Below are 72089 nucleotides of genomic sequence, written 5' to 3' on the forward strand. Positions count from 1 at the left end.
TCTTTGTACTGCATTTAATGTCGGGCTCTGTTTAATTTTACTTTGTTCACTGCAGGGCACTGTTTCATTGTACTGTATTTAATGTCGGGCTCTGTTTAATTTAAACTTGTTCACTGTAGAGCACTGTTTCATTGTACCGTATTTAATGTCGGTCTCTGTTTAATTTTACATTGTTAACTGTAGGATACTGTTTCATTGTACTGCATTTAATGTCGGGCTCTGTTTAATTTTACATTGTTCAGCGTTGGGCACTATTTCATTGTACTGTATTTAATGTCGGGATCTGTTTAATTTAACCTTGTTCAGTGTTGGGCACTGTTTCATTGTACTGTATTTAATGTCGGGTTCTGTTTAATTTTACTTTGTACACTGTAGGGCACTGTATCATTGGACCGTATTTCATGTCGGGCTCTGTTTAATTTTACGTTGTTCAAAGTGGGGCACTGTTTCATTGTACTGTATTTAATGTCGTGCTCTGTTTAATTTTACTTTGCACTGTAGGGCACTGTTTCATTGTACTGTATTTAATGTCGCGCTCTGTTTAATTTTACCTTGTTCACTGTAGGGCACTGTTTAATTGTACTGTTTTTAATGTCGGGCTCTGTTTAATTTAAACTTGTTCAGTGTAGGGCACTGTTTCATTGTACTGTATTTAATGTCGGTCTCTGTTTAATTTTACATTGTTCACTGTAGGGCACTGTTTCATTGTACTGCATTTAATGTCGGGCTCTGTTTAATTTTACCTTGTTCACTGTAGGGCACTGTTTCATTGTACTGTATTTAATGTCCGGCTCTGTTTAATTTTACATTGTTCAGTGTAGGGCACTGTTTCATTGATCTGTATTTAATGGCGGGCTGTGTTTAATGTTACCTTGTTCACTGTAGGGCACTGTTTCAATGGGCTGTATTTAATATCGGGCTCTGTTTAATTTTACAGTGTTCAGTGTAGGGCACTGTTTCATTGAACTGTATTTAATGTCGGGCTCTGTTTAATTTTACATTGTTCAGTGTTGGGCACTGTTTCATTGTACTGTATTTAATGTCGGGTTCTGTTTAATTTTACATTGTTCAGTGTAGGGCACTGTTTCATTGTACTGTATTTAATGCCGTGCTCTGTTTAATTTTACTTTGTACTGTAGGGCACTGTTTCATTGTACTGTATTTAATGTCCGGCTCTGTTTAATTTAAACTTGTTCAGTGTAGGGCACTGTTTCATTGTACTGTATTTAATGTCGGTCTCTGTTTAATTTTACATTGTTCACTGAAGGGCACAGTTTCATTGTACCGTATTTAATGTCGGCCTCTGTTTAATTTTACATTGTTAATTGTAGGGCACTGTTTCATTGTACCGTATTTAATGTCGGGCTCTGTTTAATTTTACGTTGTTCAAAGTGTGGCACTGTTTCATTGTACTGTATTTAATGTCGGGCTCTGTTTAATTTAACCTTGTTCACTGTAGGGCACTGTTTCATTGTACTGTATTTAACGTCGTGCTCTGTTTAATTTTACTGTGTACTGTAGGGCACTGTTTCATTGTACTGTATTTAATGTCGGGCTCTGTTTAACTTTACTTTGTAGACTGTAGGGCACTGTTTCATTGTACTGTATTTAATGTCGGGCTCTGTTTAATTTTACATTGTTCATCGTTGGGCACTATTTCATTGTACTGTATTTAATGTCGGGATCTGTTTAATTTAACCTTGTTAAGTGTTGGGCACTGTTTCATTGTACTGTATTTAATGTCGGGTTCTGTTTAATTTTTCTTTGTACACTGTAGGGCACTGTATCATTGGACCGTATTTCATGTCGGGCTCTGTTTAATTTTACATTGTTCAGCGTTGGGCACTGTTTCATTGTACTGTATTTAATGTCGGGATCTGTTTAATTTAACCTTGTTCAGTGTTGGGCACTGTTTCATTGTACTGTATTTAATGTCGGGCTCTGTTTAATTTTACCTTGTTCAAAGTGTGGCACTGTTTCATTGTACTGCATTTAATGTCGGGCTCTGTTTAATTTTACCTTGATTATTGTAGGGCACTGTTTCGTTGTACTGTATTTAATGTCGGGCACTGTTTAATTTTACCTTGTTCACTGTAGGGCACTGTTTCATTGTACCGTATTTAATGTCGGTCTCTGTTTAATTTTACATTGTTCACTGTAGGGTACTGTTTCATTGTACTGCATTTAATGTCGGGCTCTGTTTAATTTTACATTGTTCAGCGTTGGGCACTATTTCATTGTACTGTATTTAATGTCGGGATCTGTTTAATTTAACCTTGTTCAGTGTTGGGCACTGTTTCATTGTACTGTATTTAATGTCGGGTTCTGTTTAATTTTACTTTGTACACTGTAGGGCACTGTATCATTGGACCGTATTTCATGTCGGGCTCTGTTTAATTTTACGTTGTTCAAAGTGGGGCACTGTTTCATTGTACTGTATTTAATGTCGTGCTCTGTTTAATTTTACTTTGCACTGTAGGGCACTGTTTCATTGTACTGTATTTAATGTCGGGCTCTGTTTAATTTAAACTTGTTCAGTGTAGGGCACTGTTTCATTGTACTGTATTTAATGTCGGTCTCTGTTTAATTTTACATTGTTCACTGTAGGGCACTGTTTCATGTACTGCATTTAATGTCGGGCTCTGTTTAATTTTACCTTGTTCACTGTAGGGCACTGTTTCATTGTACTGCATTTAATGTCGGGCTCTGTTTAATTTTACCTTGTTCACTGTCGGGCACTGTTTCATTGTACTGTATTTAATGTCCGGCTCTGTTTAATTTTACATTGTTCAGTGTAGGGCACTGTTTCATTGATCTGTATTTAATGGCGGGCTGTGTTTAATGTTACCTTGTTCACTGTAGGGCACTGTTTCAATGGGCTGTATTTAATGTTGGGCTCTGTTTAATTTTACAGTGTTCAGTGTAGGGCACTGTTTCATTGAACTGTATTTAATGTCGGGCTCTGTTTAATTTTACATTGTTCAGTGTTGGGCACTGTTTCATTGTACTGTATTTAATGTCGGGTTCTGTTTAATTTTACATTGTTCAGTGTAGGGCACTGTTTCATTGTACTGTATTTAATGCCGTGCTCTGTTTAATTTTACTTTGTACTGTAGGGCACTGTTTCATTGTACTGTATTTAATGTCCGGCTCTGTTTAATTTAAACTTGTTCAGTGTAGGGCACTGTTTCATTGTACTGTATTTAATGTCGGTCTCTGTTTAATTTTACATTGTTCACTGAAGGGCACAGTTTCATTGTACCGTATTTAATGTCGGCCTCTGTTTAATTTTACATTGTTAATTGTAGGGCACTGTTTCATTGTACCGTATTTAATGTCGGGCTCTGTTTAATTTTACGTTGTTCAAAGTGTGGCACTGTTTCATTGTACTGTATTTAATGTCGGGCTCTGTTTAATTTAACCTTGTTCACTGTAGGGCACTGTTTCATTGTACAGTATTTAACGTCGTGCTCAGTTTAATTTTACTGTGTACTGTAGGGCACTGTTTCATTGTACTGTATTTAATGTCGGGCTCTGTTTAACTTTACTTTGTAGACTGTAGGGCACTGTTTCATTGTACTGTATTTAATGTCGGGCTCTGTTTAATTTTACATTGGTCAGTGTAGGACACTGTTTCATTGTACTGTATTTAATGTCGGGTTCTGTTTAAATTTCCTTTGTACACTGTAGGGCACTGTATCATTGGACCGTATTTCATGTCGGGCTCTGTTTAATTTTACATTGTTCAGCGTTGGGCACTATTTCATTGTACTGTATTTAATGTCGGGCTCTGTTTAATTTAACCTTGTTCAGTGTTGGGCACTGTTTCATTGTACTGTATTTAATGTCGGGTTCTGTTTAATTTTACTTTGTACACTGTAGGGCACTGTATCATTGGACCGTATTTCATGTCGGGCTCTGTTTAATTTTACATTGTTCAGCGTTGGGCACTGTTTCATTGTACTGCATTTAATGTCGGGCTCTATTTAATTTTACCTTGATCACTGTAGGGCACTGTTTCATTGTACCGTATTTAATGTCGGGCTCTGTTTAATTTTACCTTGTTCACTGTAGGGCACTGTTTCATTGTACTGTATTTAATGTCGGGCTCTGTTTAATTTTACTTTGTTCACTGCAGGGCACTGTTTCATTGTACTGTATTTAATGTCGGGCTCTGTTTAATTTAAACTTGTTCACTGTAGGGCACTGTTTCATTGTACCGTATTTAATGTCGGTCTCTGTTTAATTTAACCTTGTTCACTGTAGGGCACTGTTTCATTGTACTGTATTTAATGTCGGGCTCTGTTTAACTTTACTTTGTAGACTGTAGGGCACTGTTTCATTGTACTGTATTTAATGTCGGGCTCTGTTTAATTTTACATTGGTCAGTGTAGGACACTGTTTCATTGTACTGTATTTAATGTCGGGTTCTGTTTAATTTTACTTTGTACACTGTAGGGCACTGTATCATTGGACCGTATTTAATGTCGGGCTCTGTTTAATTTTACATTGTTCAGCGTTGGGCACTGTTTCATTGTACTGTATTTAATGTCGGGATCTGTTTAATTTAACCTTGTTCAGTGTTGGGCACTGTTTCATTGTACTGTATTTAATGTCGGGCTCTGTTTAATTTTACCTTCTTCACTGTAGGGCACTGTTTCATTGTACTGCATTTAATGTCGGGCTCTGTTTAATTTTACCTTGATCACTGTAGGGCACTGTTTCATTGTACTGTATTTAATGTCGGGATCTGTTTAATGTAACCTTGTTCAGTGTTGGGCACTGTTTCATTGTACTGTATTTAATGTCGGGTTCTGTTTAATTTTACTTTGTACACTGTAGGGCACTGTATCATTGGACCGTATTTCATGTCGGGCTCTGTTTAATTTTACATTGTTCAGCGTTGGGCACTGTTTCATTGTACTGTATTTAATGTCGGGATCTGTTTAATTTAACCTTGTTCAGTGTTGGGCACTGTTTCATTGTACTGTATTTAATGTCGGGCTCTGTTTAATTTTACCTTGTTCACTGTAGGGCACTGTTTCATTGTACTGCATTTAATGTCGGGCTCTGTTTAATTTTACCTTGATCACTGTAGGGCACTGTTTCATTGTACTGTATTTAATGTCGGGCTCTGTTTAATTTTACCTTGTTCACTGTAGGGCACTGTTTCATTGTACTGCATTTAATGTCGGGCTCTGTTTAATTTTACCTTGTTCACTGTAGGGCACTGTTTCATTGTACTGTATTTAATGTCCGGCTCTGTTTAATTTTACATTGTTCAGTGTAGGGCACTGTTTCATTGATCTGTATTTAATGGCGGGCTGTGTTTAATGTTACCTTGTTCACTGTAGGGCACTGTTTCAATGGGCTGTATTTAATGTCGGGCTCTGTTTAATTTTACAGTGTTCAGTGTAGGGCACTGTTTCATTGAACTGTATTTAATGTCGGGCTCTGTTTAATTTTACATTGTTCAGTGTTGGGCACTGTTTCATTGTACTGTATTTAATGTCGGGTTCTGTTTAATTTTACATTGTTCAGTGTAGGGCACTGTTTCATTGTACTGTATTTAATGCCGTGCTCTGTTTAATTTTACTTTGTACTGTAGGGCACTGTTTCATTGTACTGTATTTAATGTCCGGCTCTGTTTAATTTAAACTTGTTCAGTGTAGGGCACTGTTTCATTGTACTGTATTTAATGTCGGTCTCTGTTTAATTTTACATTGTTCACTGAAGGGCACAGTTTCATTGTACCGTATTTAATGTCGGCCTCTGTTTAATTTTACATTGTTAATTGTAGGGCACTGTTTCATTGTACCGTATTTAATGTCGGGCTCTGTTTAATTTTACGTTGTTCAAAGTGTGGCACTGTTTCATTGTACTGTATTTAATGTCGGGCTCTGTTTAATTTAACCTTGTTCACTGTAGGGCACTGTTTCATTGTACAGTATTTAACGTCGTGCTCTGTTTAATTTTACTGTGTACTGTAGGGCACTGTTTCATTGTACTGTATTTAATGTCGGGCTCTTTTTAACTTTACATTGTTCAGCGTTGGGCACTGTTTCATTGTACTGTATTTAATGTCGGGCTCTGTTTAATGTTACCTTGTTCACTGTAGGGCACTGTTTCATTGTACTGTATTTAATGTCGGGCTCTGTTTAATTTAACCTTGTTCACTGTAGGGCACTGTTTCATTGTACTGTATTTAACGTCGTGCTCTGTTTAATTTTACTGTGTACTGTAGGGCACTGTTTCATTGTACTGTATTTAATGTCGGGCTCTGTTTAACTTTACTTTGTAGACTGTAGGGCACTATTTCATTGTACTGTATTTAATGTCGGGATCTGTTTAATGTAACCTTGTTCAGTGTTGGGCACTGTTTCATTGTACTGTATTTAATGTCGGGTTCTGTTTAATTTTACTTTGTACACTGTAGGGCACTGTATCATTGGACCGTATTTCATGTCGGGCTCTGTTTAATTTTACATTGTTCAGCGTTGGGCACTGTTTCATTGTACTGTATTTAATGTCGGGATCTGTTTAATTTTACTTTGTACACTGTAGGGCACTGTATCATTGGACCGTATTTCATGTCGGGCTCTGTTTAATTTTACATTGTTCAGCGTTGGGCACTGTTTCATTGTACTGTATTTAATGTCGGGATCTGTTTAATTTAACCTTGTTCAGTGTTGGGCACTGTTTCATTGTACTGTATTTAATGTCGGGCTCTGTTTAATTTTACCTTGTTCACTGTAGGGCACTGTTTCATTGTACTGCATTTAATGTCGGGCTCTGTTTAATTTTACCTTGATCACTGTAGGGCACTGTTTCATTGTACTGTATTTAATGTCGGGCTCTGTTTAATTTTACCTTGTTCACTGTAGGGCACTGTTTCATTGTACTGCATTTAATGTCGGGCTCTGTTTAATTTTACCTTGTTCACTGTAGGACACTGTTTCATTGTACTGTATTTAATGTCCGGCTCTGTTTAATTTTACATTGTTCAGTGTAGGGCACTGTTTCATTGATCTGTATTTAATGGCGGGCTGTGTTTAATGTTACCTTGTTCACTGTAGGGCACTGTTTCAATGGGCTGTATTTAATGTCGGGCTCTGTTTAATTTTACAGTGTTCAGTGTAGGGCACTGTTTCATTGAACTGTATTTAATGTCGGGCTCTGTTTAATTTTACATTGTTCAGTGTTGGGCACTGTTTCATTGTACTGTATTTAATGTCGGGTTCTGTTTAATTTTACATTGTTCAGTGTAGGGCACTGTTTCATTGTACTGTATTTAATGTCGGCCTCTGTTTAATTTTACATTGTTAATTGTAGGGCACTGTTTCATTGTACTGTATTTAATGTCGGGATCTGTTTAATTTAACCTTGTTCAGTGTTGGGCACTGTTTCATTGTACCGTATTCACTGTCGGGCTCTGTTTAATTTTACCTTGTTCACTGTAGGGCACTGTTTCATTGTACTGCATTTAATGTCGGGCTCTGTTTAATTTTACCTTGATCACTGTAGGGCACTGTTTCATTGTACCGTATTTAATGTCGGGCTCTGTTTAATTTTACCTTGTTCACTGTAGGGCACTGTTTCTTTGTACTGCATTTAATGTCGGGCTCTGTTTAATTTTACTTTTTCACTGCAGGGCACTGTTTCATTGTACTGTATTTAATGTCGGGCTCTGTTTAATTTAAACTTGTTCACTGTAGGGCACTGTTTCATTGTACCGTATTTAATGTCGGTCTCTGTTTAATTTAACCTTGTTCACTGTAGGGCACTGTTTCATTGTACTGTATTTAACGTCGTGCTCTGTTTAATTTTACTGTGTACTGTAGGGCACTGTTTCATTGTACTGTATTTAATGTCGGGTTCTGTTTAATTTTACATTGTTCAGTGTAGGGCACTGTTTCATTGTACTGTATTTAATGCCGTGCTCTGTTTAATTTTACTTTGTACTGTAGGGCACTGTTTCATTGTACTGTATTTAATGTCCGGCTCTGTTTAATTTAAACTTGTTCAGTGTAGGGCACTGTTTCATTGTACTGTATTTAATGTCGGTCTCTGTTTAATTTTACATTGTTCACTGAAGGGCACAGTTTCATTGTACCGTATTTAATGTCGGCCTCTGTTTAATTTTACATTGTTAATTGTAGGGCACTGTTTCATTGTACCGTATTTAATGTCGGGCTCTGTTTAATTTTACGTTGTTCAAAGTGTGGCACTGTTTCATTGTACTGTATTTAATGTCGGGCTCTGTTTAATTTAACCTTGTTCACTGTAGGGCACTGTTTCATTGTACTGTATTTAATGTCGGGATCTGTTTAATTTAACCTTGTTCAGTGTTGGGCAATGTTTCATTGTACTGTATTTAATGTCGGGTTCTGTTTAATTTTACTTTGTACACTGTAGGGCACTGTATCATTGGACCGTATTTCATGTCGGGCTCTGTTTAATTTTACATTGTTCAGCGTTGGGCACTGTTTCATTGTACTGTATTTAATGTCGGGATCTGTTTAATTTAACCTTGTTCAGTGTTGGGCACTGTTTCATTTTACCGTATTCACTGTCGGGCTCTGTTTAATTTTACCTTGTTCACTGTAGGGCACTGTTTCATTGTACTGCATTTAATGTCGGGCTCTGTTTAATTTTACCTTGATCACTGTAGGGCACTGTTTCATTGTACCGTATTTAATGTCGGGTTCTGTTTAATTTTACCTTGTTCACTGTAGGGCACTGTTTCTTTGTACTGCATTTAATGTCGGGCTCTGTTTAATTTTACTTTGTTCACTGCAGGGCACTGTTTCATTGTACTGTATTTAATGTCGGGCTCTGTTTAATTTAAACTTGTTCACTGTAGGGCACTGTTTCATTGTACCGTATTTAATGTCGGTCTCTGTTTAATTTTACATTGTTAACTGTAGGATACTGTTTCATTGTACTGCATTTAATGTCGGGCTCTGTTTAATTTTACATTGTTCAGCGTTGGGCACTATTTCATTGTACTGTATTTAATGTCGGGATCTGTTTAATTTAACCTTGTTCAGTGTTGGGCACTGTTTCATTGTACTGTATTTAATGTCGGGTTCTGTTTAATTTTACTTTGTACACTGTAGGGCACTGTATCATTGGACCGTATTTCATGTCGGGCTCTGTTTAATTTTACGTTGTTCAAAGTGGGGCACTGTTTCATTGTACTGTATTTAATGTCGTGCTCTGTTTAATTTTACTTTGCACTGTAGGGCACTGTTTCATTGTACTGTATTTAATGTCGCGCTCTGTTTAATTTTACCTTGTTCACTGTAGGGCACTGTTTCATTGTACTGTATTTAATGTCGGGCTCTGTTTAATTTTACATTGGTCAGTGTAGGACACTGTTTCATTGTACTGTATTTAATGTCGGGTTCTGTTTAATTTTCCTTTGTACACTGTAGGGCACTGTATCATTGGACCGTATTTCATGTCGGGCTCTGTTTAATTTTACATTGTTCAGCGTTGGGCACTATTTCATTGTCCTGTATTTAATGTCGGGATCTGTTTAATTTAACCTTGTTCAGTGTTGGGCACTGTTTCATTGTACTGTATTTAATGTCGGGTTCTGTTTAATTTTAACTTGTTCACTGTAGGGCACTGTATCATTGGACCGTATTTCATGTCGGGCTCTGTTTAATTTTACATTGTTCAGCGTTGGGCACTGTTTCATTGTACTGTATTTAATGTCGGGATCTGTTTAATTTAACCTTGTTCAGTGTTGGGCACTGTTTCATTGTACCGTATTCACTGTCGGGCTCTGTTTAATTTTACCTTGTTCACTGCAGGGCACTGTTTCATTGTACTGCATTTAATGTCGGGCTCTGTTTAATTTTACCTTGATCACTGTAGGGCACTGTTTCATTGTACCGTATTTAATGTCGGGTTCTGTTTAATTTTACCTTGTTCACTGTAGGGCACTGTTTCTTTGTACTGCATTTAATGTCGGGCTCTGTTTAATTTTACTTTGTTCACTGCAGGGCACTGTTTCATTGTACTGTATTTAATGTCGGGCTCTGTTTAATTTAAACTTGTTCACTGTAGGGCACTGTTTCATTGTACCGTATTTAATGTCGGTCTCTGTTTAATTTAACCTTGTTCACTGTAGGGCACTGTTTCATTGTACTGTATTTAACGTCGTTCTCTGTTTAATTTTACTGTGTACTGTAGGGCACTGTTTCATTGTACTGTATTTAATGTCGGGCTCTGTTTAACTTTACTTTGTAGACTGTAGGGCACTGTTTCATTGTACTGTATTTAATGTCGGGCTCTGTTTAATTTTACATTGGTCAGTGTAGGACACTGTTTCATTGTACTGTATTTAATGTCGGGTTCTGTTTAATTTTACTTTGTACACTGTAGGGCACTGTATCATTGGACCGTATTTCATGTCCGGCTCTGTTTAATTTTACATTGTTCAGCGTTGGGCACTGTTTCATTGTACTGTATTTAATGTCGGGATCTGTTTAATTTAACCTTGTTCAGTGTTGGGCACTGTTTCATTGTACTGTATTTAATGTCGGGCTCTGTTTAATTTTACCTTGTTCACTGTAGGGCACTGTTTCATTGTACTGCATTTAATGTCGGGCTCTGTTTAATTTTACCTTGATCACTGTAGGGCACTGTTTCATTGTACTGTATTTAATGTCGGGCTCTGTTTAATTTAAACTTGTTCACTGTAGGGCACTGTTTCATTGTACCGTATTTAATGTCGGTCTCTGTTTAATTTTACATTGTTCACTGTAGGGTACTGTTTCATTGTACTGCATTTAATGTCGGGCTCTGTTTAATTTTACATTGTTCAGCGTTGGGCACTATTTCATTGTACTGTATTTAATGTCGGGATCTGTTTAATGTAACCTTGTTCAGTGTTGGGCACTGTTTCATTGTACTGTATTTAATGTCGGGTTCTGTTTAATTTTACTTTGTACACTGTAGGGCACTGTATCATTGGACCGTATTTCATGTCGGGCTCTGTTTAATTTTACATTGTTCAGCGTTGGGCACTGTTTCATTGTACTGTATTTAATGTCGGGATCTGTTTAATTTAACCTTGTTCAGTGTTGGGCACTGTTTCATTGTACTGTATTTAATGTCGGGCTCTGTTTAATTTTACCTTGTTCACTGTAGGGCACTGTTTCATTGTACTGCATTTAATGTCGGGCTCTGTTTAATTTTACCTTGATCACTGTAGGGCACTGTTTCATTGTACTGTATTTAATGTCGGGCTCTGTTTAATTTTACCTTGTTCACTGTAGGGCACTGTTTCATTGTACTGCATTTAATGTCGGGCTCTGTTTAATTTTACCTTGTTCACTGCAGGGCATTGTTTCATTGTACTGTATTTAGTGTCGGGCTCTGTTTAATTTTACGTTGTTCAAAGTGGGGCACTGTTTCATTGTACTGTATTTAATGTCGTGCTCTGTTTAATTTTACTTTGCACTGTAGGGCACTGTTTCATTGTACTGTATTTAATGTCGCGTTCTGTTTAATTTTACCTTGTTCACTGTAGGGCACTGTTTCATTGTACTGTTTTTAATGTCGGGCTCTGTTTAATTTAAACTTGTTCAGTGTAGGGCACTGTTTCATTGTACTGTATTTAATGTCGGTCTCTGTTTAATTTTACATTGTTCACTGTAGGGCACTGTTTCATTGTACTGCATTTAATGTCGGGCTCTGTTTAATTTTACCTTGTTCACTGTAGGGCACTGTTTCATTGTACTGCATTTAATGTCGGGCTCTGTTTAATTTTACCTTGTTCACTGTAGGGCACTGTTTCATTGTACTGTATTTAATGCCCGGCTCTGTTTAATTTTACATTGTTCAGTGTAGGGCACTGTTTCATTGATCTGTATTTAATGGCGGGCTGTGTTTAATGTTACCTTGTTCACTGTAGGGCACTGTTTCAATGGGCTGTATTTAATGTCGGGCTCTGTTTAATTTTACAGTGTTCAGTGTAGGGCACTGTTTCATTGAACTGTATTTAATGTCGGGCTCTGTTTAATTTTACATTGTTCAGTGTTGGGCACTGTTTCATTGTACTGTATTTAATGTCGGGTTCTGTTTAATTTTACATTGTTCAGTGTAGGGCACTGTTTCATTGTACTGTATTTAATGCCGTGCTCTGTTTAATTTTACTTTGTACTGTAGGGCACTGTTTCATTGTACTGTATTTAATGTCCGGCTCTGTTTAATTTAAACTTGTTCAGTGTAGGGCACTGTTTCATTGTACTGTATTTAATGTCGGTCTCTGTTTAATTTTACATTGTTCACTGAAGGGCACAGTTTCATTGTACCGTATTTAATGTCGGCCTCTGTTTAATTTTACATTGTTAATTGTAGGGCACTGTTTCATTGTACCGTATTTAATGTCGGGCTCTGTTTAATTTTACGTTGTTCAAAGTGTGGCACTGTTTCATTGTACTGTATTTAATGTCGGGCTCTGTTTAATTTAACCTTGTTCACTGTAGGGCACTGTTTCATTGTACAGTATTTAACGTCGTGCTCTGTTTAATTTTACTGTGTACTGTAGGGCACTGTTTCATTGTACTGTATTTAATGTCGGGCTCTGTTTAACTTTACTTTGTAGACTGTAGGGCACTGTTTCATTGTACTGTATTTAATGTCGGGCTCTGTTTAATTTTACATTGGTCAGTGTAGGACACTGTTTCATTGTACTGTATTTAATGTCGGGTTCTGTTTAATTTTCCTTTGTACACTGTAGGGCACTGTATCATTGGACCGTATTTCATGTCGGGCTCTGTTTAATTTTACATTGTTCAGCGTTGGGCACTATTTCATTGTACTGTATTTAATGTCGGGATCTGTTTAATTTAACCTTGTTCAGTGTTGGGCACTGTTTCATTGTACTGTATTTAATGTCGGGTTCTGTTTAATTTTACTTTGTACACTGTAGGGCACTGTATCATTGGACCGTATTTCATGTCGGGCTCTGTTTAATTTTACATTGTTCAGCGTTGGGCACTGTTTCATTGTACTGTATTTAATGTCGGGATCTGTTTAATTTAACCTTGTTCAGTGTTGGGCACTGTTTCATTTTACCGTATTCACTGTCGGGCTCTGTTTAATTTTACCTTGTTCACTGTAGGGCACTGTTTCATTGTACTGCATTTAATGTCGGGCTCTGTTTAATTTTACCTTGATCACTGTAGGGCACTGTTTCATTGTACCGTATTTAATGTCGGGTTCTGTTTAATTTTACCTTGTTCACTGTAGGGCACTGTTTCTTTGTACTGCATTTAATGTCGGGCTCTGTTTAATTTTACTTTGTTCACTGCAGGGCACTGTTTCATTGTACTGTATTTAATGTCGGGCTCTGTTTAATTTAAACTTGTTCACTGTAGGGCACTGTTTCATTGTACCGTATTTAATGTCGGTCTCTGTTTAATTTTACATTGTTAACTGTAGGATACTGTTTCATTGTACTGCATTTAATGTCAGGCTCTGTTTAATTTTACATTGTACAGCGTTGGGCACTATTTCATTGTACTGTATTTAATGTCGGGATCTGTTTAATTTAACCTTGTTCAGTGTTGGGCACTGTTTCATTGTACTGTATTTAATGTCGGGTTCTGTTTAATTTTACTTTGTACACTGTAGGGCACTGTATCATTGGACCGTATTTCATGTCGGGCTCTGTTTAATTTTACGTTGTTCAAAGTGGGGCACTGTTTCATTGTACTGTATTTAATGTCGTGCTCTGTTTAATTTTACTTTGCACTGTAGGGCACTGTTTCATTGTACTGTATTTAATGTCGCGCTCTGTTTAATTTTACCTTGTTCACTGTAGGGCACTGTTTCATTGTACTGTATTTAATGTCGGGCTCTGTTTAATTTTACATTGGTCAGTGTAGGACACTGTTTCATTGTACTGTATTTAATGTCGGGTTCTGTTTAATTTTCCTTTGTACACTGTAGGGCACTGTATCATTGGACCGAATTTCATGTCGGGCTCTGTTTAATTTTACATTGTTCAGCGTTGGGCACTATTTCATTGTACTGTATTTAATGTCGGGATCTGTTTAATTTAACCTTGTTCAGTGTTGGGCACTGTTTCATTGTACTGTATTTAATGTCGGGTTCTGTTTAATTTTACTTTGTACACTGTAGGGCACTGTATCATTGGACCGTATTTCATGTCGGGCTCTGTTTAATTTTACATTGTTCAGCGTTGGGCACTGTTTCATTGTACTGTATTTAATGTCGGGATCTGTTTAATTTAACCTTGTTCAGTGTTGGGCACTGTTTCATTGTACCGTATTCACTGTCGGGCTCTGTTTAATTTTACCTTGTTCACTGTAGGGCACTGTTTCATTGTACTGCATTTAATGTCGGGCTCTGTTTAATTTTACCTTGATCACTGTAGGGCACTGTTTCATTGTACCGTATTTAATGTCGGGTTCTGTTTAATTTTACCTTGTTCAATGTAGGGCACTGTTTCTTTGTACTGCATTTAATGTCGGGCTCTGTTTAATTTTACTTTGTTCACTGCAGGGCACTGTTTCATTGTACTGTATTTAATGTCGGGCTCTGTTTAATTTAAACTTGTTCACTGTAGGGCACTGTTTCATTGTACCGTATTTAATGTCGGTCTCTGTTTAATTTTACATTGTTAACTGTAGGATACTGTTTCATTGTACTGCATTTAATGTCGGGCTCTGTTTAATTTTACATTGTTCAGCGTTGGGCACTGTTTCATTGTACTGTATTTAATGTCGGGCTCTGTTTAATTTAAACTTGTTCACTGTAGGGCACTGTTTAATTGTACTGTTTTTAATGTCGGGCTCTGTTTAATTTAAACTTGTTCAGTGTAGGGCACTGTTTCATTGTACTGTATTTAATGTCGGTCTCTGTTTAATTTTACATTGTTCACTGTAGGGCACTGTTTCATTGTACTGCATTTAATGTCGGGCTCTGTTTAATTTTACCTTGTTCACTGTAGGGCACTGTTTCATTGTACTGTATTTAATGTCCGGCTCTGTTTAATTTTACATTGTTCAGTGTAGGGCACTGTTTCATTGATCTGTATTTAATGGCGGGCTGTGTTTAATGTTACCTTGTTCACTGTAGGGCACTGTTTCAATGGGCTGTATTTAATATCGGGCTCTGTTTAATTTTACAGTGTTCAGTGTAGGGCACTGTTTCATTGAACTGTATTTAATGTCGGGCTCTGTTTAATTTTACATTGTTCAGTGTTGGGCACTGTTTCATTGTACTGTATTTAATGTCGGGTTCTGTTTAATTTTACATTGTTCAGTGTAGGGCACTGTTTCATTGTACTGTATTTAATGCCGTGCTCTGTTTAATTTTACTTTGTACTGTAGGGCACTGTTTCATTGTACTGTATTTAATGTCCGGCTCTGTTTAATTTAAACTTGTTCAGTGTAGGGCACTGTTTCATTGTACTGTATTTAATGTCGGTCTCTGTTTAATTTTACATTGTTCACTGAAGGGCACAGTTTCATTGTACCGTATTTAATGTCGGCCTCTGTTTAATTTTACATTGTTAATTGTAGGGCACTGTTTCATTGTACCGTATTTAATGTCGGGCTCTGTTTAATTTTACGTTGTTCAAAGTGTGGCACTGTTTCATTGTACTGTATTTAATGTCGGGCTCTGTTTAATTTAACCTTGTTCACTGTAGGGCACTGTTTCATTGTACTGTATTTAACGTCGTGCTCTGTTTAATTTTACTGTGTACTGTAGGGCACTGTTTCATTGTACTGTATTTAATGTCGGGCTCTGTTTAACTTTACTTTGTAGACTGTAGGGCACTGTTTCATTGTACTGTATTTAATGTCGGGCTCTGTTTAATTTTACATTGTTCATCGTTGGGCACTATTTCATTGTACTGTATTTAATGTCGGGATCTGTTTAATTTAACCTTGTTAAGTGTTGGGCACTGTTTCATTGTACTGTATTTAATGTCGGGTTCTGTTTAATTTTTCTTTGTACACTGTAGGGCACTGTATCATTGGACCGTATTTCATGTCGGGCTCTGTTTAATTTTACATTGTTCAGCGTTGGGCACTGTTTCATTGTACTGTATTTAATGTCGGGATCTGTTTAATTTAACCTTGTTCAGTGTTGGGCACTGTTTCATTGTACTGTATTTAATGTCGGGCTCTGTTTAATTTTACCTTGTTCAAAGTGTGGCACTGTTTCATTGTACTGCATTTAATGTCGGGCTCTGTTTAATTTTACCTTGATTATTGTAGGGCACTGTTTCATTGTACTGTATTTAATGTCGGGCTCTGTTTAATTTTACCTTGTTCACTGTAGGGCACTGTTTCATTGTACCGTATTTAATGTCGGTCTCTGTTTAATTTTACATTGTTCACTGTAGGGTACTGTTTCATTGTACTGCATTTAATGTCGGGCTCTGTTTAATTTTACATTGTTCAGTGTTGGGCACTGTTTCATTGTACTGTATTTAATGTCGGGTTCTGTTTAATTTTACTTTGTACACTGTAGGGCACTGTATCATTGGACCGTATTTCATGTCGGGCTCTGTTTAATTTTACGTTGTTCAAAGTGGGGCACTGTTTCATTGTACTGTATTTAATGTCGTGCTCTGTTTAATTTTACTTTGCACTGTAGGGCACTGTTTCATTGTACTGTATTTAATGTCGCGCTCTGTTTAATTTTACCTTGTTCACTGTCGGGCACTGTTTCATTGTACTGTTTTTAATGTCGGGCTCTGTTTAATTTAAACTTGTTCAGTGTAGGGCACTGTTTCATTGTACTGTATTTAATGTCGGTCTCTGTTTAATTTTACATTGTTCACTGTAGGGCACTGTTTCATTGTACTGCATTTAATGTCGGGCTCTGTTTAATTTTACCTTGTTCACTGTAGCGCACTGTTTCATTGTACTGTGTTTAATGTCCGGCTCTGTTTAATTTTACATTGTTCAGTGTAGGGCACTGTTTCATTGATCTGTATTTAATGGCGGGCTGTGTTTAATGTTACCTTGTTCACTGTAGGGCACTGTTTCAATGGGCTGTATTTAATGTCGGGCTCTGTTTAATTTTACAGTGTTCAGTGTAGGGCACTGTTTCATTGAACTGTATTTAATGTCGGGCTCTGTTTAATTTTACATTGTTCAGTGTTGGGCACTGTTTCATTGTACTGTATTTAATGTCGGGTTCTGTTTAATTTTACATTGTTCAGTGTAGTGCACTGTTTCATTGTACTGTATTTAATGCCGTGCTCTGTTTAATTTTACTTTGTACTGTAGGGCACTGTTTCATTGTACTGTATTTAATGTCCGGCTCTGTTTAATTTAAACTTGTTCAGTGTAGGGCACTGTTTCATTGTACTGTATTTAATGTCGGTCTCTGTTTAATTTTACATTGTTCACTGAAGGGCACAGTTTCATTGTACCGTATTTAATGTCGGCCTCTGTTTAATTTTACATTGTTAATTGTAGGGCACTGTTTCATTGTACCGTATTTAATGTCGGGCTCTGTTTAATTTTACGTTGTTCAAAGTGTGGCACTGTTTCATTGTACCGTATTTAATGTCGGGCTCTGTTTAATTTTACGTTGTTCAAAGTGTGGCACTGTTTCATTGTACTGTATTTAACGTCGTGCTCTGTTTAATTTTACTGTGTACTGTAGGGCACGGTTTCATTGTACTGTATTTAATGTCGGGCTCTGTTTAACTTTACTTTGTAGACTGTAGGGCACTGTTTCATTGTACTGTATTTCATGTCGGGCTCTGTTTAATTTTACATTGGTCAGTGTAGGACACTGTTTCATTGTACTGTATTTAATGTCGGGTTCTGTTTAATTTTACTTTGTACACTGTAGGGCACTGTATCATTGGACCGTATTTCATGTCGGGCTCTGTTTAATTTTACATTGTTCAGCGTTGGGCACTATTTCATTGTACTGTATTTAATGTCGGGATCTGTTTAATTTAACCTTGTTCAGTGTTGGGCACTGTTTCATTGTACTGTATTTAATGTCGGGTTCTGTTTAATTTTACTTTGTACACTGTAGGGCACTGTATCATTGGACCGTATTTCATGTCGGGCTCTGTTTAATTTTACATTGTTCAGCGTTGGGCACTGTTTCATTGTACTGTATTTAATGTCGGGATCTGTTTAATTTAACCTTGTTCAGTGTTGGGCACTGTTTCATTGTACTGTATTTAATGTCGGGCTCTGTTTAATTTAACCTTGTTCAGTGTTGGGCACTGTTTCATTGTACTGTATTTAATTTCGGGTTATGTTTAATTTTACTTTATACACTGTAGGGCACTGTATCATTGGACCGTATTTCATGTCGGGCTCTGTTTAATTTTACATTGTTCAGCGTTGGGCACTGTTTCATTGTACTGTATTTAATGTCGGGATCTGTTTAATTTAACCTTGTTCAGTGTTGGGCACTGTTTCATTGTACTGTATTTAATGTCGGGCTCTGTTTAATTTTACCTTGTTCACTGTAGGGCACTGTTTCATTGTACTGCATTTAATGTCGGGCTCTGTTTAAATTTACCTTGACTACTGTAGGGCACTGTTTCATTGTACTGTATTTAATGTCGGGCTCTGTTTAATTTTACCTTGTTCACTGTAGGGCACTGTTTCATTGTACTGCATTTAATGTCGGGCTCTGTTTAATTTTACCTTGTTCACTGCAGGGCACTGTTTCATTGTACTGTATTTAATATCGGGCTCTGTTTAATTTAAACTTGTTCACTGTAGGGCACTGTTTCATTGTACCGTATTTAATGTCGGTCTCTGTTTAATTTTACATTGTTCACTGTAGGGCACTGTTTCATTGGGCTGTATTTAATGTCGGGCTCTGTTTAATTTTACCTTGTTCAGTGTAGGGCACTGTTTCGTTGTACTGTATTTAATGTAGGGCTCTGTTTAATTTTACTTTGTACTGTAGGGCACTGTTTCATTGTACCGTATTTAATGTCGGGCTCTGTTTAATTTTACATTCTTGACTGTAAGGCACTGTTTCATTGTACTGTACTTAATTTCGGGCTCTGCTTAATGTTACCTTGTTCACTGTAGGGCACTGTTTCATTGTACCGTATTTAATGTCGGTCTCTGTTTAATTTTACATTGTTCAGTGGATGGCACTGTATCATTGATCTGTATTTAATGTCGGGCTCTGTTTAACTTTACTTTGTACACTGTAGGGCACTGTTTCATTGGACCGTATTTAATGTCGCGATCTGTTTAATTTCACATTGTTCAGCGTTCGGCACTGTTTCATAGTACTGTATTTAATGTCGGGCTCTGTTTAATTTTACTTTGTACTGTAGGGCACTGTTTCATTGTACTGTATTTAATGTCGGGCTCTGTTTAACTTTACTTTGTACACTGTAGGGCACTGTTTCATTGTACTGTATTTAATGTTGTGCTCTGTTTAATTTTACTTTGTACACTGTAGGGCACTGTTTCATTGTACTGTATTTAATGTCGTGCTCTGTTTAATTTTACTTTGTACACTGTAGGGCACTGTTTCATTGGACCGTATTTAATGTCGGGCTCTGTTTAATTTCACATTGTTCAGCGTTGGGCACTGTTTCATTGCACTGTATTTAATGTCGGTCTCTGTTTAATTATCAATTGTTTACTGTAGGGCACTGTTTCATTGTACTGTATTTAATGTCGGGCTCTGTTTAATGTTACCTTGTTCACTGTAGGGCACTGTTTCATTGTACCGTATTTAATGTCGGGCTCTGTTTAATTTTACCTTGTTCAGTGTAGGGCACTGTTTCATTGATCTGTATTTAATGTCGGGCTCTGTTTAATGTTACCTTGTTCACTGTAGGGCACTGTTTCATTGTGCTGTATTTAATGTCGGGCTCTGTTTAATTTTACATTTTACACTGTAAGGCACTGTTTCATTGTACTGTATTTAATGTCGAGCTCTGCTTAATGTTACCTTGTTCACTGTAGGGCACTGTTTCATTGTACTGTATTTAATGTCGGGCTCTGTTTAATTTTACATTGTTCACTGAAGGGCACTGTTTCATTGTACCGTATTTAATGTCGGGCTCTGTTTAATTTTACATTGTTGATTGTAGTGCACTGTTTCATTGTACCGTATTTAATGTCGGGCTCTGTTTAATTTTACCTTGTTCAAAGTGGGGCACTGTTTCATTGTACTGTATTTAATGTCGGGCTCTGTTTAATTTAACCTTGTTCACTGTAGGGCACTGTTTCATTGTACTGTATTTAACGTCGTGCTCTGTTTAATTTTACTTTGTACTGTAGGGCACTGTTTCATTGTACTGTATTTAATGTCGGGCTCTGTTTAACTTTACTTTGTAGACTGTAGGGCACTGTTTCATTGTACTGTATTTAATGTCGTGCTCAGTTTAATTTTACTTTCTACTGTAGGGCACTGTTTCATTGTACCGTATTTAATGTCGTGCTCTGTTTAATTTTACTTTCTACTGTAGGGCACTGTTTCATTGTACCGTATTTAATGCCGGGCTCTGTTTAATTTTACATTGGTCAGTGTAGGACACTGTTTCATTGTACTGTATTTAATGTCCGGTTCTGTTTAATTTTACTTTGTACACTGTAGGGCACTGTATCATTGGACCGTATTTCATGTCGGGCTCTGTTTAATTTTACATTGTTCAGCGTTGGGCACTGTTTCATTGTACTGTATTTAATGTCGGGATCTGTTTAATTTAACCTTGTTCAGTGTTGGGCACAGTTTCATTGTACTGTATTTAATGTCGGGCTCTGTTTAATTTTACCTTGTTCACTGTAGGGCACTGTTTCATTGTACCGTATTTAATGTCGGGCTCTGTTTAATTTTACCTTGTTCACTGTAGGGCACTGTTTCATTGTACCGTATTTAATGTCGGGCTCTGTTTAATTTTACCTTGTTCACTGTAGGGCACTGTTTCATTGTACCGTATTTAATGTCGGGCTCTGTTTAATTTTACTTTGTACTGTAGGGCACTGTTTCATTGTACTGTATTTAATGTCGGGCTCTGTTTAACTATACTTTGTACACTATATGGCACTGTTTCATTGTACTGTATTTAATGTCGTGCTCTGTTTAATTTTACTTTGTACACTGTAGGGCACTGTTTCATTGGACCGTATTTAATGTCGGTCTCTGTTTAATTTCACATTGTTCAGCGTTGGGCACTGTTTCATTGTACTGTATTTAATGTCGGGCTCTGTTTAATTTAACCTTGTTCAGTGTAGGGCACTGTTTCAATGTACTGTATTAATGTCGGGTTCTGTTTAGTTTTACATTGTTGACTGTAGGGCACTGTTTCATTGTACTGTATTTAATGTCGGGCTCTGTTTAACTTTACCTTGTTCAGTGTTGGGCACTGTTTCATTGTACTGTATTTAATATCGGGCTCTGTTTAATTTTACATTGTTGACTGTAGGGCACTGTTTCATTGTACTGTATTTAATGTCGGGCTGTGTTTAATTTAACCTTGTTCACTGTAGGGCACTGTTTCATTTACTTTATTTAATGTCGGACTCTGTTTAATTTTACACTGTTGACTGTGAGGCACTGTTTCATTGTACTGTATTTAATGTCGGGCTCTGCTTAATGTTACCTTGTTCACTGTATGGCACTGTTTCATTATACCGTATTTAATGTCGGGCTCTGTTTAATTATACATTATTTACTGTAGGGCACTGTTTCATTGTACTGTATTTAATGTCGGGCTCTGTTTAATGTTACCTTGTTCAGGGATGGGCACTGTTTCATTGTACTGTATTTAATGTCGGGCTCTGTTTAATGTGACCTTGTTCAGGGTGTGGCACTGTTTCATTGTACTGTATTTAATTTCGGGCTCTGTTTAATTTTAGATTGTGCACTGAAGGGCACTGTTTCATTGTACCGTATTTAATGTCGGGCTCTGTTTAATTTTACATTGTTGATTGTAGGGCACTGTTTCATTGTACCGTATTTAATGTCGGGCTCTGTTTAATTTTACGTTGTTCAAAGTGGGGCACTGTTTCATTGTACTGTATTTAACGTCGTGCTCTGTTTAATTTTACTTTGTACTGTAGGGCACTGTTTCATTGTACTGTATATAATGTCGGGCTCTGTTCAACTTTACGTTGTAGACTGTAGGGCACTGTTTCATTGTACCGTATTTAATGTCGGTCTCTATTTAATTTTACGTTGTTCAAAGTGGGGCACTGTTTCATTGTACTGTATTTAATGTCGTGCTCTGTTTAATTTTACTTAGTACTGTGGGGCACTGTTTCATTGTACTGTATTTAATGTCGGGCTCTGTTTAATTTTACCTTGTTCACTGTAGGGCACTGTTTCATTGTACTGTTTTTAATGTCGGGCTCTGTTTAATTTAAACTTGTTCAGTGTAGGGCACTGTTTCATTGTACTGTATTTAATGTCGGTCTCTGTTTAATTTTACATTGTTCACTGTAGGGCACTGTTTCATTGTACTGCATTTAATGTCGGGCTCTGTTTAATTTTACCTTGTTCACTGTAGGGCACTGTTTCATTGTACTGTATTTAATGTCGGACTCTGTTTAATTTTACCTTGTTCACTGTAGGGCACTGTTTCATTGTACTGTATTTAATGTCCGGCTCTGTTTAATTTTACATTGTTCAGTGTAGGGCACTGTTTCATTGATCTGTATTTAATGGCGGGCTGTGTTTAATGTTACCTTGTTCACTGTAGGGCACTGTTTCAATGGGCTGTATTTAATGTCGGGCTCTGTTTAATTTTACAGTGTTCAGTGTAGGGCACTGTTTCATTGAACTGTATTTAATGTCGGGCTCTGTTTAATTTTACATTGTTCAGTGTTGGGCACTGTTTCATTGTACTGTATTTAATGTCGGGTTCTGTTTAATTTTACATTGTTCAGTGTAGGGCACTGTTTCATTGTACTGTATTTAATGTCGGACTCTGTTTAATTTTACCTTGTTCACTGTAGGGCACTGTTTCATTGTACTGTATTTAATGTCCGGCTCTGTTTAATTTTACATTGTTCAGTGTAGGGCACTGTATCATTGATCTGTATTTAATGGCGGGCTCTGTTTAATGTTACCTTGTTCACTGTAGGGCACTGTTTCAATGGGCTGTATTTAATGTCGGGCTCTGTTTAATTTTACATTGGTCAGTGTAGGACACTGTTTCATTGTACTGTATTTAATGTCGGGTTCTGTTTAATTTTACTTTGTACACTGTAGGGCACTGTATCATTGGACCGTATTTCATGTCGGGCTCTGTTTAATTTTACATTGTTCAGCGTTGGGCACTGTTTCATTGTACTGTATTTAATGTCGGGATCTGTTTAATTTAACCTTGTTCAGTGTTGGGCACAGTTTCATTGTACTGTATTTAATGTCGGGCTCTGTTTAACTATACTTTGTACACTATATGGCACTGTTTCATTGTACTGTATTTAATGTCGTGCTCTGTTTAATTTTACCTTGTCTACTGTAGGGCACTGTTTCATTGTACCGAATTTAATGCCGGGCTCTGTTTAATTTTACATTGGTCAGTGTAGGACACTGTTTCATTGTACTGTATTTAATGTCGGGTTCTGTTTAATTTTACTTTGTACACTGTAGGGCACTGTTTCATTGGACCGTATTTAATGTCGGTCTCTGTTTAATTTCACATTGTTCAGCGTTGGGCACTGTTTCATTGTACTGTATTTAATGTCGGGCTCTGTTTAATTTAACCTTGTTCAGTGTAGGGCACTGTTTCAATGTACTGTATTAATGTCGGGTTCTGTTTAGTTTTACATTGTTGACTGTAGGGCACTGTTTCATTGTACTGTATTTAATGTCGGGCTCTGTTTAACTTTACCTTGTTCAGTGTTGGGCACTGTTTCATTGTACTGTATTTAATATCGGGCTCTGTTTAATTTTACATTGTTGACTGTAGGGCACTGTTTCATTGTACTGTATTTAATGTCGGGCTGTGTTTAATTTAACCTTGTTCACTGTAGGGCACTGTTTCATTTACTTTATTTAATGTCGGACTCTGTTTAATTTTACACTGTTGACTGTGAGGCACTGTTTCATTGTACTGTATTTAATGTCGGGCTCTGCTTAATGTTACCTTGTTCACTGTATGGCACTGTTTCATTATACCGTATTTAATGTCGGGCTCTGTTTAATTATACATTATTTACTGTAGGGCACTGTTTCATTGTACTGTATTTAATGTCGGGCTCTGTTTAATGTTACCTTGTTCAGGGTTGGGCACTGTTTCATTGTACTGTATTTAATGTCGGGCTCTGTTTAATGTGACCTTGTTCAGGGTTGGGCACTGTTTCATTGTACTGTATTTAATTTCGGGCTCTGTTTAATTTTAGATTGTGCACTGAAGGGCACTGTTTCATTGTACCGTATTTAATGTCGGGCTCTGTTTAATTTTACATTGTTGATTGTAGGGCACTGTTTCATTGTACCGTATTTAATGTCGGGCTCTGTTTAATTTTAAGTTGTTCAAAGTGGGGCACTGTTTCGTTGAACTGTTTTTAACGTCGTGCTCTGTTTAATTTTACCTTGTTCACTGTAGGGCACTGTTTCATTGTACTGTTTTTAATGTCGGGCTTTGTTTAATTTAAACTTGTTCAGTGTAGGGCACTGTTTCATTGTACTGTATTTAATGTCGGTCTCTGTTTAATTTTACATTGTTCACTGTAGGGCACTGTTTCATTGTACTGCATTTAATGTCGGGCTCTGTTTAATTTTACCTTGTTCACTGTAGGGCACTGTTTCATTGTACTGTATTTAATGTCGGACTCTGTTTAATTTTACTTAGTACTGTAGGGCACTGTTTCATTGTACTGTATTTAATGTCGGGCTCTGTTTAATTTTACTTTGTTCACTGTAGGGCACTGTTTCATTGTACTGTTTTTAATGTCGGGCTTTGTTTAATTTAAACTTGTTCAGTGTAGGGCACTGTTTCATTGTACTGTATTTAATGTCGGTCTCTGTTTAATTTTACATTGTTCACTGTAGGGCACTGTTTCATTGTACTGCATTTAATGTCGGGCTCTGTTTAATTTTACCTTGTTCACTGTAGGGCACTGTTTCATTGTACTGTATTTAATGTCGGACTCTGTTTAATTTTACCTTGTTCACTGTAGGGCACTGTTTCATTGTACTGTATTTAATGTCCGGCTCTGTTTAATTTTACATTGTTCAGTGTAGGGCACTGTTTCATTGATCTGTATTTAATGGCGGGCTGTGTTTAATGTTACCTTGTTCACTGTAGGGCACTGTTTCAATGGGCTGTATTTAATGTCGGGCTCTGTTTAATTTTACAGTGTTCAGTGTAGGGCACTGTTTCATTGAACTGTATTTAATGTCGGGCTCTGTTTAATTTTACATTGTTCAGTGTTGGGCACTGTTTCATTGTACTGTATTTAATGTCGGGTTCTGTTTAATTTTACATTGTTCAGTGTAGGGCACTGTTTCATTGTACTGTATTTAATGCCGTGCTCTGTTTAATTTTACTTTGTACTGTAGGGCACTGTTTCATTGTACTGTATTTAATGTCCGGCTCTGTTTAATTTAAACTTGTTCAGTGTAGGGCACTGTTTCATTGTACTGTATTTAATGTCGGTCTCTGTTTAATTTTACATTGTTCACTGTAGGGCACTGTTTCATTGTACTGTATTTAATGTCGGGCTCTGTTTAATTTTACATTGTTTAGAGTAGAGCACTGTTTCATTGATCTGTATTTAATGTCGGGCTCTGTTCAATTTTCATAGAATCATAGAATCATAGAATCATAGAACTTACAGTGCAGAAGGAGGCCATTCAGCCCATCGAGTCTGCACCGGCTCTTGGAAAGAGCACCCTACCCAAGGTCAACACCTCCACCCTATCCCCATTACCCAGTAACCCCACCCAACACTAAAGGCAATTTTGGACACTAAGGGCAATTTATCATGGTCAATCCACCTAACCTGCACATCTTTGGACTGTGGGAGGAAACCGGAGCACCCGGAGGAAACCCACGCACACACGGGGAGGATGTGCAGACTCCGCACAGACAGTGACCCAAGCCGGAATCGAACCTGGGACCCTGGAGCTGTGAAGCAATTGTGCTATCCACAATGCTACCGTGCTGCCCTAATTTTACCTTGTTGATTGTAGGGCACTGTTTCATTGTACCGTATTTAATGTCGGGCTCTGTTTAATTTTACATTGTTCAGTGTAGTGCACTGTTTCATTGATCTGTATTTAATGTCGGGCTGTGTTTAATGTTACCTTGTTCACTGTAGGGCACTGTTTCATTGGGCTGTATTTAATGTCGGGCTCTGTTTAATTTTACAGTGTTCAGTGTAGGGAACTGTTTCATTGAACTGTATTTAATGTCGGGCTCTGTTTAATTTTACATTGTTCAGTGTTGGGCACTGTTTCATTGTACTGTATTTAATGTCGTGCTCTGTTTAATTTTACTTTCTACTGTAGGGCACTGTTTCATTGTACCGTATTTAATGTCGGGTTCTGTTTAATTTTACTTTGTACACTGTAGGGCACTGTATCATTGGACCGTATTTCATGTCGGGCTCTGTTTAATTTTACATTGTTCAGCGTTGGGCACTGTTTCATTGTACTGTATTTAATGTCGGGATCTGTTTAATTTAACCTTGTTCAGTGTTGGGCACAGTTTCATTGTACTGTATTTAATGTCGGGCTCTGTTTAATTTTACCTTGTTCACTGTAGGGCACTGTTTCATTGTACTGTATTTAATGTCGGGCTCTGTTTAATTTTACTTTGTACTGTAGGGCACTGTTTCATTGTACTGTATTTAATGTCGGGCTCTGTTTCACTATACTTTGTACACTATAGGGCACTGTTTCATTGTACTGTATTTAATGTCGTGCTCTGTTTAATTTTACTTTGTACACTGTAGGGCACTGTTTCATTGGACCGTATTTAATGTCGGTCTCTGTTTAATTTCACATTGTTCAGCGTTGGGCACTGTTTCATTGTACTGTATTTAATGTCGGGCTCTGTTTAATTTAACCTTGTTCAGTGTAGGGCACTGTTTCAATGTACTGTATTAATGTCGGGTTCTGTTTAGTTTTACATTGTTGACTGTAGGGCACTGTTTCATTGTACTGTATTTAATGTCGGGCTCTGTTTAATTTTACCTTGTTCAGTGTTGGGCACTGTTTCATTGTACTGTATTTAATGTCGGGCTCTGTTTAATTTTACATTGTTGACTGTAGGGCACTGTTTCATTGTACTGTATTTAATGTCGGGCTCTGTTTAATTTTACATTGTTCAGTGTTGGGCACTGTTTCATTGGACCGTATTTAATGTCGGTCTCTGTTTAATTTCACATTGTTCAGCGTTGGGCACTGTTTCATTGTACTGTATTTAATGTCGGGCTCTGTTTAATTTAACCTTGTTCAGTGTAGGGCACTGTTTCAATGTACTGTATTAATGTCGGGTTCTGTTTAGTTTTACATTGTTGACTGTAGGGCACTGTTTCATTGTACTGTATTTAATGTCGGGCTCTGTTTAATTTTACCTTGTTCAGTGTTGGGCACTGTTTCATTGTACTGTATTTAATGTCGGGCTCTGTTTAATTTTACATTGTTGACTGTAGGGCACTGTTTCATTGTACTGTATTTAATGTCGGGCTCTGTTTAATTTTACATTGTTCAGTGTTGGGCACTGTTTCATTGTACTGTATTTAATGTCGTGCTCTGTTTAATTTTACTTTGTACTGTAGGGCACTGTTTCATTGTACTGTATTTAATGTCGGGCTCTGTTTAATCTTACTTTGTACTGTAGGGCACTGTTTCATTGTACTGTATTTAATGTCGGGCTCTGTTTAACTTTACTTTGTACACTGTAGGGCACTGTTTCATTGTACTGTATTTAATGTCGTGCTCTGTTTAATTTTACTTTGTACTGTAGGGCACTGTTTCATTGGACCGTATTTAATGTCGTGCTCTGTTTAATTTTACTTTGTACTGTAGGGCACTGTTTCATTGGACCGTATTTAATGTCGGGTTCTGTTTAATTTTACATTGTTCAGTGTAGGGCACTGTTTCATTGAACTGTGTTTAATGTCGGGCTCTGTTTAATTTTACTTTGTACACAGTAGGGCACTGTTTCATTGGACCGTATTTAATGTCGGGCTCTGTTTAATTTTACATTGCTCAGCGTTGGGCACTGTTTCATTGTACTGTATTTAATGTCGGGCTCTGTTTAATTTAACCTTGTTCAGTGTAGGGCACTGTTTCATTGTACTGTATTAATGTCGGGCTGTGTTTAGTTTTACATTGTTGACTGTAAGGCACTGTTTCATTGTACTGTATTTAATGTCGGGCTCTGTTTAATTTTACCTTGTTCACTGTAGGGCACTGTTTCATTGTACCGTATTTAATGTCGGGCTCTGTTTAATTTTACATTGTTCCGTGTAGGGCACTGTTTCATTGTACTGTATTTAATGTCGGTCTCTGTTTAATTTAACCTTGTACACTGTAGGGCACTGTTTCATTTACTTTATTTAATGTCGGGCTCTGTTTAATTTTACTTTGTACACTGTAGGGCACTGTTTCATTGTACCATATTTAATGTCGGGCTCTGTTTAATTTTACCTTATTCACTGTAGGGCACTGTTTCATTGTACTGTATTTAATGTCGGGCTCTGTTTAATTTTACTTTGTACACTGTAGGGCACTGTTTCATTGTACCGTATTTAATGTCGGGCTCTGTTTAATATTACATTGTTCAGTGTAGGGCACTGTTTCATTTTACCGTATTTAATGTCGGGCTCTGTTTAATGTTACCTTGTTCACTGTATGGCACTGTTTCATTATACCGTATTTAATGTCGGGCTCTGTTTAATTATACATTATTTACTGTAGGGCACTGTTTCATTGTACTGTATTTAATGTCGGGCTCTGTTTAATGTTACCTTGTTCAGGGTTGGGCACTGTTTCATTGTACTGTATTTAATGTCGGGCTCTGTTTAATGTGACCTTGTTCAGGGTTGGGCACTGTTTCATTGTACTGTATTTAATTTCGGGCTCTGTTTAATTTTAGATTGTGCACTGAAGGGCACTGTTTCATTGTACCGTATTTAATGTCGGGCTCTGTTTAATTTTACATTGTTGATTGTAGGTCACTGTTTCATTGTACCGTATTTAATGTCGGGCTCTGTTTAATTTTACGTTGTTCAAAGTGGGGCACTGTTTCATTGTACTGTATTTAACGTCGTGCTCTGTTTAATTTTACTTTGTACTGTAGGGCACTGTTTCATTGTACTGTATGTAATGTCGGGCTCTGTTCAACTTTACGTTGTAGACTGTAGGGCACTGTTTCATTGTACCGTATTTAATGTCGGTCTCTGTTTAATTTTACATTGTTCCGTGTAGGGCACTGTTTCATTGTACTGTATTTAATGTCGGTCTCTGTTTAATTTAACCTTGTACACTGTAGGGCACTGTTTCATTTACTTTATTTAATGTCGGGCTCTGTTTAATTTTACTTTGTACACTGTAGGGCACTGTTTCATTGTACCATATTTAATGTCGGGCTCTGTTTAATTTTACCTTATTCACTGTAGGGCACTGTTTCATTGTACTGTATTTAATGTCGGGCTCTGTTTAATTTTACTTTGTACACTGTAGGGCACTGTTTCATTGTACCGTATTTAATGTCGGGCTCTGTTTAATTTTACATTGTTCAGTGTAGGGCACTGTTTCATTGATCTGTATTTAATGTCGGGCTCTGTTTAATTTTACATTGTTCAGTGTAGGGCACTGTTTCATTGTACCGTATTTAATGTCGGGCTCTGTTTAATATTACATTGTTCAGTGTAGGGCACTGTTTCATTTTACCGTATTTAATGTCGGGCTCTGTTTAATGTTACCTTGTTCACTGTATGGCACTGTTTCATTATACCGTATTTAATGTCGGGCTCTGTTTAATTATACATTATTTACTGTAGGGCACTGTTTCATTGTACTGTATTTAATGTCGGGCTCTGTTTAATGTTACCTTGTTCAGGGTTGGGCACTGTTTCATTGTACTGTATTTAATGTCGGGCTCTGTTTAATGTGACCTTGTTCAGGGTTGGGCACTGTTTCATTGTACTGTATTTAATTTCGGGCTCTGTTTAATTTTAGATTGTGCACTGAAGGGCACTGTTTCATTGTACCGTATTTAATGTCGGGCTCTGTTTAATTTTACATTGTTGATTGTAGGTCACTGTTTCATTGTACCGTATTTAATGTCGGGCTCTGTTTAATTTTACGTTGTTCAAAGTGGGGCACTGTTTCATTGTACTGTATTTAACGCCGTGCTCTGTTTAATTTTACTTTGTACTGTAGGGCACTGTTTCATTGTACTGTATATAATGTCGGGCTCTGTTCAACTTTACGTTGTAGACTGTAGGGCACTGTTTCATTGTACCGTATTTAATGTCGGTCTCTATTTAATTTTACGTTGTTCAAAGTGGGGCACTGTTTCATTGTACTGTATTTAATGTCGTGCTCTGTTTAATTTTACTTAGTACTGTAGGGCACTGTTTCATTGTACTGTATTTAATGTCGGGCTCTGTTTAATTTTACCTTGTTCACTGTAGGGCACTGTTTCATTGTACTGTTTTTAATGTCGGGCGCTGTTTAATTTAAACTTGTTCAGTGTAGGGCACTGTTTCATTGTACTGTATTTAATGTCGGTCTCTGTTTAATTTTACATTGTTCACTGTAGGGCACTGTTTCATTGTACTGCATTTAATGTCGGGCTCTGTTTAATTTTACCTTGTTCACTGTAGGGCACTGTTTCATTGTACTGTTTTTAATGTCGGGCGCTGTTTAATTTAAACTTGTTCAGTGTAGGGCACTGTTTCATTGTACTGTATTTAATGTCGGTCTCTGTTTAATTTTACATTGTTCACTGTAGGGCACTGTTTCATTGTACTGTATTTAATGTCCGGCTCTGTTTAATTTTACATTGTTCAGTGTAGGGCACTGTTTCATTGATCTGTATTTAATGGCGGGCTGTGTTTAATGTTACCTTGTTCACTGTAGGGCACTGTTTCAATGGGCTGTATTTAATGTCGGGCTCTGTTTAATTTTACAGTGTTCAGTGTAGGGCACTGTTTCATTGAACTGTATTTAATGTCGGGCTCTGTTTAATTTTACATTGTTCAGTGTTGGGCACTGTTTCATTGTACTGTATTTAATGTCGGGTTCTGTTTAATTTTACATTGTTCAGTGTAGGGCACTGTTTCATTGTACTGTATTTAATGCCGTGCTCTGTTTAATTTTACTTTGTACTGTAGGGCACTGTTTCATTGTACTGTATTTAATGTCGGTCTCTGTTTAATTTTACATTGTTCACTGTAGGGCACTGTTTCATTGTACTGTATTTAATGTCGGGCTCTGTTTAATTTTACATTGTTTAGAGTAGAGCACTGTTTCATTGATCTGTATTTAATGTCGGGCTCTGTTCAATTTTACCTTGTTGATTGTAGGGCACTGTTTCATTGTACCGTATTTAATGTCGGGCTCTGTTTAATTTTACATTGTTCAGTGTAGTGCACTGTTTCATTGATCTGTATTTAATGTCGGGCTGTGTTTAATGTTACCTTGTTCACTGTAGGGCACTGTTTCATTGGGCTGTATTTAATGTCGGGCTCTGTTTAATTTTACAGTGTTCAGTGTAGGGAACTGTTTCATTGAACTGTATTTAATGTCGGGCTCTGTTTAATTTTACATTGTTCAGTGTTGGGCACTGTTTCATTGTACTGTATTTAATGTCGGGCTCTGTTTAATTTTACTTTCTACTGTAGGGCACTGTTTCATTGTACCGTATTTAATGTCGTGCTCTGTTTAATTTTACTTTCTACTGTAGGGCACTGTTTCATTGTACCGTATTTAATGCCGGGCTCTGTTTAATTTTACATTGGTCAGTGTAGGACACTGTTTCATTGTACTGTATTTAATGTCGGGTTCTGTTTAATTTTACTTTGTACACTGTAGGGCACTGTATCATTGGACCGTATTTCATGTCGGGCTCTGTTTAATTTTACATTGTTCAGCGTTGGGCACTGTTTCATTGTACTGTATTTAATGTCGGGATCTGTTTAATTTAACCTTGTTCAGTGTTGGGCACAGTTTCATTGTACTGTATTTAATGTCGGGCTCTGTTTAATTTTACCTTGTTCACTGTAGGGCACTGTTTCATTGTACTGTATTTAATGTCGGGCTCTGTTTAATTTTACTTTGTACTGTAGGGCACTGTTTCATTGTGCTGTATTTAATGTCGGGCTCGGTTTAATTTTACATTGTTGACTCAAAGGCACTATTTCATTGTACTGTATTTAATGTCGGGCTCTATTTAATGTTACCTTGTTTACTGTAGGGCACTGTTTCATTGTACTGTATTTCATGTCAGGCTCTGTTTAATTTTACATTGTTCAGTGTAGGGCACTGTTTCATTGTACCGTATTTAATGTCGGGCTCTGTTTAATATTACATTGTTCAGTGTAGGGCACTGTTTCATTGTACCGTATTTAATGTCGGGCTGTGTTTAATTTTACATTGTTCAGTGTAGGGCACTGTTTCATTGTACTGTATTTTATGTGGGGCTCTGTTTAATTTTTCATTGTTGACTGTAGGGCACTGTTTCATTGTACTGTATTTAATGTCGGGCTCTATTTAATGTTACCTTGTTTACTGTAGGGCACTGTTTCATTGTATTGTATTTAATGTCGGGCTCTGTTTAATTTTACATTGGTCAGTGTAGGGCACTGTTTCATTGTACTGTATTTAATGTCGGACTCTGTTTAATTTTACATTATTCAATGTAGGGCACTGTTTCATTGTACTGTATTTAATGCCGGGCTCTGTTTAATGTTACTTTGTACACTGTCGGGCACTGTTTCATTGGACCGTATTTGATGTCGGGCTCTGTTTAATTTTACATTGTTGACTGTAGGGCACTGTTTCATTGTACTGTCTTTAATGTCGGGCTCTGTTTAATTTTACCTTGTACACTGTAGGGCACTGTTTCATTGTACCGCATTTAATGTCGGGCTGTGTTTAATTTTACCGTGTACACTGTAGGGCACTGTTTCATTTACTTTATTTAATGTCGGGCTCTGTTTAATTTTACAGTGTTCAGTGTAGGGAACTGTTTCATTGAACTGTATTTAATGTCGGGCTCTGTTTAATTTTACATTGTTCAGTGTTGGGCACTGTTTCATTGTACTGTATTTAATGTCGGGCTCTGTTTAATTTTACTTTCTACTGTAGGGCACTGTTTCATTGTACCGTATTTAATGTCGTGCTCTGTTTAATTTTACTTTCTACTGTAGGGCACTGTTTCATTGTACCGTATTTAATGCCGGGCATTGTTTAATTTTACATTGGTCAGTGTAGGACACTGTTTCATTGTACTGTATTTAATGTCGGGTTCTGTTTAATTTTACTTTGTACACTGTAGGGCACTGTATCATTGGACCGTATTTCATGTCGGGCTCTGTTTAATTTTACATTGTTCAGCGTTGGGCACTGTTTCATTGTACTGTATTTAATGTCGGGATCTGTTTAATTTAACCTTGTTCAGTGTTGGGCACAGTTTCATTGTACTGTATTTAATGTCGGGCTCTGTTTAATTTTACCTTGTTCACTGTAGGGCACTGTTTCATTGTACTGTATTTAATGTCGGGCTCTGTTTAATTTTACTTTGTACTGTAGGGCACTGTTTCATTGTACTGTATTTAATGTCGGGCTCGGTTTAATTTTACATTGTTGACTGTAGGGCACTGTTTCATTGTACTGTCTTTAATGTCGGGCTCTGTTTAATTTTACCTTGTACACTGTAGGGCACTGTTTCATTGTACCGCATTTAATGTCGGGCTGTGTTTAATTTTACCGTGTACACTGTAGGGCACTGTTTCATTTACTTTATTTAATGTCGGGCTCTGTTTAATTTTACAGTGTTCAGTGTAGGGAACTGTTTCATTGAACTGTATTTAATGTCGGGCTCTGTTTAATTTTACATTGTTCAGTGTTGGGCACTGTTTCATTGTACTGTATTTAATGTCGGGCTCTGTTTAATTTTACTTTCTACTGTAGGGCACTGTTTCATTGTACCGTATTTAATGTCGTGCTCTGTTTAATTTTACTTTCTACTGTAGGGCACTGTTTCATTGTACCGTATTTAATGCCGGGCTCTGTTTAATTTTACATTGGTCAGTGTAGGACACTGTTTCATTGTACTGTATTTAATGTCGGGTTCTGTTTAATTTTACTTTGTACACTGTAGGGCACTGTATCATTGGATCGTATTTCATGCCGGGCTCTGTTTAATTTTACATTGGTCAGTGTAGGACACTGTTTCATTGTACTGTATTTAATGTCGGGTTCTGTTTAATTTTACTTTGTACACTGTAGGGCACTGTATCATTGGACCGTATTTCATGTCGGGCTCTGTTTAATTTTACATTGTTCAGCGTTGGGCACTGTTTCATTGTACTGTATTTAATGTCGGGATCTGTTTAATTTAACCTTGTTCAGTGTTGGGCACAGTTTCATTGTACTGTATTTAATGTCGGGCTCTGTTTAATTTTACCTTGTTCACTGTAGGGCACTGTTTCATTGTACTGTATTTAATGTCGGGCTCTGTTTAATTTTACTTTGTACTGTAGGGCACTGTTTCATTGTACTGTATTTAATGTCGGGCTCGGTTTAATTTTACATTGTTGACTCAAAGGCACTATTTCATTGTACTGTATTTAATGTCGGGCTCTATTTAATGTTACCTTGTTTACTGTAGGGCACTGTTTCATTGTACTGTATTTCATGTCAGGCTCTGTTTAATTTTACATTGTTCAGTGTAGGGCACTGTTTCATTGTACCGTATTTAATGTCGGGCTCTGTTTAATATTACATTGTTCAGTGTAGGGCACTGTTTCATTGTACCGTATTTAATGTCGGGCTGTGTTTAATTTTACATTGTTCAGTGTAGGGCACTGTTTCATTGTACTGTATTTTATGTGGGGCTCTGTTTAATTTTACATTGTTGACTGTAGGGCACTGTTTCATTGTACTGTATTTAATGTCGGGCTCTATTTAATGTTACCTTGTTTACTGTAGGGCACTGTTTCATTGTATTGTATTTAATGTCGGGCTCTGTTTAATTTTACATTGGTCAGTGTAGGGCACTGTTTCATTGTACTGTATTTAATGTCGGACTCTGTTTAATTTTACATTATTCAATGTAGGGCACTGTTTCATTGTACTGTATTTAATGCCGGGCTCTGTTTAATGTTACTTTGTACACTGTCGGGCACTGTTTCATTGGACCGTATTTGATGTCGGGCTCTGTTTAATTTTACATTGTTGACTGTAGGGCACTGTTTCATTGTACTGTCTTTAATGTCGGGCTCTGTTTAATTTTACCTTGTACACTGTAGGGCACTGTTTCATTGTACCGCATTTAATGTCGGGCTGTGTTTAATTTTACATTGTTCACTGTAGGGCACTGTTTCATTGTATCGTATTTAATGTCGGGCTCTGTTTAATTTTACATTGTTCAATGTAGGGCACTGTTTTATTGTACTGTATATAATGTCGGGCTTTGTTTAATTTTACTTTGTACACTGTAGGGCACTGTTTCATTGTACTGCATTTAATGTCGGGCTCTGTTTAATTTTACCTTGTTCACTGTTGGGCACTGTTTCATTGTACTGTAATTAATGTCGGGCTCTTTTTAATTGTACATTGTTCAGTGTAGGGCACTGTTTCATTGAACTGTAGTTAATGTCGGGCTCTGTTTAATTTAACCTTATTCAGTGTAGGGCACTGTTTCATTGTACTGTATTTAATGTCCGGCTCCGTTTAATTTAAACTTGTTCAGTGTAGGGCACTGTTTCATTGTACTGTATTTCATGTCGGTCTCTGTTTAATTTTACATTGTTCACTGTAGGGCACTGTTTCATTGTACTGTATTTAATGTCGGGCTCTGTTTAATTTTACATTGTTTAGTGTAGAGCACTGTTTCATTGATCTGTATTTAATGTCGGGCTCTGTTTAATTTTACATTGTTCAGTGTAGGGCACTGTTTCATTGATCTGTATTTAATGTCGGGCTCTGTTTAATTTTACCTTGTTGATTGTAGGGCACTATTTCATTGTACCGTATTTAATGTCGGGCTCTGTTTAATTTTACATTGTTCAGTGTAGGGCACTGCTTCATTGATCTGTATTTAATGGCGGGCTGTGTTTAATGTTACCTTGTTCACTGTAGGGCACTGTTTCATTGGGCTGTATTTAATGTCGGGCTCTGTTTATTTTTACAGTGTTCAGTGTAGGGCACTGTTTCATTGAACTGTATTTAATGTCGGGCTCTGTTTAATTTTACGTTGTTCAGTGTTGGGCACTGTTTCATTGTACTGTATTTAATGTCGTGCTCTGTTTAATTTTACTTTGTACTGTAGGGCACTGTTTCATTATACTGTATTTAATGTCGGGCTCTGTTTAATCTTACTTTGTACTGTAGGGCACTGTTTCATTGTACTGTATTTAATCTCGGGCTCTGTTTAACTTTACTTTGTACACTGTAGGGCACTGTTTCATTGTACTGTATTTAATGTCGTGCTCTGTTTAATTTTACTTTGTACTGTAGGGCACTGTTTCATTGGACCGTATTTAATGTCGGGCTCTGTTTAATTTTACATTGTTCCGTGTAGGGCACTGTTTCATTGTACTGTATTTAATGTCGGGCTCTGTTTAATTTTACTTTCTACACTGTAGGGCACTGTTTCATTGTACCGTATTTAATGTCGGGCTCTGTTTAATTTTACATTGTTCAGTGTAGGGCACTGTTTCATTGTAACGTATTTAATGTCGGGCTCTGTTTAATATTACATTGTTCAGTGTAGGGCACTGTTTCATTGTACCGTATTTAATGTCGGGCTCTGATTAATTTTACATTGTGGATTGTAGGGCACTGTTTCATTGCACTGTATTGAATGTCGGGCTCTGTTTAATTTTACATTGTTGACTCAAAGGCACTATTTCATTGTACTGTATTTAATGTCGGGCTCTATTTAATGTTACCTTGTTTACTGTAGGGCACTGTTTCATTGTACTGTATTTCATGTCAGGCTCTGTTTAATTTTACATTGTTCAGAGTAGGGCACTGTTTCATTGTACCGTATTTAATGTCGGGCTCTGTTTAATATTATATTGTTCAGTGTAGGGCACTGTTTCATTTTACTGTATTTAATGTCGGGCACTGTTTAATTTTACATTGGTCAGTGTCGGGCACTGTTTCATTGTACTGTATTTTATGTGGGGCTCTGTTTAATTTTACATTGTTGACTGAAAGGCACTGTTTCATTGTACTGTATTTAATGTCGGGCTCTATTTAATGTTACCTTGTTCACTGTAGGGCACTGTTTCATTGTACTGTATTTATTGTCGGGCTCTATTTAATGTTACCTTGTTTACTGTAGGGCACTGTTTCGTTGAACTGTATTTAATGTCGGGCTCTGTTTAATTTTACATTGGTCAGTGTAGGGCACTGTTTCATTGTACTGTATTTAATGTCGGACTCTGTTTAATTTTACATTATTCAATGTAGGGCACTGTTTCATTGTACTGTATTTAATGTCGGGCTCTGTTTAATTTTACTTTGTACACTGTCGGGCACTGTTTCATTGAACTGTATTTTATGTCGTGCTCTGTTTAATTTTACTTTGTACTGTAGGGCACTGTTTCATTGGACCGTATTTGATGTCGGGCTCTGTTTAATTTTACATTGTTGACTGTAGGGCACTGTTTCATTGTACCGTATTTAATGTCGGGCTCTGTTTAATTTTACCTTATTCACTGTAGGGCACTGTTTCATTGTACTGTATTTAATGTCGGGCTCTGTTTAATTTTACTTTCTACACTGTAGGGCACTGTTTCATTGTACCGTATTTAATGTCGGGCTCTGTTTAATTTTACATTGTTCAGTGTAGGGCACTGTTTCATTGTAACGTATTTAATGTCGGGCTCTGTTTAATATTACATTGTTCAGTGTAGGGCACTGTTTCATTGTACCGTATTTAATGTCGGGCTCTGTTTAATTTTACATTGTTGATTGTAGGGCACTGTTTCATTGCACTGTATTGAATGTCGGGCTCTGTTTAATCTTACTTTGTGCTGTAGGGCACTGTTTCATTGTACTGTATTTAATGTCGGGCTCTGTTTAACTTTACTTTGTACACTGTAGGGCACTGTTTCATTGTACTGTATTTATTGTCGTGCTCTGTTTAATTTTACATTGTACTGTAGGGCACTGTTTCATTGGACCGTATTTAATGTCGGGTTCTGTTTAATTTTACATTGTTCAGTGTAGGGCACTGTTTCATTGAACTGTGTTTAATGTCGGGCTCTTTAATTTTACATTGCTCAGCGTTGGGCACTGTTTCACTGTACTGTATTTAATGTCGGGCTCTGTTTAATTTAACCTTGTTCAGTGTAGGGCACTGTTTCATTGTACTGTATTAATGTCGGGCTCTGTTTAGTTTTACATTGTTGACTGTAGGGCACTGTTTTATTGTACTGTATTTAATGTCGGGCTCTGTTTAATTTTACCTTGTTCACTGTAGGGCACTGTTTCATTGTACCGTATTTAATGCCGGGCTCTGTTTAGTTTTACATTGTTCCGTGTAGCGCACTGTTTCATTGTACTGTATTTAATTTCGGTCTCTGTTTAATTTAACCTTGTACACTGTAGGGCACTGTGTCATTTACTTTATTTAATGTCGGGCTCTGTTTAATTTTACTTTGTACACTGTAGGGCACTGTTTCATTGTACCGTATTTAATGTCGGGCTCTGTTTAATTTTACCTTATTCACTGTAGGGCACTGTTTCATTGTACTGTATTTAATGTCGGTCTCTGTTTAATTTAAACTTGTACACTGTAGGGCACTGTTTCATTGTACTGTATTTAATGTCGGGCTCTGTTTAATTTTACTTTGTACTGTAGGGCACTGTTTCATTGTACTGTATTTAATGTCGGGCTCTGTTTAACTATACTTTGTACACTGTAGGGCACTGTTTCATTGTACTGTATTTAATGTCGTGCTCTGTTTAATTTTACTTTGTACACTGTAGGGCACTGTTTCATTGGACCGTATTTAATGTCGGGCTCTTTAATTTTACATTGTTGATTGTAGGGCACTGTTTCATTGTATCGTATTTAATGTCGGGCTCTGTTTAATTTTACCTTGTTCACTGTAGGGCACTGTTTCATTGTACTGTATGTAATGTCGGGCTCTGCTTAATGTTACCTTGTTCACTGTAGGGCACTGTTTCATTGTACTGTATTTAATGTCGGGCTCTGTTTAATTTTACATTGTTCACTGAAGGGCACTGTTTCATTGTACCTTATTAAATGTCGGGCTCTGTTTAATTTTACATTGTTGATTGTAGGGCACTGTTTCATTGTATTGTATTTAATGTCGGGCTCTGTTTAATTTTACATTGTTCACTGAAGGGCACTGTTTCATTGTACCTTATTAAATGTCGGGCTCTGTTTAATTTTACATTGTTCAGTGGAGGGCACTGTTTCATTGTATCGTATTTAATGTCGGGCTCTGTTTAATTTTACCTTGTTCACTGTAGGGCACTGTTTCATTGTACTGTCTTTAACGTCGTGCACTGTTTAATTTTACTTTGTACTGTAGGGCACTGTTTCATTGTACTGTATTTAATGTCGGGCTCTGTTTAACTTTACTTTGTAGACTGTAGGGCACTGTTTCATTGTACTGTATTTAATGTCGTGCTCTGTTTAATTTTACTTTCTACTGTAGGGCACTGTTTCATTGTACCGTATTTAATGCCGGGCTCTGTTTAATTTTACATTTGTCAGTGTAGGACACTGTTTCATTGTACTGTATTTAATGTCGGGTTCTGTTTAATTTTACTTTGTACACTGTAGGGCACTGTATCATTGGACCGTATTTAATGCCGGGCTCTGTTTAATTTTACATTGGTCAGTGTAGGACACTGTTTCATTGTACTGTATTTAATGTCGAGCTCTGTTTAATTTTACCTTGTTCACTGTAGGGCACTGTTTCATTGTACTGTATTTAATGTCGGGCTCTGTTTAATTTTACTTTGTACTGTAGGGCACTGTTTCATTGTACTGTATTTAATGTCGGGCTCTGTTTAACTATACTTTGTACACTGTAGGGCACTGTTTCATTGTACTGTATTTAATGTCGTGCTCTGTTTAATTTTACTTTGTACACTGTAGGGCACTGTTTCATTGGACCGTATTTAATGTCAGGCTCTTTAATTTTACATTGCTCAGCGTTGGGCACTGTTTCACTGTACTGTATTTAATGTCGGGCTCTGTTTAATTTAACCTTGTTCAGTGTCGGGCACTGTTTCATTGTACCGTATTTAATGCCGGGCTCTGTTTAGTTTTACATTGTTCCGTGTAGCGCACTGTTTCATTGTACTGTATTTAATGTCGGTCTCTGTTTAATTTAACCTTGTACACTGTAGGGCACTGTGTCATTTACTTTATTTAATGTCGGGCTCTGTTTAATTTTACTTTGTACACTGTAGGGCACTGTTTCATTGTACCGTATTTAATGTTGGGCTCTGTTTAATTTTACCTTATTCACTGTAGGGCACTGTTTCATTGTACTGTATTTAATGTCGGGCTCTGTTTAATTTTACATTGTTGATTGTAGGGCACTGTTTCATTGTATCGTATTTAATGTCAATCTCTGTTTAATTTTACCTTGTTCACTGTAGGGCACTGTTTCATTGTACTGTATTTAACGTCGTGCACTGTTTAATTTTACTTTGTACTGTAGGGCACTGTTTCATTGTACTGTATTTAATGTCGGGCTCTGTTTAACTTTACTTTGTAGACTGTAGGGCACTGTTTCATTGTACTGTATTTAATGTCGTGCTCTGTTTAATTTTACTTTCTACTGTAGGGCACTGTTTCATTGTACCGTATTTAATGCCGGGCTCTGTTTAATTTTACATTGGTCAGTGTAGGACACTGTTTCATTGTACTGTATTTAATGTCGGGTTCTGTTTAATTTTACTTTGTACACTGTAGGGCACTGTATCATTGGACCGTATTTAATGCCGGGCTCTGTTTAATTTTACATTGGTCAGTGTAGGACACTGTTTCATTGTACTGTATTTAATGTCGGGCTCTGTTTAATTTTACCTTGTTCACTGTAGGGCACTGTTTCATTGTACTGTATTTAATGTCGGATACTGTTTAACTATAGTTTGTACACTGTAGGGCACTGTTTCATTGTACTGTATTTAATGTCGTGCTCTGTTTAATTTTACTTTGTACACTGTAGGGCACTGTTTCATTGGACCGTATTTAATGTCGGTCTCTGTTTAATTTCACATTGTTCAGCGCTGGGCACTGTTTCATTGTACTGTATTTAATGTCGGGCTCTGTTTAATTTAACCTTGTTCAGTGTAGGGCACTGTTTCAATGTACTGTATTAATGTCGGGTTCTGTTTAGTTTTACATTGTTGACTGTAGGGCACTGTTTCATTGTACTGTATTTAATGTCGGGCTCTGTTTAATTTTACCTTGTTCAGTGTTGGGCACTGTTTCATTGTACTGTATTTAATGTCGGGCTCTGTTTAATGTTACCTTGTTCAGGGTTGGGCACTGTTTAACTATACTTTGTACACTGTAGGGCACTGTTTCATTGTACTGTATTTAATGTCGTGCTCTGTTTAATTTTACTTTGTACACTGTAGGGCACTGTTTCATTGGACCGTATTTAATGTCGGTCTCTGTTTAATTTCACATTGTTCAGCGTTGGGCACTGTTTCATTGTACTGTATTTAATGTCGGGCTCTGTTTAATTTAACCTTGTTCAGTGTAGGGCACTGTTTCAATGTACTGTATTAATGTCGGGTTCTGTTTAGTTTTACATTGTTGACTGTAGGGCACTGTTTCATTGTACTGTATTTAATGTCGGGCTCTGTTTAATTTTACCTTGTTCACTGTAGGGCACTGTTTCATTGTACTGTCTTTAACGTCGTGCACTGTTTAATTTTACTTTGTACTGTAGGGCACTGTTTCATTGTACTGTATTTAATGTCGGGCTCTGTTTAACTTTACTTTGTAGACTGTAGGGCACTGTTTCATTGTACTGTATTTAATGTCGTGCTCTGTTTAATTTTACTTTCTACTGTAGGGCACTGTTTCATTGTACCGTATTTAATGCCGGGCTCTGTTTAATTTTACATTTGTCAGTGTAGGACACTGTTTCATTGTACTGTATTTAATGTCGGGTTCTGTTTAATTTTACTTTGTACACTGTAGGGCACTGTATCATTGGACCGTATTTAATGCCGGGCTCTGTTTAATTTTACATTGGTCAGTGTAGGACACTGTTTCATTGTACTGTATTTAATGTCGAGCTCTGTTTAATTTTACCTTGTTCACTGTAGGGCTCTGTTTCATTGTACTGTATTTAATGTCGGGCTCTGTTTAATTTTACTTTGTACTGTAGGGCACTGTTTCATTGTACTGTATTTAATGTCGGGCTCTGTTTAACTATACTTTGTACACTGTAGGGCACTGTTTCATTGTACTGTATTTAATGTCGTGCTCTGTTTAATTTTACTTTGTACACTGTAGGGCACTGTTTCATTGGACCGTATTTAATGTCAGGCTCTTTAATTTTACATTGCTCAGCGTTGGGCACTGTTTCACTGTACTGTATTTAATGTCGGGCTCTGTTTAATTTAACCTTGTTCAGTGTCGGGCACTGTTTCATTGTACCGTATTTAATGCCGGGCTCTGTTTAGTTTTACATTGTTCCGTGTAGCGCACTGTTTCATTGTACTGTATTTAATGTCGGTCTCTGTTTAATTTAACCTTGTACACTGTAGGGCACTGTGTCATTTACTTTATTTAATGTCGGGCTCTGTTTAATTTTACTTTGTACACTGTAGGGCACTGTTTCATTGTACCGTATTTAATGTTGGGCTCTGTTTAATTTTACCTTATTCACTGTAGGGCACTGTTTCATTGTACTGTATTTAATGTCGGGCTCTGTTTAATTTTACATTGTTGATTGTAGGGCACTGTTTCATTGTATCGTATTTAATGTCAATCTCTGTTTAATTTTACCTTGTTCACTGTAGGGCACTGTTTCATTGTACTGTATTTAACGTCGTGCACTGTTTAATTTTACTTTGTACTGTAGGGCACTGTTTCATTGTACTGTATTTAATGTCGGGCTCTGTTTAACTTTACTTTGTAGACTGTAGGGCACTGTTTCATTGTACTGTATTTAATGTCGTGCTCTGTTTAATTTTACTTTCTACTGTAGGGCACTGTTTCATTGTACCGTATTTAATGCCGGGCTCTGTTTAATTTTACATTGGTCAGTGTAGGACACTGTTTCATTGTACTGTATTTAATGTCGGGTTCTGTTTAATTTTACTTTGTACACTGTAGGGCACTGTATCATTGGACCGTATTTAATGCCGGGCTCTGTTTAATTTTACATTGGTCAGTGTAGGACACTGTTTCATTGTACTGTATTTAATGTCGGGCTCTGTTTAATTTTACCTTGTTCACTGTAGGGCACTGTTTCATTGTACTGTATTTAATGTCGGGTACTGTTTAACTATACTTTGTACACTGTAGGGCACTGTTTCATTGTACTGTATTTAATGTCGTGCTCTGTTTAATTTTACTTTGTACACTGTAGGGCACTGTTTCATTGGACCGTATTTAATGTCGGTCTCTGTTTAATTTCACATTGTTCAGCGCTGGGCACTGTTTCATTGTACTGTATTTAATGTCGGGCTCTGTTTAATTTAACCTTGTTCAGTGTAGGGCACTGTTTCAATGTACTGTATTAATGTCGGGTTCTGTTTAGTTTTACATTGTTGACTGTAGGGCACTGTTTCATTGTACTGTATTTAATGTCGGGCTCTGTTTAATTTTACCTTGTTCAGTGTTGGGCACTGTTTCATTGTACTGTATTTAATGTCGGGCTCTGTTTAATGTTACCTTGTTCAGGGTTGGGCACTGTTTAACTATACTTTGTACACTGTAGGGCACTGTTTCATTGTACTGTATTTAATGTCGTGCTCTGTTTAATTTTACTTTGTACACTGTAGGGCACTGTTTCATTGGACCGTATTTAATGTCGGTATCTGTTTAATTTCACATTGTTCAGCGTTGGGCACTGTTTCATTGTACTGTATTTAATGTCGGGCTCTGTTTAATTTAACCTTGTTCAGTGTAGGGCACTGTTTCAATGTACTGTATTAATGTCGGGTTCTGTTTAGTTTTACATTGTTGACTGTAGGGCACTGTTTCATTGTACTGTATTTAATGTCGGGCTCTGTTTAATTTTACATTGTTGACTGTAGGGCACTGTTTCATTGTACTGTATTTAATGCCGGGCTGTGTTTAATTTAACCTTGTTCACTGTAGGGCACTGTTTCATTTACTTTATTTAATGTCGGACTCTGTTTAATTATACATTATTTACTGTAGGGCACTGTTTCATTGTACTGTATTTAATGTCGGACTCTGTTTAATGTTACCTTATTCAGGGTTGGGTACTGTTTCATTGTACTGTATTTAATGTCGGGCTCTGTTTAATTTTACATTGTTGACTGTAGGGCACTGTTTCATTGTACTGTATTTAATGTCGGGCTCTGTTTAATTTTACCTTGTTCAGTTAAGGGCACTGTTTCATTGTACCGTATTTAATGTCGGGCTCTGTTTAATTTTACCTTGTTCAGTGTAGGGCACTGTTTCATTGATCTGTATTTAATGTCGGGCTCTGTTTAATGTTACCTTGTTCACTGTAGGGCACTGTTTCATTGTGCTGTATTTAATGTCGGGCTCTGTTTAATTTTTCATTGTTCCGTGTAGGACACTGTTTCATTGTACTGTAATTAATGTCGGTCTCTGTTTAATTTAACCTTGTACACTGTAGGGCACTGTTTCATTGACTTTATTTAATGTCGGGCTCTGTTTAATTTTACATTTTTGACTGTAAGGCACTGTTTCATTGTACTGTATTTAATGTCGGGCTCTGCTTAATGTTACCTTGTTCACTGTAGGGCACTGTTTCATTGTACTGTATTTAATGTCGGGCTCTGTTTAACTTTACTTTGTAGACTGTAGGGAACTGTTTCATTGTACTGTATTTAATGTCGTGCTCTGTTTAATTTTACTTTCTACTGTAGGGCACTGTTTCATTGTACCGTATTTAATGCCGGGCTCTGTTTAATTTTACATTGGTCAGTGTAGGACACTGTTTCATTGTACTGTATTTAATGTCGGGTTCTGTTTAATTTTACTTAGTACACTGTAGGGCACTGTATCATTGGACCGTATTTAATGCCGGGCTCTGTTTAATTTTACATTGGTCAGTGTAGGACACTGTTTCATTGTACTGTATTTAATGTCGGGCTCTGTTTAATTTTACCTTGTTCATTGTAGGGCACTGTTTCATTGTACTGTATTTAATGCCGGGCTCTGTTTAATTTTACTTTGTACTGTAGGGCACTGTTTCATTGTACTGTATTTAATGTCGGGCTCTGTTTAACTATACTTTGTACACTGTAGGGCACTGTTTCATTGTACTGTATTTAATGTCGTGCTCTGTTTAATTTTACTTTGTACACTGTAGGGCACTGTTTCATTGGACCGTATTTAATGTCGGTCTCTGTTTAATTTCACATTGTTCAGCGTTGGGCACTGTTTCATTGTACTGTATTTAATGTCGGGCTCTGTTTAATTTAACCTTGTTCAGTGTAGGGCACTGTTTCAATGTACTGTATTAATGTCGGGTTCTGTTTAGTTTTACATTGTTGACTGTAGGGCACTGTTTCATTGTACTGTATTTAATGTCGGGCTCTGTTTAATTTTACCTTGTTCAGTGTTGGGCACTGTTTCATTGTACTGTATTTAATGTCGGGCTCTGTTTAATTTTACATTGTTGACTGTAGGGCACTGTTTCATTGTACTGTATTTAATGTCGGGCTCTGTTTAATTTTACATTGTTCAGTGTTGGGCACTGTTACATTGTACTGTATTTAATGTCGTGCTCTGTTTAATTTTACTTTGTACTGTAGGGCACTGTTTCATTGTACTGTATTTAATGTCGGGCTCTGTTTAATCTTACTTTGTACTGTAGGGCACTGTTTCATTGTACTGTATTTAATGTCGGGCTGTGTTTAATTTAACCTTGTTCACTGTAGGGCACTGTTTCATTTACTTTATTTAATGTCGGACTCTGTTTAATTTTACATTGTTGACTGCAAGGCACTGTTTCATTGTACTGTATTTAATGTCGGGCTCTGCTTAATGTTACCTTGTTCACTGTATGTCACTGTTTCATTATACCGTATTTAATGTCGGGCTCTGTTTAATTATACATTATTTACTGTAGGGCACTGTTTCATTGTACTGTATTTAATGTCGGGCTCTGTTTAATGTTACCTTATTCAGGGTTGGGCACTGTTTCATTGTACTGTATTTAATGTCGGGCTCTGTTTAATTTTACATTGTTGACTGTAGGGCACTGTTTCATTGTACTGTATTTAATGTCGGGCTCTGTTTAATTTTACCTTGTTCAGTTAAGGGCACTGTTTCATTGTACCGTATTTAATGTCGGGCTCTGTTTAATTTTACCTTGTTCAGTGTAGGGCACTGTTTCATTGATCTGTATTTAATGTCGGGCTCTGTTTAATGTTACCTTGTTCACTGTAGGGCACTGTTTCATTGTGCTGTATTTAATGTCGGGCTCTGTTTAATTTTTCATTGTTCCGTGTAGGACACTGTTTCATTGTACTGTAATTAATGTCGGTCTCTGTTTAATTTAACCTTGTACACTGTAGGGCACTGTTTCATTGACTTTATTTAATGTCGGGCTCTGTTTAATTTTACATTTTTGACTGTAAGGCACTGTTTCATTGTACTGTATTTAATGTCGGGCTCTTCTTAATGTTACATTGTTCACTGTAGGGCACTGTTTCATTGTACTGTATTTAATGTCGGGCTCTGTTTAATTTTAGATTGTGCACTGAAGGGCACTGTTTCATTGTACCGTATTTACTGTCGGGCTCTGTTTAATTTTACATTGTTGATTGTAGGGCACTGTTTCATTGTACCGTATTTAATGTCGGGCTCTGTTTAATTTTACGTTGTTCAAAGTGGGGCACTGTTTCATTGTACTGTATTTAACGTCGTGCTCTGTTTAATCTTACTTTGTGCTGTCGGGCACTGTTTCATTGTACTGTATTTAATGTCGGGCTCTGTTTAACTTTACTTTGTACACTGTAGGGCACTGTTTCATTGTACTGTATTTAATGTCGTGCTCTGTTTAATTTTACTTTGTACTGTAGGGCACTGTTTCATTGGACCGTATTTAATGTCGGGTTCTGTTTAATTTTACATTGTACAGTGTAGGGCACTGTTTCATTGAACTGTATTTAATGTCGGGCTCTGTTTAATTTTACTTTGTACACTGTAGGGCACTGTTTCATTGGACCGTATTTAATGTCGGGCTCTTTAATTTTACATTGCTCAGCGTTGGGCACGGTTTCACTGTACTGCATTTAATGTCGGGCTCTGTTTAATTTAACCTTGTTCAGTGTAGGGCACTGTTTCATTGTACTGTATTAATGTCGGGCTCTGTTTAGTTTTACATTGTTGACTGTAGGGCACTGTTTCATTGTACTGTATTTAATGTCGGGCTCTGTTTAATTTTACCTTGTTCACTGTAGGGCACTGTTTCATTGTACCGTATTTAATGTCGGGCTCTGTTTAGTTTTACATTGTTCCGTGTAGCGCACTGTTTCATTGTACTGTATTTAATGTCGGTCTCTGTTTAATTTAACCTTGTACACTGTAGGGCACTGTGTCATTTACTTTATTTAATGTCGGGCTCTGTTTAATTTTACTTTGTACACTGTAGGGCACTGTTTCATTGTACCGTATTTAATGTCGGGCTCTGTTTAATTTTACCTTATTCACTGTAGGGCACTGTTTCATTGTACTGTATTTAATGTCGATCTCTGTTTAATTTAAACTTGTACACTGTAGGGCACTGTTTCATTGACTTTATTTAATGTCGGGCTCTGTTAATTTTACATTTTTGACTGTAAGGCACTGTTTCATTGTACTGTATTTAATGTCGGGCTCTGCTTAATGTTACCTTGTTCACTGTAGGGCACTGTTTCATTGTACTGTATTTAATGTCGGGCTCTGTTTAATTTTACATTGTTCACTGAAGGGCACTGTTTCATTGTACTGTATTTAATGTCGTGCTCTGTTTAATTTTACTTTCTACTGTAGGGCACTGTTTCATTGTACCGTATTTAATGCCGGGCTCTGTTTAATTTTACATTGGTCAGTGTAGAACACTGTTTCATTGTACTGTATTTAATGTCGGGTTCTGTTTAATTTTACTTCGTACTGTAGGGCACTGTTTCATTGTACTGTATTTAATGTCGGGCTCTGTTTAACTTTACTTTGTAGACTGTAGGGCACTGTTTCATTGTACTGTATTTAATGTCGTGCTCTGTTTAATTTTACTTTCTACTGTAGGGCACTGTTTCATTGTACCGTATTTAATGCCGGGCTCTGTTTAATTTTACATTGGTCAGTGTAGAACACTGTTTCATTGTACTGTATTTAATGTCGGGTTCTGTTTAATTTTACTTTGTACACTGTAGGGCACTGTATAATTGGACCGTATTTAATGCCGGGCTCTGTTTAATTTTACATTGTTCACTGTAGGTCACTGTTTCATTGTACTGTATTTAATGTCGGGCTCTGTTTAATTTTACCTTGTTCACTGTAGGGCACTGTTTCATTGTACTGTATTTAATGTCGGGCTCTGTTTAATTTTACTTTGTACTGTAGGGCACTGTTTCATTGTATTGTAATTAATGTCGGGCTCTGTTTAACTATACTTTGTACACTGTAGGGCACTGTTTCATTGTACTGTATTTAATGTCGTGCTCTGTTTAATTTTACTTTGTTGACTGTAGGGCACTGTTTCATTGTACCGTATTTAATGTCGGGCTGTGTTTAATTTAACCTTGTTCACTGTAGGGCACTGTTTCATTGTACTGTATTTAATGTCGGGCTGTGTTTAATTTAACCTTGTTCACTGTAGGGCACTGTTTCATTTACTTTATTTAATGTCGGACTCTGTTTAATTTTACATTGTTGACTGCAAGGCACTGTTTCATTGTACTGTATTTAATGTCGGGCTCTGCTTAATGTTACCTTGTTCACTGTATGTCACTGTTTCATTATACCGTATTTAATGTCGGGCTCTGTTTAATTATACATTATTTACTGTAGGGCACTGTTTCATTGTACTGTATTAAATGTCGGGCTCTGTTTAATGTTACCTTATTCAGGGTTGGGCACTGTTTCATTGTACTGTATTTAATGTCGGGCTCTGTTTAACTTTACTTTGTACACTGTAGGGCACTGTTTCATTGTACTGTATTTAATGTCGTGCTCTGTTTAATCTTACTTTGTGCTGTAGGGCACTGTTTCATTGTACTGTATTTAAAGTCGGGCTCTGTTTAACTTTACTTTGTACACTGTAGGGCACTGTTTCATTGTACTGTATTTAATGTCGTGCTCTGTTTAATTTTACTTTGTACTGTAGGGCACTGTTTCTTTGGACCGTATTTAATGTCGTGCTCTGTTTAATTTTACTTTGTACTGTAGGGCACTGTTTCATTGGACCGTATTTAATGTCGGGTTCTGTTTAATTTTACATTGTTCAGTGTAGGGCACTGTTTCATTGAACTGTGTTTAATGTCGGGCTCTGTTTAATTTTACTTTGTACACTGTAGGGTACTGTTTCATTGGACCGTATTTAATGTCGGGCTCTTTAATTTTACATTGCTCAGCGTTGGGCACTGTTTCACTGTACTGTATTTAATGTCGGGCTCTGTTTAGTTTTACATTGTTGACTGTAGGGCACTGTTTCATTGTACTGTAATTAATGTCGGGCTCTGTTTAATTTTACCTTGTTCACTGTAGGGCACTGTTTCATTGTACCGTATTTAATGTCGGGCTCTGTTTAGTTTTACATTGTTCCGTGTAGCGCACTGTTTCATTGTACTGTATTTAATGTCGGTCTCTGTTTAATTTAACCTTGTACACTGTAGGGCACTGTGTCATTTACTTTATTTAATGTCGGGCTCTGTTTAATTTTACTTTGTACACTGTAGGGCACTGTTTCATTGTACCGTATTTAATGTCGGGCTCTGTTTAATTTTACCTTATTCACTGTAGGGCACTGTTTCATTGTACTGTATTTAATGTCGTGCTCTGTTTAATTTTACTTTGTACTGTAGGGCACTGTTTCATTGACTTTATTTAATGTCGGGCTCTGTTTAACTTTACATTTTTGACTGTAAGGCACTGTTTCATTGTACTGTATTTAATGTCGGGCTCTGCTTAATGTTACCTTGTTCACTGTAGGGCACTGTTTCATTGTACTGTATTTAATGTCGGGCTCTGTTTAATTTTACATTGTTCACTGAAGGGCACTGTTTCATTGTACTGTATTTAACGTCGTGCACTGTTTAGTTTTACTTTGTACTGTAGGGCACTGTTTCATTGTACTGTATTTAATGTCGGGCTCTGTTTAACTTTACTTTGTAGACTAGGGCACTGTTTCATTGTACTGTATTTAATGTCATGCTCTGTTTAATTTTACTTTCTACTGTAGGGCACTGTTTCATTGTACCGTATTTAATGCCGGGCTCTGTTTAATTTTACATTGGTCAGTGTAGGACACTGTTTCATTGTGCTGTATTTAATGTCGGGTTCTGTTTAATTTTACTTTGTACACTGTAGGGCACTGTATCATTGGACCGCATTTAATGCCGGGCTCTGTTTAATTTTACATTGTTCACTGTAGGTCACTGTTTCATTGTACTGTATTTAATGTCGGGCTCTGTTTAATTTTACCTTGTTCACTGTATGTCACTGTTTCATTATACCGTATTTAATGTCGGGCTCTGTTTAATTATACATTATTTACTGTAGGGCACTGTTTCATTGTACTGTATTTAATGTCGGGCTCTGTTTAATGTTACCTTATTCAGGGTTGGGCACTGTTTCATTGTACTGTATTTAATGTCGGGCTCTGTTTAACTTTACTTTGTACACTGTAGGGCACTGTTTCATTGTACTGTATTTAATGTCGTGCTCTGTTTAATCTTACTTTGTGCTGTAGTGCACTGTTTCATTGTACTGTATTTAAAGTCGGGCTCTGTTTAACTTTACTTTGTACACTGTAGGGCACTGTTTCATTGTACTGTATTTAATGTCGTGCTCTGTTTAATTTTACTTTGTACTGTAGGGCACTGTTTCTTTGGACCGTATTTAATGTCGTGCTCTGTTTAATTTTACTTTGTACTGTAGGGCACTGTTTCATTGGACCGTATTTAATGTCGGGTTCTGTTTAATTTTACATTGTTCAGTGTAGGGCACTGTTTCATTGAACTGTGTTTAATGTCGGGCTCTGTTTAATTTTACTTTGTACACTGTAGGGCACTGTTTCATTGGACCGTATTTAATGTCGGGCTCTTTAATTTTACATTGCTCAGCGTTGGGCACTGTTTCACTGTACTGTATTTAATGTCGGGCTCTGTTTAGTTTTACATTGTTGACTGTAGGGCACTGTTTCATTGTACTGTATTTAATGTCGGGCTCTGTTTAATTTTACCTTGTTCACTGTAGGGCACTGTTTCATTGTACCGTATTTAATGTCGGGCTCTGTTTAATTTTACATTGTTCCGTGTAGCGCACTGTTTCATTGTACTGTATTTAATGTCGGTCTCTGTTTAATTTAACCTTGTACACTGTAGGGCACTGTGTCATTTACTTTATTTAATGTCGGGCTCTGTTTAATTTTACTTTGTACACTGTAGGGCACTGTTTCATTGTACCGTATTTAATGTCGGGCTCTGTTTAATTTTACCTTATTCACTGTAGGGCACTGTTTCATTGTACTGTATTTAATGTCGATCTCTGTTTAATTTAAACTTGTACACTGTAGGGCACTGTTTCATTGACTTTATTTAATGTCGGGCTCTGTTTAACTTTACATTTTTGACTGTAAGGCACTGTTTCATTGTACTGTATTTAATGTCGGGCTCTGCTTAATGTTACCTTGTTCACTGTAGGGCACTGTTTCATTGTACTGTATTTAATGTCGGGCTCTGTTTAATTTTACATTGTTCACTGAAGGGCACTGTTTCATTGTACTGTATTTAACGTCGTGCACTGTTTAGTTTTACTTTGTACTGTAGGGCACTGTTTCATTGTACTGTATTTAATGTCGGGCTCTGTTTAACTTTACTTTGTAGACTGTAGGGCACTGTTTCATTGTACTGTATTTAATGTCGTGCTCTGTTTAATTTTACTTTCTACTGTAGGGCACTTTTTCATTGTACCGTATTTAATGCCGGGCTCTGTTTAATTTTACATTGGTCAGTGTAGGACACTGTTTCATTGTGCTGTATTTAATGTCGGGTTCTGTTTAATTTTACTTTGTACACTGTAGGGCACTGTATCATTGGACCGCATTTAATGCCGGGCTCTGTTTAATTTTACATTGTTCACTGTAGGTCACTGTTTCATTGTACTGTATTTAATGTCGGGCTCTGTTTAATTTTACCTTGTTCACTGTAGGGCACTGTTTCATTGTACTGTATTTAATGTCGGGCTCTGTTTAATTTTACTTTGTACTGTAGGGCACTGTTTCATTGTATTGTATTTAATGTCGGGCTCTGTTGAACTATACTTTGTACACTGTAGGGCACTGTTTCATTGTACTGTATTTAATGTCGTGCTCTGTTTAATTTTACTTTGTACACTGTAGGGCACTGTTTCATTGGACCGTATTTAATGTCGGTCTCTGTTTAATTTCACATTGTTCAGCGTTGGGCACTGTTTCATTGTACTGTATTTAATGTCGGGCTCTGTTTAATTTAACCTTTTTCAGTGTAGGGCACTGTTTCAATGTACTGTATTAATGTCGGGTTCTGTTTAGTTTTACATTGTTGACTGTAGGGCACTGTTTCATTGTACTGTATTTAATGTCGGGTTCTGTTTCATTTTACCTTGTTCAGTTAAGGGCACTGTTTCATTGTACCGTATTTAATGTCGGGCTCTGTTTAATTTTACCTTGTTCAGTGTAGGGCACTGTTTCATTGATCTGTATTTAATGTCGGGCTCTGTTTAATGTTACCTTGTTCACTGTAGGGCACTGTTTCATTGTGCTGTATTTAATGTCGGGCTCTGTTTAATTTTTCATTGTTCCGTGTAGGACACTGTTTCATTGTACTGTAATTAATGTCGGTCTCTGTTTAATTTAACCTTGTACACTGTAGGGCACTGTTTCATTGACTTTATTTAATGTCGGGCTCTGTTTAATTTTACATTTTTGACTGTAAGGCACTGTTTCATTGTACTGTATTTAATGTCGGGCTCTGCTTAATGTTACCTTGTTCACTGTAGGGCACTGTTTCATTGTACTGTATTTAATGTCGGGCTCTGTTTAATTTTAGATTGTGCACTGAAGGGCACTGTTTCATTGTACCGTATTTACTGTCGGGCTCTGTTTAATTTTACATTGTTGATTGTAGTGCACTGTTTCATTGTACCGTATTTAATGTCGGGCTCTGTTTAATTTTACGTTGTTCAAAGTGGGGCACTGTTTCATTGTACTGTATTTAACTTCGTGCTCTGTTTAATTTTACTTTGTACTGTAGGGCACTGTTTCATTGTACTGTATATAATGTCGGGCTCTGTTCAACTTTACGTTGTAGGCTGTAGGGCACTGTTTCATTGTACCGTATTTAATGTCGGTCTCTATTTAATTTTACGTTGTTCAAAGTGGGGCACTGTTTCATTGTACTGTATTTAATGTCGTGCTCTGTTTAGTTTTAGTTTGTACTGTAGGGCACTGTTTCATTGTACTGTATTTAATGTCGGGCTCTGTTTAATTTTACCTTGTTCACTGTAGGGCACTGTTTCATTGGACCGTATTTAATGTCGGGCTCTTTAATTTTACATTGCTCAGCGTTGGGCACTGTTTCACTGTACTGTATTTAATGTCGGGCTCTGTTTAATTTAACCTTGTTCAGTGTAGGGCACTGTTTCATTGTACTGTATTAATGTCGGGCTCTGTTTAGTTTTACATTGTTGACTGTAGGGCACTGTTTCATTGTACTGTATTTAATGTCGGGCTCTGTTTAATTTTACCTTGTTACCTGTAGGGCACTGTTTCATTGTACCGCATTTAATGTCGGGCTCTGTTTAGTTTTACCTTGTTCGCTGTACGGCACTGTTTCATTGTACCGTATTTAATGTCGGGCTCTGTTTAGTTTTACATTGTTCCGTGTAGCGCACTGTTTCATTGTACTGTATTTAATGTCGGTCTCTGTTTAATTTAACCTTGTACACTGTAGGGCACTGTGTCATTTACTTTATTTAATGTCGGGCTCTGTTTAATTTTACTTTGTACACTGTAGGGCACTGTTTCATTGTACCGTGTTTAATGTCGGGCTCTGTTTAATTTTACCTTATTCACTGTAGGGCACTGTTTCATTGTACTGTATTTAATGTCGATCTCTGTTTAATTTAAACTTGTACACTGTAGGGCACTGTTTCATTGACTTTATTTAATGTCGGGCTCTGTTTAACTTTACATTTTTGACTGTAAGGCACTGTTTCATTGTACTGTATTTAATGTCGGGCTCTGCTTAATGTTACCTTGTTCACTGTAGGGCACTGTTTCATTGTACTGTATTTAATGTCGGGCTCTGTTTAATTTTACATTGTTCACTGAAGGGCACTGTTTCATTGTACCGTATTTAATGTCGGTATCTGTTTAATTTTACATTGTTCACTGTAGGGCACTGTTTCATTGTACTGTATTTAACGTCGTGCACTGTTTAGTTTTACTTTGTACTGTAGGGCACTGTTTCATTGTACTGTATTTAATGTCGGGCTCTGTTTAACTTTACTTTGTAGACTGTAGGGCACTGTTTCATTGTACTGTATTTAATGTCGTGCTCTGTTTAATTTTACTTTCTACTGTAGGGCACTGTTTCATTGTACCGTATTTAATGCCGGGCTCTGTTTAATTTTACATTGGTCAGTGTAGGACACTGTTTCATTGTGCTGTATTTAATGTCGGGTTCTGTTTAATTTTACTTTGTACACTGTAGGGCACTGTATCATTGGACCGTATTTAATGCCGGGCTCTGTTTAATTTTACCTTGTTCACTGTAGGGCACTGTTTCATTGTACTGTATTTAATGTCGGGCTCTGTTTAATTTTACTTTGTACTGTAGGGCACTGTTTCATTGTATTGTATTTAATGTCGGGCTCTGTTGAACTATACTTTGTACACTGTAGGGCACTGTTTCATTGTACTGTATTTAATGTCGTGCTCTGTTTAATTTTACTTTGTACACTGTAGGGCACTGTTTCATTGGACCGTATTTAATGTCGGTCTCTGTTTAATTTCACATTGTTCAGCGTTGGGCACTGTTTCATTGTACTGTATTTAATGTCGGGCTCTGTTTAATTTAACCTTTTTCAGTGTAGGGCACTGTTTCAATGTACTGTATTAATGTCGGGTTCTGTTTAGTTTTACATTGTTGACTGTAGGGCACTGTTTCATTGTACTGTATTTAATGTCGGGTTCTGTTTAATTTTACCTTGTTCAGTTAAGGGCACTGTTTCATTGTACCGTATTTAATGTCGGGCTCTGTTTAATTTTACCTTGTTCAGTGTAGGGCACTGTTTCATTGATCTGTATTTAATGTCGGGCTCTGTTTACTGTTACCTTGTTCACTGTAGGGCACTGTTTCATTGTGCTGTATTTAATGTCGGGCTCTGTTTAATTTTTCATTGTTCCGTGTAGGACACTGTTTCATTGTACTGTAATTAATGTCGGTCTCTGTTTAATTTAACCTTGTACACTGTAGGGCACTGTTTCATTGACTTTATTTAATGTCGGGCTCTGTTTAATTTTACATTTTTGACTGTAAGGCACTGTTTCATTGTACTGTATTTAATGTCGGGCTCTGCTTAATGTTACCTTGTTCACTGTAGGGCACTGTTTCATTGTACTGTATTTAATGTCGGGCTCTGTTTAATTTTAGATTGTGCACTGAAGGGCACTGTTTCATTGTACCGTATTTACTGTCGGGCTCTGTTTAATTTTACATTGTTGATTGTAGGGCACTGTTTCATTGTACCGTATTTAATGTCGGGCTCTGTTTAATTTTACGTTGTTCAAAGTGGGGCACTGTTTCATTGTACTGTATTTAACTTCGTGCTCTGTTTAATTTTACTTTGTACTGTAGGGCACTGTTTCATTGTACTGTATATAATGTCGGGCTCTGTTCAACTTTACGTTGTAGACTGTAGGGCACTGTTTAATTGTACCGTATTTAATGTCGGTCTCTATTTAATTTTACGTTGTTCAAAGTGGGGCACTGTTTCATTGTACTGTATTTAATGTCGTGCTCTGTTTAGTTTTACTTTGTACTGTAGGGGACTGTTTCATTGTACTGTATTTAATGTCGGGCTCTGTTTAATTTTACCTTATTCACTGTAGGGCACTGTTTCATTGTACTGCATTTAATGTCGGGCTCGGTTTAATTTTACCTTGTTCACTGTAGGGCACTGTTTCATTGTACTGTATTTAATGTCGGACTCTGTTTAATTTTACCTTGTTCACTGTAGGGCACTGTTTCATTGTACTGTATTTAATGTCCGGCTCTGTTTAATTTTACATTGTTCAGTGTAGGGCACTGTTTCATTGATCTGTATTTAATGGCGGGCTGTGTTTAATGTTACCTTGTTCACTGTAGGGCACTGTTTCAATGGGCTGTATTTAATGTCGGGCTCTGTTTAATTTTACAGTGTTCAGTGTAGGGCACTGTTTCATTGAACTGTATTTAATGTCGGGCTCTGTTTAATTTTACATTGTTCAGTGTTGGGCACTGTTTCATTGTACTGTATTTAATGTCGGGTTCTGTTTAATTTTACATTGTTCAGTGTAGGGCACTGTTTCATTGTACTGTATTTAATGCCGTGCTCTGTTTAATTTTACTTTGTACTGTAGGGCACTGATTCATTGCACTGCATTTAATGTCCAGCTCTGTTTAATTTAAACTTGTTCAGTGTAGGGCACTGTTTCATTGTACTGTATTTAATGTCGGTCTCTGTTTAATTTTACATTGTTCACTGTAGGGCACTGTTTCATTGTACTGTATTTAATGTCGGGCTCTGTTTAATTTTACATTGTTTAGTGCAGAGCACTGTTTCATTGATCTGTATTTAATGTCGGGCTCTGTTTAATTTTACCTTGTTGATTGTAGGGCACTGTTTCATTGTACCGTATTTAATGTCGGGCTCTGTTTAATTTTACATTGTTCAGTGTAGGGCACTGTTTCATTGATCTGTATTTAATGGCGGGCTGTGTTTAATGTTACCTTGTCCACTGTAGGGCACTGTTTCATTGGGCTGTATTTAATGTCGGGCTCTGTTTAATTTTACAGTGTTCAGTGTAGGGCACTGTTTCATTGAACTGTATTTAATGTCGGGCTCTGTTTAATTTTACATTGTTCAGTGTTGGGCACTGTTTCATTGTACTGTATTTAATGTCGTGCTCTGTTTAATTTTACTTTGTACTGTAGGGCACTGTTTCATTGTACTGTATTTAATGTCGGGCTCTGTTTAATCTTACTTTGTAATGTAGGGCACTGTTTCATTGTACTGTATTTAATTTCGGGCTCTGTTTAACTTTACTTTGTACACTGTAGGGCATTGTTTCATTGGACCGTATTTAATGTCGTGCTCTGTTTAATTTTACTTTGTACTGTAGGGCACTGTTTCATTGGACCGTATTTAATGTCGTGCTCTGTTTAATTTTACTTTGTACTGTAGGGCACTGTTTCATTGGACCGTATTTAATGTCGTGCTCTGTTTAATTTTACTTTGTACTGTAGGGCACTGTTTCATTGGACCGTATTTAATGTCGGGTTCTGTTTAATTTTACATTGTTCAGTGTAGGGCACTGTTTCATTGAACTGTGTTTAATGTCGGGCTCTGTTTAATTTTACTTTGTACACTGTAGGGCACTGTTTCATTGGACCGTATTTAATGTCGGGCTCTGTTTAATTTTACATTGCTCAGCGTTGGGCACTGTTTCATTGTACTGTATTTAATGTCGGGCTCTGTTTAATTTAACCTTGTTCAGTGTAGGGCACTGTTTCATTGTACTGTATTAATGTCGGGCTCTGTTTAGTTTTACATTGTTGACTGTAAGGCACTGTTTCATTGTACTGTATTTAATGTCGGGCTCTGTTTAATTTTACCTTGTTCACTGTAGGGCACTGTTTCATTGTACCGTATTTAATGTCGGGCTCTGTTTAATTTTACATTGTTCCGTGTAGGGCACTGTTTCATTGTACTGTATTTAATGTCGGTCTCTGTTTAATTTAACCTTGTACACTGTAGGGCACTGTTTCATTTACTTTATTTAATGTCGGGCTCTGTTTAATTTTACTTTGTTGACTGTAGGTCACTGTTTCATTGTACTGTATTTAATGTCGGGCTCTATTTAATGTTACCTTGTTTACTGTAGGGCACTGTTTCGTTGAACTGTATTTAATGTCGGGCTCTGTTTAATTTTACATTGTTCAGTGTAGGGCACTGTTTCATTGTACTGTATTTAATGTCGGTCTCTGTTTAATTTACCCTTGTACACTGTAGGGCACTGTTTCATTGACTTTATTTAATGTCGGGCTCTGTTTAATTTTACATTGTTGACTGTATGGCACTGTTTCATTGTACTGTATTTAATGTCGGGCTCTGTTTAATTTTACATTGTTCACTGTAGGGCACTGTTTCATTGTACTGTATTTAATGTCGGGCTCTGTTTAATTTTACATTGTTCACTGTAGGGCACTGTTTCATTGTATCGTATTTAATGTCGGGCTCTGTTTAATTTTACATAGTTCAGTGTAGGGCACTGTTTCATTGAACTGTATTTAATGTCGGGCTCTGTTTAATTTAACCTTGTTCAGTGTAGGGCACAGTTTCATTGTACTGTATTTAATGTCGGTCTCTGTTTAATTTTACATTGTTGACTGTATGGCACTGTTTCATTGTACTGTATTTAATGTCGGGCTCTGTTTAATTTTACATTGTTCACTGTAGGGCACTGTTTCATTGTACTGTATTTAATGTCGGGCTCTGTTTAATTTTACATTGTTCACTGTAGGGCACTGTTTCATTGTATCGTATTTAATGTCGGGCTCTGTTTAATTTTACATAGTTCAGTGTAGGGCACTGTTTCATTGAACTGTATTTAATGTCGGGCTCTGTTTAATTTAACCTTGTTCAGTGTAGGGCACAGTTTCATTGTACTGTATTTAATGTCGGTCTCTGGTTAATTTTACATTGTTGACTCTAAGGCACTGTTTCATTGTACTGTATTTAATGTCGGGCTCTGCTCAATGTTACCTTGTTCACTCTATGGCACTGTTTCATTGTACCGTATTTAATGTCGGGCTCTGTTTAATTATACATTATTTACTGTAGGGCACTGTTTCATTGTACTGTATTTAATGTCGGGCTCTGTTTAATGTTACCTTATTCAGGGTTGGGCACTGTTTCATTGTACTGTATTTAATGTCGGGCTCTGTTTAACTTTACTTTGTACACTGTAGGGCACTGTTTCATTGTACTGTATTTAATGTCGTGCTCTGTTTAATCTTACTTTGTGCTGTAGGGCACTGTTTCATTGATCTGTATTTAATGTCGGGCTCTGTTTACTGTTACCTTGTTCACTGTAGGGCACTGTTTCATTGTGCTGTATTTAATGTCGGGCTCTGTTTAATTTTTCATTGTTCCGTGTAGGACACTGTTTCATTGTACTGTAATTAATGTCGGTCTCTGTTTAATTTAACCTTGTACACTGTAGGGCACTGTTTCATTGACTTTATTTAATGTCGGGCTCTGTTTAATTTTACATTTTTGACTGTAAGGCACTGTTTCATTGTACTGTATTTAATGTCGGGCTCTGCTTAATGTTACCTTGTTCACTGTAGGGCACTGTTTCATTGTACTGTATTTAATGTCGGGCTCTGTTTAATTTTAGATTGTGCACTGAAGGGCACTGTTTCATTGTACCGTATTTACTGTCGGGCTCTGTTTAATTTTACATTGTTGATTGTAGGGCACTGTTTCATTGTACCGTATTTAATGTCGGGCTCTGTTTCATTTTACGTTGTTCAAAGTGGGGCACTGTTTCATTGTACTGTATTTAACTTCGTGCTCTGTTTAATTTTACTTTGTACTGTAGGGCACTGTTTCATTGTACTGTATATAATGTCGGGCTCTGTTCAACTTTACGTTGTAGACTGTAGGGCACTGTTTAATTGTACCGTATTTAATGTCGGTCTCTATTTAATTTTACGTTGTTCAAAGTGGGGCACTGTTTCATTGTACTGTATTTAATGTCGTGCTCTGTTTAGTTTTACTTTGTACTGTAGGGGACTGTTTCATTGTACTGTATTTAATGTCGGGCTCTGTTTAATTTTACCTTGTTCACTGTAGGGCACTGTTTCATTGTACTGCATTTAATGTCGGGCTCGGTTTAATTTTACCTTGTTCACTGTAGGGCACTGTTTCATTGTACTGTATTTAATGTCGGACTCTGTTTAATTTTACCTTGTTCACTGTAGGGCACTGTTTCATTGTACTGTATTTAATGTCCGGCTCTGTTTAATTTTACATTGTTCAGTGTAGGGCACTGTTTCATTGATCTGTATTTAATGGCGGGCTGTGTTTAATGTTACCTTGTTCACTGTAGGGCACTGTTTCAATGGGCTGTATTTAATGTCGGGCTCTGTTTAATTTTACAGTGTTCAGTGTAGGGCACTGTTTCATTGAACTGTATTTAATGTCGGGCTCTGTTTAATTTTACATTGTTCAGTGTTGGGCACTGTTTCATTGTACTGTATTTAATGTCGGGTTCTGTTTAATTTTACATTGTTCAGTGTAGGGCACTGTTTCATTGTACTGTATTTAATGCCGTGCTCTGTTTAATTTTACTTTGTACTGTAGGGCACTGTTTCATTGTACTGCATTTAATGCCAGCTCTGTTTAATTTAAACTTGTTCAGTGTAGGGCACTGTTTCATTGTACTGTATTTAATGTCGGTCTCTGTTTAATTTTACATTGTTCACTGTAGGGCACTGTTTCATTGTACTGTATTTAATGTCGGGCTCTGTTTAATTTTACATTGTTTAGTGCAGAGCACTGTTTCATTGATCTGTATTTAATGTCGGGCTCTGTTTAATGTTACCTTGTCCACTGTAGGGCACTGTTTCATTGGGCTGTATTTAATGTCGGGCTCTGTTTAATTTTACAGTGTTCAGTGTAGGGCACTGTTTCATTGAACTGTATTTAATGTCGGGCTCTGTTTAATTTTACATTGTTCAGTGTTGGGCACTGTTTCATTGTACTGTATTTAATGTCGTGCTCTGTTTAATTTTACTTTGTACTGTAGGGCACTGTTTCATTGTACTGTATTTAATGTCGGGCTCTGTTTAATCTTACTTTGTAATGTAGGGCACTGTTTCATTGTACTGTATTTAATTTCGGGCTCTGTTTAACTTTACTTTGTACACTGTAGGGCACTGTTTCATTGTACTGTATTTAATGTCGTGCTCTGTTTAATTTTACTTTGTACTGTAGGGCACTGTTTCATTGGACCGTATTTAATGTCGTGCTCTGTTTAATTTTACTTTGTACTGTAGGGCACTGTTTCATTGGACCGTATTTAATGTCGGGTTCTGTTTAATTTTACATTGTTCAGTGTAGGGCACTGTTTCATTGAACTGTGTTTAATGTCGGGCTCTGTTTAATTTTACTTTGTACACTGTAGGGCACTGTTTCATTGGACCGTATTTAATGTCGGGCTCTGTTTAATTTTACATTGCTCAGCGTTGGGCACTGTTTCATTGTACTGTATTTAATGTCGGGCTCTGTTTAATTTAACCTTGTTCAGTGTAGGGCACTGTTTCATTGTACTGTATTAATGTCGGGCTCTGTTTAGTTTTACATTGTTGACTGTAAGGCACTGTTTCATTGTACTGTATTTAATGTCGGGCTCTGTTTAATTTTACCTTGTTCACTGTAGGGCACTGTTTCATTGTACCGTATTTAATGTCGGGCTCTGTTTAATTTTACATTGTTCCGTGTAGGGCACTGTTTCATTGTACTGTATTTAATGTCGGTCTCTGTTTAATTTAACCTTGTACACTGTAGGGCACTGTTTCATTTACTTTATTTAATGTCGGGCTCTGTTTAATTTTACTTTGTACACTGTAGGGCACTGTTTCATTGTACCGTATTTAATGTCGGGCTCTGTTTAATTTTACCTTATTCACTGTAGGGCACTGTTTCATTGTACTGTATTTAATGTCGGGCTCTGTTTAATTTTACTTTGTACACTGTAGGGCACTGTTTCATTGTACCGTATTTAATGTCGGGCTCTGTTTAATTTTACATTGTTCAGTGTAGGGCACTGTTTCATTGATCTGTATTTAATGTCGGGCTCTGTTTAATTTTACATTATTCAGTGTAGGGCACTGTTTCATTGTACCGTATTTAATGTCGGGCTCTGTTTAATATTACATTGTTCAGTGTAGGGCCCTGTTTCATTGTACCGTATTTAATGTCGGGCTCTGTTTAATTTTACATTGTTGATTGTAGGGCACTGTTTCATTGCACTGTATTGAATGTCGGGCTCTGTTTAATTTTACATTGTTGACTCAAAGGCACTATTTCATTGTACTGTATTTAATGTCGGGCTCTGTTTAATTTTACCTTGTTCACTGTAGGGCACTGTTTCATTGTACTGTATTTAATGTCGGGCTCTATTTAATGTTACCTTGTTTACTGTAGGGCACTGTTTCATTGTACTGTATTTAATGTCGGGCTCTGTTTAATATTACATTGTTCAGTGTAGGGCACTGTTTCATTGTACCGTATTTAATGTCGGGCTCTGTTTAATTTTACATTGTTGATTGGAGGGCACTGTTTCATTGCACTGTATTTCATGTCAGGCTCTGTTTAATTTTACATTGTTCAGTGTAGGGCACTGTTTAATTTTACATTGGTCAGTGTAGGGCACTGTTTCATTGTACTGTATTTAATGTCGGGCTCTGTTAAATTTTACATTGTTGATTGTAGGGCACTGTTTCATTGCACTGTATTTCATGTCAGGCTCTGTTTAATTTTACATTGTTCAGTGTAGGGCACTGTTTCATTGTACCGTATTTAATGTCGGGCTCTGTTTAATAGTACATTGTTCAGTGTAGGGCACTGTTTCATTGTACTGTATTTAATGTCGTGCACTGTTTAATTTTACATTGTTCAGATTAGGGCACTGTTTTATTGTACTGTATTTTATGTGGGGCTCTGTTTAATTTTACATTGTTGACTGTAGGTCACTGTTTCATTGTACTGTATTTAATGTCGGGCTCTATTTAATGTTACCTTGTTTACTGTAGGGCACTGTTTCATTGTACTGTATTTAATGTCGGGCTCTGTTTAATTTTACATTATTCAATCTAGGGCACTGTTTCATTGTACTGTATTTAATGTCGGGCTCTGTTTAATTTAACCTTATTCACTGTAGGGCACTGTTTCATTGTACCGCATTTAATGTCGGGCTCTGTTTAATTTTACATTGTTCACTGTAGGGCACTGTTTCATTGTATCGTATTTAATGTCGGGCTCTGTTTAATTTTACATAGTTCAGTGTAGGGCACTGTTTCATTGAACTGTATTTAATGTCGGGCTCTGTTTAATTTTACATTGTTCAGATTAGGGCACTGTTTCATTGTACTGTATTTTATGTGGGGCTCTGTTTAATTTTACATTGTTGACTGTAGGTCACTGTTTCATTGTACTGTATTTAATGTCGGGCTCTATTTAATGTTACCTTGTTTACTGTAGGGCACTGTTTCGTTGAACTGTATTTAATGTCGGGCTCTGTTTAATTTTACATTGTTCAGTGTAGGGCACTGTTTCATTGTACTGCATTTAATGTCGGTCTCTGTTTAATTTAACCTTGTACACTGTAGGGCACTGTTTCATTGAATTTATTTAATGTCGGGCTCTGTTTAATTTTACATTGTTGACTGTATGGCACTGTTTCATTGTACTGTATTTAATGTCGGGCTCTGTTTAATTTTACATTGTTCACTGTAGGGCACTGTTTCATTGTACTGTATTTAATGTCGGGCTCTGTTTAATTTTACATTGTTCACTGTAGGGCACTGTTTCATTGTATCGTATTTAATGTCGGGCTCTGTTTAATTTTACATAGTTCAGTGTAGGGCACTGTTTCATTGAACTGTATTTAATGTCGGGCTCTGTTTAATTTAACCTTGTTCAGTGTAGGGCACAGTTTCATTGTACTGTATTTAATGTCGGTCTCTGTTTAATTTTACATTGTTGACTGTATGGCACTGTTTCATTGTACTGTATTTAATGTCGGGCTCTGTTTAATTTTACATTGTTCACTGTAGGGCACTGTTTCATTGTACTGTATTTAATGTCGGGCTCTGTTTAATTTTACTTTGTACACTGTAGGGCACTGTTTCATTGGACCGTATTTAATGTCGGGCTCTGTTTAATTTTACATTGCTCAGCGTTGGGCACTGTTTCATTGTACTGTATTTAATGTCGGGCTCTGTTTAATTTAACCTTGTTCAGTGTAGGGCACTGTTTCATTGTACTGTATTAATGTCGGGCTCTGTTTAGTTTTACATTGTTGACTGTAAGGCACTGTTTCATTGTACTGTATTTAATGTCGGGCTCTGTTTAATTTTACCTTGTTCACTGTAGGGCACTGTTTCATTGTACCGTATTTAATGTCGGGCTCTGTTTAATTTTACATTGTTCCGTGTAGGGCACTGTTTCATTGTACTGTATTTAATGTCGGTCTCTGTTTAATTTAACCTTGTACACTGTAGGGCACTGTTTCATTTACTTTATTTAATGTCGGGCTCTGTTTAATTTTACTTTGTACACTGTAGGGCACTGTTTCATTGTACCGTATTTAATGTCGGGCTCTGTTTAATTTTACTTTGTACACTGTAGGGCACTGTTTCATTGTACCGTATTTAATGTCGGGCTCTGTTTAATTTTACATTGTTCAGTGTAGGGCACTGTTTCATTGATCTGTATTTAATGTCGGGCTCTGTTTAATTTTACATTATTCAGTGTAGGGCACTGTTTCATTGTACCGTATTTAATGTCGGGCTCTGTTTAATATTACATTGTTCAGTGTAGGGCCCTGTTTCATTGTACCGTATTTAATGTCGGGCTCTGTTTAATTTTACATTGTTGATTGTAGGGCACTGTTTCATTGCACTGTATTGAATGTCGGGCTCTGTTTAATTTTACATTGTTGACTCAAAGGCACTATTTCATTGTACTGTATTTAATGTCGGGCTCTATTTAATGTTACCTTGTTTACTGTAGGGCACTGTTTCATTGTACTGTATTTAATGTCGGGCTCTGTTTAATATTACATTGTTCAGTGTAGGGCACTGTTTCATTGTACCGTATTTAATGTCGGGCTCTGTTTAATTTTACATTGTTGATTGGAGGGCACTGTTTCATTGCACTGTATTTCATGTCAGGCTCTGTTTAATTTTACATTGTTCAGTGTAGGGCACTGTTTAATTTTACATTGGTCAGTGTAGGGCACTGTTTCATTGTACTGTATTTAATGTCGGGCTCTGTTAAATTTTACATTGTTGATTGTAGGGCACTGTTTCATTGCACTGTATTTCATGTCAGGCTCTGTTTAATTTTACATTGTTCAGTGTAGGGCACTGTTTCATTGTACCGTATTTAATGTCGGGCTCTGTTTAATAGTACATTGTTCAGTGTAGGGCACTGTTTCATTGTACTGTATTTAATGTCGTGCACTGTTTAATTTTACATTGTTCAGATTAGGGCACTGTTTTATTGTACTGTATTTTATGTGGGGCTCTGTTTAATTTTACATTGTTGACTGTAGGTCACTGTTTCATTGTACTGTATTTAATGTCGGGCTCTATTTAATGTTACCTTGTTTACTGTAGGGCACTGTTTCATTGTACTGTATTTAATGTCGGGCTCTGTTTAATTTTACATTATTCAATCTAGGGCACTGTTTCATTGTACTGTATTTAATGTCGGGCTCTGTTTAATTTAACCTTATTCACTGTAGGGCACTGTTTCATTGTACCGCATTTAATGTCGGGCTCTGTTTAATTTTACATCGTTCACTGTAGGGCACTGTTTCATTGTATCGTATTTAATGTCGGGCTCTGTTTAATTTTACATAGTTCAGTGTAGGGCACTGTTTCATTGAACTGTATTTAATGTCGGGCTCTGTTTAATTTTACATTGTTCAGATTAGGGCACTGTTTCATTGTACTGTATTTTATGTGGGGCTCTGTTTAATTTTACATTGTTGACTGTAGGTCACTGTTTCATTGTACTGTATTTAATGTCGGGCTCTATTTAATGTTACCTTGTTTACTGTAGGGCACTGTTTCGTTGAACTGTATTTAATGTCGGGCTCTGTTTAATTTTACATTGTTCAGTGTAGGGCACTGTTTCATTGTACTGCATTTAATGTCGGTCTCTGTTTAATTTAACCTTGTACACTGTAGGGCACTGTTTCATTGACTTTATTTAATGTCGGGCTCTGTTTAATTTTACATTGTTGACTGTATGGCACTGTTTCATTGTACTGTATTTAATGTCGGGCTCTGTTTAATTTTACATTGTTCACTGTAGGGCACTGTTTCATTGTACTGTATTTAATGTCGGGCTCTGTTTAATTTTACATTGTTCACTGTAGGGCACTGTTTCATTGTATCGTATTTAATGTCGGGCTCTGTTTAATTTTACATAGTTCAGTGTAGGGCACTGTTTCATTGAACTGTATTTAATGTCGGGCTCTGTTTAATTTAACCTTGTTCAGTGTAGGGCACAGTTTCATTGTACTGTATTTAATGTCGGTCTCTGTTTAATTTTACATTGTTGACTGTATGGCACTGTTTCATTGTACTGTATTTAATGTCGGGCTCTGTTTAATTTTACATTGTTCACTGTAGGGCACTGTTTCATTGTACTGTATTTAATGTCGGGCTCTGTTTAATTTTACATTGTTCACTGTAGGGCACTGTTTCATTGTATCGTATTTAATGTCGGGCTCTGTTTAATTTTACATAGTTCAGTGTAGGGCACTGTTTCATTGAACTGTATTTAATGTCGGGCTCTGTTTAATTTAACCTTGTTCAGTGTAGGGCACAGTTTCATTGTACTGTATTTAATGTCGGTCTCTGTTTAATTTTACATTGTTGACTCTAAGGCACTGTTTCATTGTACTGTATTTAATGTCGGGCTCTGCTCAATGTTACCTTGTTCACTCTATGGCACTGTTTCATTGTACTGTATTTAATGTCGGGCTCTGTTTACTTTTACATTGTTCACTGTAGGGCACTGTTTCATTGTACTGTATATAATGTCGGGCTTTGTTTAATTTTACTTTGTACACTGTAGGGCACTGTTTCATTGTACTGCATTTAATGTCGGGCTCTGTTTAATTTTACCTTGTTCACTGTTGGGCACTGTTTCATTGTACTGTATTTAATGTCGGGCTCTTTTTAATTGTACATTGTTCAGTGTAGGGCACTGTTTCATTGAACTGTAGTTAATGTCGGGCTCTGTTTAATTTAACCTTATTCAGTGTAGGGCACTGTTTCATTGTACTGTATTTAATGTCGGGCTCTGTTTAATTTTACTTTGTACACTGTCGGGCACTGTTTCTTTGATCTGCATTTAATGCCGTGCTCTGTTTAATTTTACATTGTTGACTCTAAGGCACTGTTTCATTGTACTGTATTTAATGTCGGGCTCTGCTCAATGTTACCTTGTTCACTCTATGGCACTGTTTCATTGTACTGTATATAATGTCGGGCTTTGTTTAATTTTACTTTGTACACTGTCGGGCACTGTTTCTTTGAACTGCATTTAATGTCGTGCTCTGTTTAATTTTACTTTGTACTGTAGGGCACTGTTTCATTGTACCGTATTTAATGTCGGGCTCTGTTTAATTTTACTTTGTACTGTAGGGCACTGTTTCATTGTACTGTATATAATGTCGGGCTTTGTTTAATTTTACTTTGTACACTGTAGGGCACTGTTTCATTGTACTGCATTTAATGTCGGGCTCTGTTTAATTTTACCTTGTTCACTGTTGGCCACTGTTTCATTGTACTGTATTTAATGTCGGGCTCTTTTTAATTGTACATTGTTCAGTGTAGGGCACTGTTTCATTGAACTGTAGTTAATGTCGGGCTCTGTTTAATTTAACCTTATTCAGTGTAGGGCACTGTTTCATTGTACTGTATTTAATGTCGGGCTCTGTTTAATTTTACTTTGTACACTGTCGGGCACTGTTTCTTTGAACTGCATTTAATGTCGGGCTGTGTTTAATTTAACCTTATTCAGTGTAGGGCACTGTTTCATTGTACTGTATTTAATGTTGGGCTCTGTTTAATTTTACTTTGTACTGTAGGGCACTGTTTCATTGTACTGTATTTAATGTCGGGCTCTGTTTAATCTTACTTTGTACTGTAGGGCACTGTTTCATTGTATTGTATTTAATGTCGTGCTCTGTTTAATTTTACTTTGTACTGTAGGGCACTGTTTCATTGGACCGTATTTAATGTCGGGTTCCGTTTAATTTTACATTGTTCAGTTTAGGGCACTGTTTCATTGAACTGTGTTTAATGTCGGGCTCTGTTTAATTTTACTTTGTACACTGTAGGGCACTGTTTCATTGGACCGTATTTAATGTCGGGCTCTTTAATTTTACATTGCTCAGCGTTGGGCACTGTTTCATTGTACTGTATTTAATGTCGGGCTCTGTTTAATTTAACCTTGTTCAGTGTAGGGCACTGTTTCATTGTACTGTATTAATGTCGGGCTCTGTTTAATTTCACCTTGTTCACTGTAGGGCAATGTTTCATTGTACCGTATTTAATGTCGGGCTCTGTTTAATTTTACATTGTTCCGTGTAGGGCACTGTTTCATTGTACTGTATTTAATGTCGGTCTCTGTTTAATTTTACTTTGTACACTGTAGGGCACTGTTTCATTGTACCGTATTTAATGTCGGCCTCTGTTTACTTTTACATTGTTCAGTGTAGGGCACTGTTTCATTGATCAGTATTTAATGTCGGGCTCTGTTTAATTTTACATTGTTCAGTGTAGGGCACTGTTTCATTGTACCGTATTTAATGTCGGGCTCTGTTTAATATTACATTGTTCAGTGTAGGGCACTGTTTCACTGTACCGTATTTAATGTCGGGCTCTGTTTAATTTTACAATGTTGATTGTAGGGCACTGTTTCATTGCACTGTATTGAATGTCGGGCTCTGTTTAATTTTACATTGTTGACTCAAAGGCACTATTTCATTGTACTGTATTTAATGTCGGGCTCTATTTAATGTTACCTTGTTTACTGTAGGGCACTGTTTCATTGTACTGTATTTCATGTCAGGCTCTGTTTAATTTTACATTGTTCAGTGTAGGGCACTGTTTCATTGTACTGTATTTAATGTCGGGCTCTGTATAATTTTACATTGTTGATTGTAGGGCACTGTTTCATTGCACTGTATTGAATGTCGGGCTCTGTTTAATTTTACATTGTTGACTGTAAGGCACTATTTCATTGTACTGTATTTAATGTCGGGCTCTATTTAATGTTACCTTGTTTACTGTAGGGCACTGTTTCATTGTACTGTATTTAATGTCGGGCACTGTTTAATTTTACATTGGTCAGTGTAGGGCACTGTTTCATTGTACTGTATTTTATGTCGGGCTCTGTTTAATTTTACATTGGTCAGTGTAGGGCACTGTTTCATTGTACTGTATTTAATGTCGGGCTCTGTTTAATGTTACCTTGTTCAGGGTTGGGCACTGTTTCATTGTACTGTATTTAATGTCGGGCTCTGTTTAATTTTACATTGTTGACTGTAGGGCACTGTTTCATTGTACTGTATTTAATGTCGGGCTCTGTTTAATTTTACCTTGTTCACTGTAGGGCACTGTTTCATTGTACTGCATTTAATGTCGGTCTCTGTTTAATTTTACATGGTTCCGTGTAGGGCACTGTTTCATTGTACCGCATTTAATGTCGGGCTCTGTTTAATTTTACATTGTTCAGTGTAGGGCACTGTTTCATTGTACTGTATTTAATGTCGGTCTCTGTTTAATTTAACCTTGTACACTGTAGGGCACTGTTTCATTGACTTTATTTAATGTCGGGCTCCGTTTAATTTTACATTGTTGACTGTATGGCACTGTTTCATTGTTCTGTATTTAATGTCGGGCTCTGTTTAATTTTACATTGTTGACTCTAAGGCACTGTTTCATTGTACTGTATTTAATGTCGGGCTCTGCTCAATGTTACCTTGTTCACTGTATGGCACTGTTTCATTGTACTGTATTTAATGTCGGGCTCTGTTTAATTTTACATTGTTCACTGTCGGGAACTGTTTCATTGTACTGTATATAATGTCGGGCTTTGTTTAATTTTACTTTGTACACTGTAGGGCACTGTTTAATTGTACTGCATTTAATGTCGGGCTCTGTTTAATTTTACCTTGTTCACTGTTGGGCACTGTTTCATTGTACTGTATTTAATGTCGGGCTCTTTTTAATTGTACATTGTTCAGTGGAGGGCACTGTTTCATTGTACTGTATTTAATGTCGGGCTCTGTTTAATTTTACTTTGTACACTGTCGGGCACTGTTCCTTTGAACTTCATTTAATGTCGTGCTCTGTTTAATTTTACTTTGTACTGTAGGGCACTGTTTCATTGTACCGTATTTAATGTCGGGCTCTGTTTAATTTTACTTTGTACTGTAGGGCACTGTTTCATTGTACTGTATTTAATGTCGGGCTCTGTTTAACTGTACTTTGTACACTATAGGGCACTGTTTCATTGTACTGTATTTAATGTCGGGCTCTGTTTAATTTTCCAGTGTTCAGTGTAGGGCACTGTTTCATTGAACTGTATTAAATGTCGGGCTCTGTTTAATTTTACATTGTTCAGTGTTGGGCACTGTTTCATTGTACTGTATTTAATGTCGTGCTCTGTTTAATTTTACTTTGTACTGTAGGGCACTGTTTCATTGTACTGTATTTAATGTCGGGCTCTGTTTAATCTTACTTTGTACTGTAGGGCACTGTTTCATTGTACTGTATTTAATGTCGGGCTCTGTTTAACTTTACTTTGTACACTGTAGGGCACTGTTTCATTGTATTGTATTTAATGTCGTGCTCTGTTTAATTTCACTTTGTACTGTAGGGCACTGTTTCATTGGACCGTATTTAATGTCCTGCTCTGTTTAATTTTACTTTGTACTGTAGGGCACTGTTTCATTGTACTGTATTTAATGTCGGGCTCTGTTTAATCTTACTTTGTACTGTAGGGCACTGTTTCATTGTACCGTATTTAATGTCGGCCTCTGTTTAATTTTACATTGTTCAGTGTAGGGCACTGTTTCATTGATCAGTATTTAATGTCGGGCTCTGTTTAATTTTACATTGTTCCGTGTAGGGCACTGTTTCATTGTACTGTATTTAATGTCGGTCTCTGTTTAATTTAACCTTGTTCACTGTAGGGCACTGTTTCATTGTACCGTATTTAATGTCGGGCTCTGTTTAATTTTACATTGTTCAGTGTAGGGCACTGTTACATTGTACTGTATTTAATGTCGGTCTCTGTTTAATTTAACCTTGTTCACTGTCGGGCACTGTTTCATTGTACTGTATTTAAAGTCGGTCTCTGTTTAATTTTACTTTGTACACTGTAGGGCACTGTTTCATTGTACCGTATTTAATGTCGGCCTCCGTTT

This window comes from Scyliorhinus torazame, chromosome 23, assembly GCF_047496885.1.
Source record: "Scyliorhinus torazame isolate Kashiwa2021f chromosome 23, sScyTor2.1, whole genome shotgun sequence".
Taxonomy (NCBI): domain Eukaryota; kingdom Metazoa; phylum Chordata; class Chondrichthyes; order Carcharhiniformes; family Scyliorhinidae; genus Scyliorhinus; species Scyliorhinus torazame.